The sequence below is a fragment of the Sarcophilus harrisii genome, chromosome 1, assembly GCF_902635505.1.
Source record: "Sarcophilus harrisii chromosome 1, mSarHar1.11, whole genome shotgun sequence".
Classification (NCBI taxonomy): Eukaryota; Metazoa; Chordata; class Mammalia; order Dasyuromorphia; family Dasyuridae; genus Sarcophilus; species Sarcophilus harrisii.
In genome coordinates, this window is record NC_045426.1 from 666,073,264 (window position 1) to 666,143,280 (window position 70,017).

The window sequence follows — 70,017 nt, forward strand, 5'->3', positions numbered from 1 at the left end:
GAGGAATAGATGTGCAGGACGGTGTAACCCACAAAAATGAATAAGGAAAAAGGTGGCTTGGTCCCGAAAGGGGAAAGCCCACATGCCTGGCTGGTGCCCAGGTGGGTGGCCCCTCGTGCCAGTTAGGAGGCCCAGCTAAAAGGCACAGTGGGTAAAGAAGAGGATCTGCAGCCCCAGGATCCCAGTTCCTAGTACATTTAACTGTTAACCTCGCTAAGTCCCTTCCCCGCGCGTTGTTGGGGCATTAAAGGCGACATTTGTAGGGCTTAGCAGAGCCCGGCTCCCGGGAGGCGCTCTGTGGTTGTTTATTCTCTCTCCCCTCCCTCCCTCCGGACGGTCCGCATCTGCTGTGGGACTACAACGACCCCACGAGTCAGGGGTCTGGTTCCTTAGTTCCCGCAGCCCCGAGGGACGCGTCCGCCCCCACCCCAGATTTCTCTCTAGCCAGGCGGGCGGAGCAATTCCTGACCCCCTGCTGCGAGCCGGCGTCTGCATCTCCTAGTTAATTTCCCTTCCTAAGGGTGTCTGTTTCAGCTTTCCCTGTGGGGGAGGGAGTCCGGGTCTCCCCGGCTCCCAGGATGCGCTTCACAACCTTTCCTGCGTGGGCTCGAAGATCTTCGTCCATCCTCCTCCTCGCTGCTCCCCCCCTCTCCAGTCTGCCTTCGGGGGGCGCGCTGTCCTCCCCCCCACAGCTCCCGCCCCGGCTTCCCGACTTCCTCCGAGCTCGTGTTCAAGCTCCCCCTTCTGCAGGAGACCACAACCGTAATGATGAGAATAGCTAGCATTCACATGAGCGGCTGCGCCGCGGGAGGGCTTCGCAGCTGGGCCCAATGCTCCGTACCCTGGACCTGTCCCCTAACTTCTGCAGGTCCCCCCCGTTTTAGAGCGTGGGCGCCTTGAAGACAGGGAGGAAGGAAGAGAAGTTAAGAGAAAAGAGAAGGGGGCAGATGAGGCATGGAAAAGAAAGAGGGAAGAAGAAGAGGGGAAGTGGACAGGAGATGGAGGGGAGAAGGCGGGAGGGAAACAGGGAGGGGGAGGGGAGCCAGGAGGAAAGAACAGGAGAGGACAGAGAAGGAGAACAGGAGGAGGGGGAGATAAGAAGGGGAAAGGGAGCGAGGGAGGAAAGAAAAGAAGGGAGAGGGGAGATAGGGAGGAGAGGGAAGGAGGTCTGGAGGGCCTAGGGTAAGGAGGGCAGGAGAGCAGGGGAGGAGGGAAGCTAGGAGGAGAGAGGAGGGAGGGGGAAGGGAAGGAGGGCAGGAAGGCAGGGAGAGGAGGGAAGTAAGGAGGAGAGAGACAGGAGTGGGGAGGGGGCTGGGAAGGAGGGCAGGAGGGCTGGGGGGAGGGAAGAAGAGGGCCGGAGAAAGGAGCCAGGCGAGGAGAGAGAAAGGAGGGGGAGGGGCAGGGGGCAGGAGGGCCGGGGCGGGGGAGGGGGAGGAGGAGAGAAGCGAGTGGAGAGAAGGGGGGAGGGGAGGCGGAGGGTTCGGGCGGCGCTCGGCGGCCATGTTGGGCACCCGCCGCGGGGCCGGGCCGCCTGGGCGCGTGTGAGTGGCCGACAAGCGGCCCCGCCAGCCCTCCGCCCCGGCCGGCTGGCCTCCCTCCCCGGGCCGCCCCGCTCTGCCGCCTCCCTCGGGCGGGAGGCCCCGAGCCCGCCCTCGCCGCTGCCGGGCCGGGTCCGGGCGGCCTCCTGGGGCCGCGACAGGTGAGTGAGCATGGCGGGGCCGCTCGAGGGGGCGCCCGCCCGCGCCCCGCGCCACGGCCGCGGCCGCCCATTTCCTCGCCCGCCCGGCTCAGGTCGGGCCGCGCCGCCGCGCCGGGCGCGCCGGACGGGCGAGAGCTGGGCTAGGCCGCGCATCCCCGGCCTCGCCTTGCCCCGCAGGCCGCGCCGCCGGGCTCGGAGCTGCCCGTGCCGAGTCCCGCCCCTCCGCCGGAGAACGCCCTTGCCATTGGTCGGCGGGCTGGCGGGGGGCGGGCGGGATTGGTGGCTGGGCCTCGGAGGCGGGCGGGACGGGCCGAGAGGCGAGCCCAAAGTTTCTGGCCCGCTGAGCCTCGGAGGGGTCATTGAGGCCGGCCGGGGCACTGAGGCTCGGGAAAGTAAAGGGGCTCGCCCGAGGTAGCGAGAGCGGCAGCCTTCGGACCGCCCGCGTAGTCGCTGCGCCCCATTCATTCCTCCCTAGGGCATTCATTAAGCACCTTCTGTATGCGGAGCTGTGGGCTGGCTTGCCGTCCCCCCAACTCTCACAGTCTGATAGTAAAACAAGACCATTTACAGAAAATTACACAATGCTGGGGGGGGGGCGGGGAGAGCAGAGCAGCCTGGCGGTCACCCCGTGACCAGGTGGTCAAGCCCGGCCTCAGACCTTTATGGGCCCTATGGTCCTGGGCACGGCACTTCTGCCTCAGTTTCCTCCTCTGTAAAACGAGCTGGAGAAGCAACTGCGCACCAGGATCTCTGCTGAGAAAACCCCAAATAGTCCAGAAGGGTCGGGCCGAGCAACAACATGATCTTTTAAAATAATAATCATTATGAGTTTGAGATGTTTTCAGTAGCATAAGAAAACTGGAGATAATAGGTGACACGATTTCCCGGAGCCTGGGAGGCCCCGCTGCTCTTCCAAAGAGCTTGCACTGAGGAATGAGCCCCCCAGGCCTCCCACCAGGAAGTGTGCGCAATTCTCTGGAGTTCGTTGTCACGTGTGCAAGGCTGACAAGCCACTTGTTTTCTGGAGCTTGCTTTGGTGATCGCCACATCAGGGCCTGCACAGAGCCAGGGGTGGCCTGCCCCAGACCTAGGGCGCCTTCCTTGTGCAGCGGTGGGCCGGCTGCTTTTTCTCTCCCACTTTCTGCCCCTTTTTGCCCCGTTACACAGAGGCCGCATTGAGTAGTGGAGTTAAGGTCTCCAAGCCTGAAAGGCCCGGCCTCATGCCTCACCTCCATCCCGTTCTCCTAAGTCACCAAGCACTGGCCAGTCTGCAGTGATGGAGGGGGTTTGTGACACTCCAGGAGGCTGCCAGAAATATTGATTACACCGGACTGTTCTTACGCTTTTGTCAGTCGGTCACTAAACTCACTGAGCCGCTACCAGGGCCCAACCTGTGCCGGGCCCTGGGAGGGGAGTCAGAGGTCCCCGTTTGCCTTTGTTTTCAGCAGGAAAGGGAAGGAAGAAAGCATTTACTGAGTGCCTACTATGTGCTGGGCACTGCTTTGATCCTCACCCCAACCTGGTGAGGTAAACACATTATGATCTCCATTTGACAGATGAGGAAACTTAGGTGAGCTCTTAGGTGGGCAGACAGCTGATAAATATAGCAGGCAAGATTTGAACCCAGGCTTCTTCAGGTTCCCCAGTGCAGACACATCACACTCAAGCTCTAGCAGAGGTCGGCCCAGAAGGCGCCCTTTGCCAAGGGTCGGATGAGGAATGGAGCTTTGGAACCTGGGACCGTGCCCCGGAGAAGTTGGGGCGGGAGCTGGAGCTTTCAGTCAGGGTGGATTTGGGTGGCTGGAGAGGAAGTTTGGGGTCCCCTCAGGAACCTTGGGGCAAGGGTGGTAAGAGGGGCCCGTTGTGAGGGACGCCGGGGGACACGCAGCCTGGCTGGAGCACTGACTTGACCAAGAGTAGAGGGAGATGGAGAAGAGAAAGGGGAGCTCAACAGGCCCATGATGGCGGAGACAGCCCTAGGGTTGGAGGCAGAAGCCCTTGGCTCAGGTCCTGGATCTTCCACTTAGGATCTTGGGTAAATATTTGCCCTTTCCGAGTCTCACTGTGGCCAGATGAGCTTGTTCTTGTAACTATCCATTAGATTGTGTCTACAGTGACTCTGGATAGCCTTTGATCTTAATCCAAAACATTGAGACTTAAGGTCGTGGCCCAGCGATCATAACCCTTTAGAGCTGGCCATTTCCTTCATTTTACAGGCAGGGAAACTGAGAAATATGCAGAGAGAGTGAGTAGGACACCTCGGCCCGGACCAGGCCTTCCAGTTGCAAATCTCGTGGCTTTCATCTGTTATGCTGGGCAGGGCAGGGGACCATCAAGCCTGGTTTTACTGCGACTGGGGAGAGAGGGAGAATGGGTCAGAAGGCTCTTGTAAAGTCTGAGGGGCCAGGAGGGGGTCAATCCTGTAGGAAGCACTCAGCTTGAGCCATCCCGTGAGGTTCAGGCGTGTCAGGGGTACGTTGAGGGCCCCTCGGTGGCAGGCCTGGTGTTTGTGAGCCAGACTCTTGCAGAGCTTGGGAGGGAAGAGCAGGTGAGGGAAGCAGGTTGGGGGTGGTGGGCTACAGCAGTCAGAGGTACACGGACTCACCGTTGCAGAACCGGTAGCACGCAAGGTCCCAGTTGCGGCTGGAGAGCTCGCGGCTTCCCTGTGAGGCGTCTGGCTTGGGAACAGGCTTCCTCTCTTGGCAAGCTTGGTCAGGTCCTGAGGAAAACCACCACCAAATGAGACTTAACATTGCATCAAAAAGCAACGTTACCAGGCAGTCTGGGTCAAGTTTCAGTGAAGGCAACTGAACTGTCAGCTCCAGAGAAGCTTAAAAAAGACTGCAGAGAGCCTGGTTTGGAGCTGGAATCCCAGCTCTGCCACCTGTGTGGCCCCAGTTACATTTGCTGTAAAATGAGGTGGGCTGGGAGCGGTGGGAGCTGATGCTGATCCAAGGCCTCACTGACGTAGACACAGAAAGAGCGAGTGCAGTGGCCATTCTTGACCCTGGAGAAGGGATGGTGAAACGTCCCTCCCTCTGCTGCTCCCTGCAGGGTTTTCTCCGCAGGTCGCACTCTGGAAAGGTCTGGATTTTTAGTTTCAGGGTTAATACTTACTAACTCCCAATACTAAGCATTGGGAATCACCCTTCTGTCCTCCCTTTTTCTCATCCCCAAAATGGGGGCTTGTCCAGCTCTCAGGACCGCTGTGAGTCAAAGGCTCTGTAAATGTGATGATAAACCTAAAAAAATATGTATAGAAATTCAGCATCACTATAACCTTCCCTTTTTATTCTTTGTATATTAAATTGTTCATGTTTGTTGATTAAGTTCTTAATAAAAAGAAATTGTAAAAAATGTTTTTTAAACTATAAAGAGTTTTCAAAATACAAGCTCCTCTCCTTCTGCATTCATTCCTCATCTCGGTGAAAGCACTCAACCTGCCTTGTTGTCTGCTGTCAGGAGCTGAGCTCAGCGCAGCCATGGCCCAGGAGACCAACCAGACGCAGGTGCCCCTCCTATGCACCACAGGCTGTGGCTTCTATGGAAACCCTCGAACCAACGGCATGTGCTCTGTCTGCTATAAGGACTTCCTCCAGCGGCAACAGAATAGTGGGCGACTAAGTCCCCCAGGTAAGGAGTCCTAGGGAGGGAAGGCGGACCCGTCCCTGATTCATCCCCAACAGTAGCCAATAAGTAAGCTGCGGGGACCGCCCGGGTCGGGAGGGTCAGGGGGAGGTGCCTCAGGGTCTGAGGGGAAAAGATCAGGGGGTCCTAGTGGAGGGCCTCTCAGTAGGAGCCAATGTGATGGGACAGCCCCGCCATCCCCGGGCACAAAACTCGTTTGCTTCCCTGGTGAAAATGACTGGGCGATGGGATGGTACCGCAGATTTAGTCATGCAGGTGTTGTAGCAGCAGCAGAGAGGCAGGAGACTGAGTGAGCAGACTACAGCTGGTCCCCCACAGGGACCTGTGTGAGAGAGAGGGCAGGAAAAGTACAGGAGCCGAGGCCGGGAGAGGGAGCAGCTGGAAAGCGGCCCCTGCCCGGGTGTCTGGGGCCGGACCCCGGGGGACCTCCGTGCTGGGAGGGGGCCGGGCTCCGGGGAGACAGGGCCCAGGTGTTGTAGAGTAGGGGTGGTGATGCCGCCCCCCTCACCTTTGGGGTGCAGGATGTAACTGCGCGGGCTGGAGGCCAGGAGCAGACCGTGGAAGGAACTGGGCCTAGAAGGAACTGGGCCTACTTAGCTGGGGGACAAGAGTGATTGGGGCAGGGGGCCGTAAGGAGGAGGATGCTGTAGGAATCTTCAAGTATTTGAATGGCCTTTTGGGCTCTAATCAGAATAGCTGGTATTTCCATCACATGCACGCTGGCGGCTTCACAGCCATTCTTTTGGGGCCCACAACAGCTTTGGAGATGTGACAAGCATTATTCCCGTTTTACAGATGAAGAGACTGAGACCTAAAACAATCCAAGGTCTTGCCCATAGTTACACAGCTTTTAAGGTTCAGAGGAATTTGAGGTCAGATCCCTCCCGACCACCCTGTCCACTGCGCTAGGCTGCTTTACAAAAGACAGATGACATTTATTGTGTTTAGCCCTAGAAGACAGACCTGGGAGTAAGAGGCAGATTTTGGCTCAATGTAAGGAAAACATATTTAATAATGAGAATCGTCCTGGAGGGACACGGGCTGAACAATGGACAGTGTGGACAGTGAATGTTGTCCGCGGGTCGTGTGCTTCTGGGATGTCTCCTATCCCCAGGCACTTTTCTTTCCCCATGCTAGGAGTCATTTCTCCAGCACTTCAAGGTTTACAAATCCTCTCCGTACAACAGCCCATTCTACCTATGAGAAAACTGAGACTTAGGAAGAGGAAGCGAGCTGCCCAGACGAGGAGACAAAAGGACCTTGTGTGGCAGCCTTTCCACGGAAGGGCCTGGCCCTGAGAGGGGTCTCATCCAACTCCTTCTCCCTGCCCCCCCCCGCTGCAGAGTACTTTCATTGCCACAGCGACTCCCCAGACAGGGGCTCTGGCCCAGTAAGAAAGACCCTGGCTTTGGGACTCCCAGGCCCAGAAGTCTCAGCTTCCACCCAACTAGGAGGTGCTGCAAGGGCCCCTCGGGCCCTCGTTTGTGAGATGGGGAGGATTGTCGGACTCTGGGGATTCTGCTTAGAAGGTGTTAGCAGCTGCCTCGGGTTCTCGGGTAATTACTCCCCGGACTCTGACACGCATCAGGGGAGTCGGAGCGACCTGGGCCCTCCAGGCAGAGCGTGGACGATTGGCGCGGGCAGAGCCTGGTGTGGAGACTCGGCTCTGCACTGGGCGGGTCCGGAGAGGGGAGCGCTGTTAGTGGCTCCCAATGTGACACAGGGTGATTGTGAGCCGGCTGGCAACCGCTGGGGCTGGTGGAGACTGGCACGCTCTGCCACACTGCTCTGGGGCCTGCCGCCTCCCCCCGCAGCAGTTTGGGCTCTGGGGGGACAGCAACGAGAAAAAGGGATCCATCTGTCAGACAGCTCAGTCCTTGGATGTTTGTTTAACCGAAGAGAGCTGGGAGGGGAGCTGGGAGAGGGACTGGAGTCTGGGGGTCAGGGACGCCCCAACAGCCACACTCGGCGTTCTTAACTTCTAGGGACAGAAAAGGGGCTTTGTAAACACTAAGAGGACACAGAAATGTGAGTTAGGGCAGAGAGCGGCAGAAAGCAGGGCTGGCCGTGCGGACCAGTTGGAGAAGCCTGGAATTGGAACATCCGGCGCTAATCCCAGCTAAGAGAGTGTTTCTGAGTCACCAGCCTGCCCCAGAGAGACCTTGGGCGGGCCATTGGATCTCTCAACTTCCTTAACTGGGAAATGGGAATGTTTTCCTTATGCCCTCAGAAGGTTGTGAAGCAATTGCTCTGTAAACCCGAGATCCCTGGTCTTCAGAGTAGCAGGGACCGCTGTGGGTGGCGGTGTGGCATGAAGTGGGCTCCTTTCTGGGCACCCCAAGGTCAGCAAAGAGTCTCTTGGGCTGAAAAGCCCTTTTCTCAGTAATGGAGGAAACTGGAAACACATCCTGGGATGGGACAGGGTGGCAGGTGGTAGGGAGGTCCTGCAGCTGGCTAGAAGTCTTGCCCTTGCTGCTCCAGAGGAAGAGTTTCCCATTGTTTCTGTGGAGAACTGTGTGCCAGGCTCCAGCTGGTCATCTGAAGCTCAGGCAGCCTCCAGGGACTGGAAAGGGTGTCAGGAACCTTGGGGACTCGTGTACAAAACAGTGTGGCTAGACTAGGTGAGGGCTCCAAGCCAGAGGGCCCTAGGCCGGGGAGCCCCTGGTCAGGGAGTGTGCCACGGGACAGGAAGCTCAGCAGGAGGCAGGCTCTTCCCCTCTGCAGACCCCACTTTGTCCCCCCCATAAGATGAGGGCATTGGACTAGATGGTTGCAGAGTCCCTTCAGTCTCTGAATTGTATAATCTGATCCAGGCTCTTCTTGGGCGACAGCCCCCTGCCAAGGTACACCTGGTGTTTAGCCTGTGTTTCTGTTCCCAGATCTCCATCCTGGAAGAGGTTTAAGACTCTCTTTGTTGCCTTACTCTCCCCCTGCCCCGACTCCATCACTGTCCCATTAGGACACGAGGCCTCCGGCCCTCAGGGCGTCCGCAGTGAGAGACAGAACTGGATTGCTTGGGACCTCTCTGCTGGCCTGGGTGGGGGGGGAGCTCAGGCCATGCAAGGATGTAGCCCTGATGGCTGGGCCGCTCACCAGACCCTCTGGAACGGAGTCGTCGAGTTCTGTCCTGGGTCTGTGTGCCAGGCCTGTTCTGTGGGAGGAAGGAGCAGGTCCCAAACGCAGGAGGCCCGAGGAAGGGCACAGAGCTGACGCCTAGGACAGGTGACAGCCGCGGGTGCTCAGGCCCCCATCCAGCCTCTTCCCAGACTACCTCGATGGTCGACACTCGCCCCTTCTGGACTTGTCACTGCCGCCTCCTCCCTCCCTGCTGCTGGGCACTGTGGAAGGGCTCTGGCTTGGCGAAAGATCGCAGTGAGCCTCCTGCTGCCCCGAGGCTCCGGGGTCCGAGGAGTGGGGGATCCCGTGGCTGTCCGGAGGGGAAGGCACTTGCTTAAAAGTTTGTAGATTGAGTTTTTCACGGCTTCTCTCCTGACCATTCCGGCAGAGCCCCTGTTGTCTGCTCTGCAGGTCTGCACTTGATTCTTCTCTTATTGTCGTGGTTTTCCAGCCTGACTGGAAGCTCCTAGAAGGCAGGGATCAAGTCTGATATTCTTGCAGCTTCCAATACGGTGCCAGGCCCTAGAAGGGTTGGATGGGCCTTTGATTCCCAGCGCTGAGAAGTAGTGGGACTGGGTCAAGCCTTGGAAGCTGAGCCGACCCTCTGGGGCCTGACTTTTATCCACAGTAGCCAGCAGCCCCAGTCCTGCGGTCCTGGAGACTTTCCCTGCAGCATGTGTGGAGGAGGCGGACCCTGTCCCTGATGATGGCCCAGCCAGGTGAGCAGTCTCCCTGGGGCTCCCCTCCCCGTGTGTCCCTTGGCCCCAGGCCCCCAGCACCTGCCTTTCCCAGGGACAAGGCACCTTTCTCCTTCACCACCACCTCCCATGACGCTACAAGGTGAACTTGCTCCTTGTCTCTCCCATCTGCTCGGCGGTGTGCGCGCTCCTGGCGGGTCTCCAGACCGAGCTCTCAGACTCCCGTGACCCACCAGATGACGGCCATGAGCATATCGAAGGAAGACGCCCACAGCCAAGCGGACGAGGCCATCTCCATGGCTCCCTCCTCAGGTAAGGGGAGAGGGCTGGGGACCCTCCGTCCGGCAGGCCTGTTCTGCCACTGGGAAAGTGACCCTCCTTGTCCCATTGCTAGCACGCTGCCCAGGCCGGCCTAAGTTCCATAGAGTCTCATTTGACTGATGAGATGATGGGGAGTCTGTGACCAAAGGCTTATGCGGAGGGGTCACGGCAGATGGCAGGGCTTTCAGCCTCCCGCTCATCTCTCTTTTCTAGGTACCGGGCACATAGGAAGGGACTTGGGCCATGACTTGGCGGGGGTCTTCGGAGAGTTGAAGGGCTATTGTTCAGAAGAGGGATTAGGTTTTTGTTGTCTGACCCTAGAAGGGGTCAGAGGTGCAAAAAAGGGCAGTTCAGGCTTGATGTCAGAGTAAACCATCAGCACTGCCCCAAAGTGGGAGGGACTTCTCTTGACTGGAGCTCTCCAGGCAGAAGCTGGAGGATTCCTTTTGGATCTGGGTTGGACCAGATGACCACCAGGGTCCCTTCTCATTGACACATCCTGGGATGAATCTGTGGGGCTTGTTGAGTTTGACCAAAGGCCCCTGCAAAACTTCCAGCACAAAATAAAGTACTCTGTGGTCTTCACCCTCTGCTTACAGCCTGAGATAGGAGAAAGTTTACCTGGCCTGCCTTAAAAAATAATGAATTAGCCATCATTAGAAGTCACTGAGTGTCTCCCAGGCCCTCAGGCTGCCCCACCCCGAGCAGCCGCTTCAGGACTGGAGGTGCAGGGAGGCGGAGGGCTCATGTGGGGGCATTATCAGGGTACCACTTCTTCCCCTTTCTGGGGGCACTGAGTCGCTTCATAGGAGCCTCTGGGATCTAGATGGTTCAGGGACCTTGCGTATGGAAATGTGTCCCATTCCAAAGTGAATACCCCAAATCATCAAAGACTCTCAGGGATGACTAGCTGTGGATTCTGGAATAACTTTTGATGCAGCCAGCAAGAATAGGAGGCCTCTGTGTACAATGGCTGGCAGGTATTAGCACAGTTTTCCAAAATGCAAATTTGTGTTTGCAAGAGCTGAACCCAGTTAGCAAATGATCCATTCCGGGGCCTGATTGCCCAGCTTTAAGGTCATTGGGTAGCAATTAATTTTCTTCTGGTGAAACACAAGGGAGTGTAGGATTGTGGGAAGGATTGTGGACTTGGAGTCCAGAGACGTAGCAGAATGGGCAGCAGGGGCTCCCCCGGGCCTCGGACAGTGTGGCCCTACCAGTGTGCCCCTCACCGCTCCTACCCAGTGTGAAACTCCAGCCCTTGTCTGGATGGGATAACCAAAGTGCATGTTGTCTCCAGAGGGTCCCGGGCACAAATGAGGGAGGTTAGATCTTAGGTTTTAGTACTTTAAGGATCCATGATTTCATCAGTTGAAGGTCTCCTTTGACCCAGGCAGTGTGGCCATATGATTGAATGGGAAGAATGCCAGATGTAATTAGGGGACAAAGGTTCAAATTCTGGATCTGTGCTTTATTGCTTGTAATCTATGGGCAGGTCATTTGCCACTTTGGGTCTTAGTTTCTTTATAGGTAAAGTGAAAAGGTTGAATTAAATCACCTGCGGTCCCTTCCAGCTCAGAACCTACCATCTAACAGGCCTTCTAACACCTTAATAGGTGGTCTTCATTAGTTCTGTACACTACAACCCCATACCCCAAAGTTGAGCCCTTGGTGCCTAAGCTTCTGGAGATGAGCCGTTCTGGATTTGGTCACTCTGAGTAGTTGTTCCCCAGCCTTACTTGTTTACCACCTGTATTACCCCTGTAGTCTGTGAGCTCCTTGAGAGCAGGTGCAGCTTGGGGATCTGCACACAGTAAGCATTTAATAGATGCTTGTTAGGTTGATTTGATTTGAACAATGCCCTGCTAGGCCCATGCCCAGAGCACTGATAGTTTGGTAGAGCCCAACTGTACTTAGCTGCCCTGCCATGGAGAGCCCGAAGTCATTTCCCTGATGCAGTGAAGTGTTGAAGAAGCCTTACAAGATGGCCAGGAAGACCCTGTGCTCTCCTCGGGTCGCACCGTCACAGAGGCCCCTCATTTCTCCCCTTCTTCCATGATAACTCAGCAGGTTTGTTGGGGATGGGCCGACAGCCTGTGCGCTCTCCCATCTCCTCCTGGGTTACACTCCCATGATGCCTCTGTTCTCTTTGCGGCCGCTGACCCCAGCGCTTTCCCCAGCCTGAGATGGAGGAATTCCTCGCTGGGACTCTCATTCTCAGGACCGTTGTGAGGGTCGGTGTAGAGGTTTCAGCGATCATTATGATTACTTTAGCGCGCCACAGTGTTAGCACATGGTATTTTCCAGCTTGATTCCCTTACCATTTTCACCAGGCTTTATTCTAAATTAAGGTTCTTAACCTGGGGTCCTTGAACTTGAATAGAAAAAAGTTACACCTCTAACTGAAATACAGAATTTCTTTCAAGTATGAATATGGGCAACAAACCACAGCAATATTAGAATCCACCTACGGGTCCACAACATGTGGACATTAAGAACCCCCTCCTCTCCAGGAATTCAGTTCTTTCTGGAATCAGGTTTCCCCCAAAGCAGGAAGATTGCCCCCCTGTCCCCGGAGCACATTTCTAAGCATGGGCCTCGGGGACAGAGGTTGGTTCAGGCAGGAGTCCAGATGTGGCTGGCCATGGCCAGCGGCCCACTCCGACCTAGAGGGACAGCTTGGGGAGCCAGGGCCGGCCTGGGCTTGGGTGTGGAGTCACTCGGGGCATGTCTTTTCTCCTCCAGGTTCTCTTCTTGAAACATCTCAGAGCTCCTCTGAGGAAGAGAAGTCATCCGAGAAACCCAAACCGAAAAAGAACCGCTGCTTTGCTTGTCGGAAGAAAGTGGGTCTGACAGGTAGGAGGCCCTGGGCAGGCAGAGTCCCGGCAAGGCCCAAAGTGGTGGGAGAGGAGGCGCCTCAGAGGTCAGAGCCCTGCTTAGGAATGAGGGGATGTGGGGCCTAGAGAGGGGAAGGGCAGGCCACAGTGCAGTGAAATGTCTCTGGAGGCCGAGCTGGCCCCGGGGGGAGCCACCCCGGCTCTTCCTGCTTGGGGCTGAAAGAGCCATTCTGCTTCTAGAGGGGCTTTGGCCCACGTTTGAGGGGACTGGGCTGAGAGAAGGGCCGCTGTCTGGTGGCCTTCCTTAAGCAGCTGACCCTGAGTTCCTCAAGCCCTTTGGCCTGGAATGATGACTTAGCATGGGTTCTTGAACCCTTCAAAGGAATTGTAGAATCTCTACAGAAAATCACCATCTAGCCTTAAACTTCAGGAGTTTTGAGGACTGAGGGATTCCTCCCAGTGTTTGTGAGCCTTTGTGGGAACTATGAAAAGGTGTCCAGAGTCAGGGAAGAGTGAGCAGGTGCTCCGGAACCCCAGGACTGACCATCCCAAGAGCCCTGAACTTCAGAAATGGGTGTTTTGGACCTCAATTTAGGACTGAATTCCTATTCTTTCATGTTTTCTTTCTCTTTCTAGCTTTGTGTCATCTCTATCCTTTTATCCAAAATATTGATAAGTAGTTAAGGGCACAGTGAAGCACAGATTTCTGAGGTACTTTGAGCAGGCTTCCAACAAAGACACAGAACTTTTAATGGCTCCCAGTTCTAATCCTCCCAGCTGTAATTTAGTCTGTCTCTCTAAACTTGGTGAAATGTTAAATAGAGGTTGGTTTGTAGTCTAGTAACCTTTTCAGAAAAGGAAAATAAATTTGCTAGGCAGGATCTGTTTCTCATAAAACTCAATTTCTTCTGGGTTTTTTTGTTTGTTTGGGGTTGGTTTGTTTTTGTTTTTTTTTTCATATTCACTTTAGCATATTCTAGAATTTTTCAAGGATTTAAATTTACATTTACTAATGTAGAGTACATAGACGCCACTATTCCCTTTTTTTGAAATTTGGATACAAAATTTGTCATTTTCCCAGTCTCCAAGATCATTAATAGGGAATCAATCACATCTTGAAGGTCTTTGAGCTCCAATTCTTTATGGGCCAGTTTTAGTTTGTCCTTCCCAGGCCAAAGACGGCTCTCCTTGGCCTGTTCCGCCTTTCCTCTTTAGTTACTTTCTATTGTTTCTTCTACCCCGAGCACTGACCCAACCCCTTCATTGTTCCCTCTTTCCCCATAGAGTAAAAAAAAACAAAACCTTTTTGTTTTCTTTAGCTCTCCTCCCCAGCCTCTTTTCTCTTGGGCCTTGTCACCTCTGACCCCATGCAGGACCAGCACTTCTGTACCCTCCCTCCTTCCCCGCTCTTGTTTCCTTGCTCCCCTTCACTGAGCCTCAGTGACCCACGTTCCCCTCCCGGCTTTAGAGGGCCCTCTTCTCTCCGCCTCTCCGGAGCCGTGGCTCGTTGTGCCATCCTCAGGCTTCTCGGCCCCCCGTTTCAGAGTCTCCAGAGATCCCGGGTCCACAGTCGAGGGCACAATTCTGAATGATTCCCATCTTTGCTCTGCTTTTGGAGGGGAAATTTTCCACCAGGATCCCCGCAGTGAAATTATGAGCAAGGCGGGTCAGGAACCGACCAGCTGCTGAGCTTTTAGCCAGGAGGGAGCTCCAGGAGGAGGCCTCAGAGGGCAGACAGGAGATCCCCAGTAAAGATGGGCACGAAGGGCTTTCCTTGCCCAGAGAGGAAAGTAGTGAGAGGCGGCTGCGTCAGGTTAAGGAGACCCTTGAATGCCAGGCAGAGTGGGAGATGTCCTTGCAAAGTAGTGGGGAGCCTCTAAACCCTTTGCTGAGCAGAGATTGTGACCAGACGCGTGCCGCAGAAGGCGAGTTGTAGCCGCCTGGGAGGCCTGGGAGGTGACCTGCTGACTGGGGCCGAGGAGCAGGGCAGGGGGCCTTCCCGGGCTGAGGGCTTTCCTGGGCCAGGGGCCTTCCCGGGCCAGGGGCTTTCCCAGGCCAGGGGCCTTCCCAGGCCAGGGGCCTTCCTGGGCCGGGGGCCATGGGACGGCAGAAGAGGGGACCTGTTGGAGAGAGGTGGTAGAAAAGGGTCAGACTCTCTGCCGAAGGGGAAGAGCGGAGGCCATGGTGAGGCTTTATATGAAGCTGCTGTCACTTGGGCCAGCCACCTTGACAAACACTGGGCACAAAGAAGGGAGACCACGGGCAAACCACCACACTGGCCCTGGAAGGGGGGCCTCAGGAAGCCAGGCCAGGGAAGGGACAGAGAAGAGGAGGCAAGAATTCCAAAGACGGAGCTCCAGGCTGGGGAAATAGTGGCCCTGCTGATCAAGCCTGAAGTCAGCAGCAGCCACACACCACACCCAGCCCCTGCCCCTTGTGCTTGATGGGAGCCCTGGAGCCTGCAGCGTCCATTGTCTGGGCCCCGGCAGCCTCCTGCTCTTCTCAGCCCCAGGAAGACAGGGAGCTCATCTGTGCTCCTAGGAGACCGAGGGGCAGCTCTATTCTGGGAGCCCCCGTGCCCCACCAGTGCTTCCCCATCCATCGCCAAGCCCCTCAGGAACCCACTTCAGGCCTGGGATTCTCTCTCGTTTTCTGCAGGTACAAGTGGCATTGACTTCCCCTCTGCTCTGTGCTGAGCACGCTGAAATGCAGGGTGGACCCTACTCAGGGCCCCCTCCTCACCCCCCCCCAGGTCCATGTCCCAGCTTCCCTGAATATCCTTCAGGACCTGGGCCCCATTCCCTGCCCTCTGTGTGGCCATGGGCCAGGCCCAGTCTCTCTGTGAGCCCCCAACGATGTCTGTGTTCTCTACCTCATGAGGCTGCCAGGAGGAGAGTCCTCGATAACTTTAAATCAGGCTACTCCGGTCAGAAAGAGGAAGCAGCCAACGGGAGAGAGCTTGGTGCTGTAGAAAAAGGCCCAGGCTTGAGAGTCAGACACCTGGCTTGAATTTCACCTCCATCCCTCAACATGTGATCCGGGCAGGTCACTTACTAGTTCTGTGCCTCAGTTTACTCCTCTGTACCAGGAGTGTTATCTCTTGTCTGCCTCGCAGCCTGGCTGTGAAGAAAGTCTCTTGTAAAATTCAGACCCCGACAGATGTAAGCATTGGGGAGGGCAGAGGAGCCAGCCGGAAGTCCCCAGAGCAGGAAGCCAGGCCACAGCTCTCCATTGTTTGCTTGGAAGCCTCTTCCTCCTCCATCCCCGCATGTGAAATCTTAAGTAAATCATTTCACCTTCTGGGGTCCCCGTTTATCTGTAAATTAAAAGCCTTGGCCTAGACAGCCTCCCGTGCTGTTTGCCCCAAGAGGCAGCGCAATGCAGGGCAGTGCTTCAGTCAAGAGCCCCGGGCTCCAGCTCTGGTGCTAGTGCTCTCATCCCCCTTCCCTCGGGTTCCAGATCATCACCCTCTCATTAAATGTGGTAGTTCCCCCCCGCCCCCACTAGCTGTCCCACAAGGTAGCTGGGGAGCCTGGGTCCTTTCTTTTTTTTTTTTTTTTTTTAATTTAATAGCCTTTTATTTACAGGATATATACATGGGTAACTTTACAGCATTAACAATTGTCAAACCTCTTGTTCCAATTTTTCACCTCTTACCCTCCCTAAATGTGCAGGATGACCAGTAGATGTTAAATATATTAAAATATAACTTAGATACACAATAAGTATACATGACCAAAACATTATTTTGCTGTACAAAAGAATCAGACTCTGAAATTATTGTACAATTAGCTTGTGAAGGAAATCAAAAATGCAGGTGGCATAAATATAGGGATTGGGAATTCAATGTAATGGTTTTAGTCATCTCCCAGAGTTCTTTTCTGGGTATAGCTAGTTCAGTTCATTACTGCTCCATTAGAAATGATTTGGTTGATCTCGTTGCTGAGGATGGCCTGATCCATCAGAACTGGTCATCATCTAGTATTGTTGTTGAAGTATATAATGATCTCCTGGTCCTGCTCATTTCACTCAGCATCAGTTCGTGTAAGTCTCTCCAGGCCTTTCTGAAATCATCCTGTTGGTCATTTCTTACAGAACAGTAATATTCCATAATATTCATATACCACAATTTATTCAGCCATTCTCCAACTGATGGACATCCATTCAGTTTCCAGTTTCTAGTCACTACAAAAAGGGCTGCCACAAACATTTGTGCACATACAGGTCCCTTTCCCTTCTTTATAATCTCTTTGGGATATAATCCCAGTAGTAACACTGCTGGATCAAAGGGTATGCACAGTTTGATAACTTTTTGAGCATAGTTCCAAACTACTCTCCAAAATGGTTGGATTCGTTCACAACTCCACCAACAATGAATCAATGTCGCCTGGGTCCTTTCTAGCTCTGAATCCTTCCTTGGCTACCCTGTGACAGAGCTGAGAGTCTATAGCAACATCATCGACAGTGCTGGACTTCTATGGTGACCTTGTCTGTGGGCCTGGGGGGAGGTTTGAGGGGATGAGCCTGTGGGCATTTGGCAATATGGCAACATACCCTGCTCTTCCCTTAGTTGGGGAAATAGGGTTCCATTGGAGTGGGGCAGGGGGTTGGCCCGGGGCCTCCAGCCCAGCCAGATCAGCTTCCTCAAAGGGAGGAGTCAGTCCCTCTCCCCCAGGCCCAAAGGAGGCACTAAATCTCGAATTGACATTGTTAGTCATTAGGAATTGTCCAGCACGTTCCCATTCTTGAAACTTAGGAGCATTTTCAGCAGACACAGCTTGAGAAGCTGGGAAGGAGGAATCCAGTATCTGCTAGAGAACCTATTCCATTGGGCTTGGTCAGGGACATCTCCTTTATGGCATGAATCAGCTGCCCTCTCTTGCCCCTGTGTTTATGGGATCTGTCAGGTGCCCTCCATCCCCCCATAAAGGGATTTAGGGTGCTGCAGCCTTAAGCCCAACTTCGTTGGTAACTGTGGGTCCTCATGTCCAGGCAAGAGAGCGAATCTCCCTGTTATTGGCCATTCAAATAGTGCTTTAAGGTTTGCAAAGTACTTTTCAATGATCTCAACCCCACAGCAGCCCTGGGACGTAGATGCTATTATTATCCCCATTTTATAGCTGGGGAAATTGAGGTTAAGTGACTGAGCTAGTCAGTGCCTGAGGATGGATTTGAACTCGGGTCTCCCCGATTCCCGGAAGCCCGTCCTCTGGGCCTTGTGGGGTCTGGCCGGGATACTTATTACAGGATGATGTAGTTCAGATGCCTCCTGGTGCCTCTTCTCCTATGATGGCGCTGGGTTTCACAGGTGCCTCCCCTCTGAACCCTCGGGTGATGCTTTGGGTCTGAATCGGACCGGACTGGCAGCTTGTCCCTCTCTTCCCCCCCAGGCTTTGACTGCCGCTGTGGAAATCTCTTTTGTGCCATGCACCGGTACTCAGAAAAGCACAGCTGTCCCTTCGACTACAAGGCCGAGGCAGCCGAGAAGATCCGCAAGGAGAACCCCATCATCGTGGCAGAGAAGATTCGGAAGTTGTGAAGTGAGAAACGGGCCCGGGCCCTCCCCCTCCCCAGGCCAGCCCCAGCCCCTCCTGGTCCTCTGGGTAATGAGCCTTCGGGCCACGGGGCGGGGACAGCTTCGCCCTCCCTTGTCAGCCATGGAGCGTCCTCTGGTCTGGCTGTGCTGGGAGAGGGCCCAGTCGGGGAGACGAGCTGCCACATCTCCCTTCCCCTGGGCCCTCCTCTTGGAAGCCCAGAATGATGCAGGGACTCGAGAGAGTGGGAGCCGCGGTCGTCCCTGCCTGGCACTGAGGCCCCTTTCCTCTCCGTACAGGCATGGCATCCCTGAGGGACATTTAAGAGGTCCCTGACTCCTCCCCCCGAGGCCGGGGGATCTGGCTGAATCCGCTCCGAAGCCACCTCTGGGGTTTGGGTGTTCCCCCAGATAAAGAACTCTGCAGCTCGAAAGCCCTTAGACTTGTTTGTGTCCTCTCCCTCCCTGGCTCCAGGGGAGATAGGGGACCAGCTCCCCCATGTCTCAGCAGGAAGCCTTGCCTTCATTTCTCTGTCTCCTCCCTTTCCTTGCCCTTTCCCAGGAGGCCCCGGCACCCCCAGCTCTTCCTGCCGACCCCCGGAGCCCTTTGTGGCCCAGCCATCAGAGGGCCCTCTTCCTTCCCCCACTCCTGCCCCCCATCCTTCTTCCCTCCACATGCACTCACCTTGCTCCCCCCCTGTTCTGCCTTACTGTGCACTCCTGGCTCTCAGGCTTGCATCCCCAGCTCAACTAGCCCCGTTCTCCCCTCACAGGGGAAAATCTCAGAGGAACCTTAGCTCTGTATGAAGGTGTTGCCTATAGTTAGCAGGCCAGCCTGGGGGAAGGGCAGAAGCAGAGTGGGCTGCGGCCCTGTCCCTCCCTCCACCTTGCTCTTGTGGGCACCTTCTCCTTCAAGAGCCTCGGCCCCTGCCCAGGAAAGCTGCCTCTGCTTTTTCCATGGGAAGCGAGCAGGCTGGGCTCCCTGATCCGCCGGGCCCCTGGCCACCTGTCCTCAGGTCTGGCATCTTGAGCGGATCTTTTGGGGGCGGGCTAGCGGGCGAGTCTCCTTTGTGTGGCTTGAGGGTTGAGGCGAGGAGAGCCGCCCTGTAGAGTTGTGAAGGAGAAGGCCCTGCTGCGGCCAGGAGAGAGAGTGACTGACTCCGTTGGAGTCCAGGACACCCAACACCTTAAAAGGGCCTGAACCTCTCCGAGGGCCAGCAGGAGGGTCTGGCAGCCCAGCTGGATTCTGAATCTAGTCTCTGCCCCTTCCCCTCCCCAGGGAGTGGAGCCTTGGCTCAGGCTGGCCCTCGGGGCCCTTCCCAGAGGCCAGTGGGCAGTACCAAGCTGCCATCTTCTCAGGACTCCCACAGCTGCTCTGGATTCTTAGTGAGTGCTGCTGACTTCTTTGCCACACTTCCTGCCTTCTCAAGCACATGCTCCCCTTTGCCTTGAGCCCGTCACCATCTCCTCCCAGTTTTGTTTTAACTTTTACGGACAGATCTTAAGTGCTGGGCAAGAGCACCAGCGAGGGCCCATTCGCCCCTGGGGACTGGACTTGATCCTGCCCCTCATGTCTGCTGCCCCTCCACCTCTTGACCTTGCAGACCCTCTGGAGCCCCAGGGGCTAATGGGTGGTTTGTGGCTTCTAGCCTGCTGCCCCCTCCCTCCTGCTGAACCAGTTTGATCTTATTTTTCTTTTCCCTGTCCCCCAGCATCGTGCCCCGCCTATGTAAATATTAATATATTCCGTTTGTCTCCATGGTGTGCTGTGTCTCACATCCAGCTTGGGCCCAGAGGGCAGAACCCGGTGCACTGGGGGGAGGGGGAGAAGCTGCAAAGGCAGATTTAGTCTCTGTGTATGGAAGAACTTCCATAATAATTAGAGCTGTCCAAAAGTAGAACAAGAGCCTGGGGAAGTTACGAGTTTCCCATCACTAGAAATCATCAAGCAGCATTTGGATGATCGCCTGTCAGGGATGTTTTAGAGAGGAATCCAGCTCAGATACAGATTGGACTCGGTAGCCTGGGGAGCCTTTTGCCAGCCTGCAGTTCAGTGCCCTTGGGCTTCCCGCTGACCTCCCTCTCTCTGAGGCTGGCAGGATGGCAGCAGGCCTAGGAAGGGAATCAGCCACTCCCATCCATCAGGGCTGAGGGCCACCCAGGCCCAGGAAGTCCGTAGAGGCTGCCCGCCTATCACAGATCTCAACAGACCCATTCTACAGTTCTGTGCCTTAAGATTGGGCGGCCCCACTGGCTTCGAGCCCTCCCTCAGTCTTGTGACAAGACCCCTTGTTAATGAGGCATTTGAACTCATTGCTTTCCAGCTCCAAGTCCTGTGATCTATCATTCGCCCAAAGTTGATTAGGCAGGGGTTATCTTAAAAGAAGGATTCAGTGCCCTATACAAGACCATGTTCTTTTTCTCTCTTCCACCTTCTCCCCTACCCTCGCCAAGCCAAAACAACCCATTTGGAGCTAAAATTCTAGTTCTGAATTCCAATTCTTCCAGGGACTAGGAAACCCCAGCGGGGGAGAGGCAATGGGAACTGAAAGAATCTCATGTCCTTCCCTCATCTATAAAATGAGAGTTGGTCTCCAGAGGGCTTTCTAACTCTGACAATTTATGCTCTAAGTTCCCTCTCAGCTCTGAGAGCAAGCTGTGTTCCCTAGCATTTGGGAACCCAGAAGGGACCTTAGAGATCATCTCATCCAAATCCTTCATTTTAAGATGAGGACAGAGGCTAGGAAGGTAAAATAACTAAGGATCTTTCCAATGTACCATTATGTTTTAAGGTTCCTTCTGGCTCAGTTTCTTTGAGAGTTTCTGAATGACCATAGGACCCAGACCCTAGACTTGTGGGAGCCGGGAGAGGAAGAAGGATTATTAGACATTCTCAACAATCCACCCCCTTGCTTTTCTTACTCTGCTCTCATCCTTAAGATCTGCTTCTCTGGATCATTTCCCCAGTCTGCCAGGTACATACAAGCTATCTTGTACCGCACACCAAGAGACAGTTCCCTTTTATTTCCTCTTTTAATAAAAAGTTTCTCAAGCTTGCATATACAACCAAATGGTGTTAGTTCTGCTTGGTGAAATACTGAGTGGTGTTTGGTGTAAACGTGGATACAGTTTGGATTTGGTGGAAAAGAAAATGAGGTGAGCAAAAAGACGGGAGGGAGTGTGGGGCCACCTTTCCTCCCCTGAGTCGGCTTGGAAGCCCCTGTTGTAGAAACCTGTCACAATGGCAATCTGGAAGGTGAGATGGTATCTCTGCTTTTTTAATGTGCATTTCTCTAATCAATAGTGATTTAGAACATTTTTTTCCTAATGACTAGAAAACAAAGTAGAGGTAGAAAACAAAGAGGCTCTTCCACCAAGTCTCCAGTACACACAAAAAGATATTGGTACCAGGCAGGTGTGTTCAGTGCAGCCTCCCCTCCCAGCCCTCCAAAAGTGGTTTGATGTTTCCGTCAAGGGCAAGAGTATAACAGAAAATAAATGCTGTCAGTTGAATTCAAAAGACAAAGACCTACTGCGTGGAATACACTCTCCTCTGGGGGTAATGGGGGAAGAGCATGAGTGCTTGTCCTCCTGGGCAGCCCACCCTTCTCAGAGGCAGGAAGCAAGACAATTAAGACACGTTATTCCAAGAGATGCAGTCCTGTGAGAGATCCTGGGGCAAGCCAGCAAGGGACCCATCATTGTCGGCTGTGCAAAGTACTGAAGGACAAAAAGGCTCTCCCTCGTGAAGCTCCCGTCTACTTTGGCAGTCAGGGGAGGTGAGTTGATGCAAAGTACTAAAGACAACACTAACAACTCCCCCCAGTTCTCCCAAAGGAATAAAAGAAAGCAGTATGGGGATAACCCTTGAATTTATCCTTAGCAAATAGGATTCTAAAAGGGGCCAGGTAAGTAAGGGATATGTTCCGTGTAGATAGCATGGCCTTTGCAAAAATACCTGGCAATTCAGAGAATAACTTGGGAAGAGCTACTTGGAGAAAGTAGTATTTGAATTAAATTTTGAAAGACATGTATACTCTATGTCAGATTGCTTGACATCTTGGGGGGGGGGTGTAGGGAAGGGAGGAAGGAAAAAAAATTGGAACTCAAAATCTTAACTAAAAAATGAACGTTGAAAACTATCTTTACATGTAATGAGAAGAGAAGAGGTGGTATTCCCAGAGTAAGAGGCAGACCCAGAAAAGATTTAGAAGTAGGAAGGTATAAGAACATATTAAAGTGGGCAAAGTGTCTCCTTTGTTTGGAAAATGGAGGAAAATAAAAGGGATAAATACTAAAGCCCTATTTTGTGAGGTTATGGGTCATTGCATATGATTTTTTTTTTTTCTCCCATGTGTGGGATTAGATTTTGGGCTTGTGATTTCATTGATATAGAAAATCTCTGGATAAGGAAATACTGCTGCCAAAAGTTGTTTTTACTTGCCTAAAAGCTAAATGGTTGCCCATGGTCACACAGCCAGTGTGTGTCAGAGATGGGATTGAATTCACTACTTCTGGCTTAAAAGGTTCCATTCACTCCATTGTGTTTCTCCTTGTCCTTGGTTTTGTTGAGCTGGTTGCTTTTTTTTTTTTTTTTTCTTAAGTAAAGAAAGATCTAAAAGGATGAGAGGAGAATACATAAATGCTTAATTTTTTTAAAGTTAGGGGTATGACTTGATTGTAAAGGACCTCAAATGTTATATATATACATATAACTTGAATTTGGAATATAATAGGGAATCACAACAAAGTTTTGAACAGAGAAATAACAGGCTTTCTCATACCACTGTACCATGTTTACCTAAGAAGTCACCTGTAGGTTTAAAGAACCCTAAAGTTCTATATACCATGATCTCTAGTTCTCTCCCAACTTGGTTGGTTTTCAATTTGTCCTTCCTAAAACATAGCACTCACGCACAAACAAAACCAATGTAATCCAAATTAGAGGGCAAGCAGAAAGCCGGGAAATAATTTTTACAGCAAGTGTCTCTGATAAAGGCCTCATTTCTTCAATATAGAGGGAACTGATTGAAATTTTTAAGAATATAAATATAAATCACCCTCCTCCAACTGAAAAGTGGTCAAAGGATATGAGCAGGCAGTTTTCAGATGAGATCAAAGCTATAGTCATTAGGAAAAAAATGTTCTAAATCACTATTGATTAGAGAAATGCAAATTAAAACAACTGAGATACTATCTCACCTTCCAGATTGCCACTGTGACAAAAAAATGTTGGATGGGAAATTGAGGCACACTTGGAGTTGTGAACTGATCCAACCATTCAGTTTTGCTGCTATGCCCCAAATTAAATTTGTACATACCCTTTAATCCAACAATACCACTACTAGGTCTGTACACCAAAAAGATACAAAAAAAGGGGAAGGGTGTGAAGGACCTATTTATACAAAAATATAACAGCTCTCTGTAGTGACAAAGTATTAGAAACTGAAGGGAAGCCCATTATTTGGGGAATGGCTGAACAAATTGGGGGTATAGGATTATGATGGAATGCTATGATGTTAAATAGAAAATTATGAATAGATTGATTTCAGAAAAAACCTGGTTGAGACATGAACTGATACAAAGTATAGTGTATATAGTAAAACAATATTGTATGGTGATCAACTGAAAGACTTAACTGTTCTTAGTAATATAGTGATCTAAGATGATTCCAAAGGACTCATAAGAAAAATCCTTTCCACCTGCAGAGAAGGAACTGATGAAGCCTAAAATCTGATCAAAGCAGGTTATTTTTTCACTTTCTCTTTTTTTGTCCTTTCCTTTTGAATCTGTTTATTTCACATGGCAAATATGGTAATATGTTTTGCACGATTAGACATATATAACCTATATCAAATTGCTTACCATCTCAAGGAGAGAAGTAGGAAAGGAGAGAAAATTTGGGATTAAAGTTTTAAAAAGTTAAATGTTAAAAATTGTTTTTATATGTAACTGGGAAAAAATAAAATACTTTAAAAAAAAAAAAGCGGTACCCAGGATTGAGCAGATATTGTCAGACCAAGACAGAAATCAGCAGGACTCTCACCACCTTTGTCCTGAACATTTTCTTTTAATAGGGGCTTATATCATATTAGCTGTTGGAACTGCTAAGCCTCACATTTGACATATTGAACTTGCAGTCCATTAGAACCTCCTCCAAGACCTTTTTTCCCCCCATACAAATTTTTTAGCCCTACCTCCCCCATTCTAAATTTGTGGAGTTGATTTTGAAAACCCAAGTGTGGAACTTTACACTTATTTTGACATTTCTTTTTAAGTTTGGCCCATTGTTTTAGCCTATTAAGAATCTCCCATTCAAGATGACATGGGGTCAGGAGTGATTTATTCTTTTGGTCATTTCTGAACATCTAACTATAATATCCTCTAAATTATATTCTCTTTCCCCCTCTTCTCCAAAAAAGATTGAAGTTCTTCACCGAAATCTAGGTATATGTAATATAAATGTGTCTCTGTCTGTGTATTTTTTTAATTCTTCTGATTTACCAGTCTAATAACCTTGTTTAAAAAGAAAATTAGGTCAGTCTGGATTGACTCTCTTAAACTAATGGCAACCACTTCCTTTCCTAGCTGTTTACTACCAAACAGCCAGAAGTCAAAGCAAAGTCCACTAGTCTGTAGTTTACATAATCAACTGGTCAGGAAGACACATCTTCCTAAGTCCAAATCTAGCCTCAGACATTTACTGCCTGTGTAGTCACTTAGTCCTGTTTGCCTCATTTGTGAAATGAGCTGGAGAAGGAAAGGGCAAATTACTCCAGTTTCTTTGCCAAGAAAACCTCAAATGGAGTTATGAAAAGTTGGACCCAACTGAATGACATGACTTAACCACAATACAACACACTGGTGACAAATTCCAAAAGATTCAGTGGTGGAGAGAGCCCCAGCCCCGAGTCACACAGCTCGTGAGTATCTGATGCTCGATTCCAAGTTAGGTCCTGACTCCAGAGCTGGTGCTCTGTCCACTGCTGACAGTTCCAATAATGTGTATGTTTTAAGTCCCCACCAATTAGTCAACAAGCAGTTATTAAACAACTGCTATGTGCCAGGTTCTGTGCTCAGCTCAGAATACAAAAAAGTCCCTGCTCTTCAGGAGCTCACCTTCCAATGGGGGAGAAGACAAGCAAACAATTGTGCAAATAAGATATAGACTGGATAAATTGGAGACGACCAATTAAGGGAGATCAGGAAAGGCTTCTGGCAAAAGGTGGGACTTTAACCAAGGCTTCAAGGAGACCAAGAGACGAAGATCAGGGAGAGAGTTCCAGACATGGTGGATGCCCAATGGAGAAACTGTCCAAAGTCAGGAGATAGGAGTATCTTATGTGAACAACAGCAAAGATGCCATAATTATTGTATTAGAGAGTATATGGTGAGGAGTAAGATTTAAGAAGAAGATGGAAAAGATGGGAGGAAGTCAAGTTATAATGGGCTTCTTAAAAATGAGATTTTATTAATATCTTGCCTTTATATGTCTAAAATTTGTATCCTTTCCTCTCAAAAAGACTTCCTTCCCTCCCCCCGCCAAAATCAGCAAAAACTGATCAATGCATCAAAAAATGTCTGAAAATATATGCCATGCATAATACCTACATACCTCTTATGTTGGCAAAGGGGTGGTGCGGTAATGTATCTCTTCTTTGGGGTCTTGTTTCAATACACATTTATCTAGTGCCTGTCGTGTACCAAGCACTGTGAGATATAAAGACAAAACAACCTTAGCCTCTAAGCAACCTATATCCTATCAAGAAAAAATGTACATGTCAGTATTTACAAAACATGTGGACAAAACAAATTTGCAGGAAAAGGCCATTGAGGAGAATCAGAAAAGCTCTCATGGGTTTCCCTTCACATACAGCAAAATAAGAGGAAATAAGATGGAAACTGCCAATGTTGGAAGGGCTGTGGAAAAATAGGTACACTAATAAACTATTGGTGGAAATGTGAATTGACTTTTCTGGAAAGCAATTTGAGATGTGCTTTGAAAGATGATTTAAAAATCTATACTTTTTGATTCAGAGATCAAATTACTAGGTAAGAGGGTCAAAGACAGGGGCAAAAAGGACACATACCAAAATAATCATAGAAGCACTTTTTATGATAACAAAGTACAGGAAGCAAAGTAGATGCTCATTAATTAAGGACTAGACAAATTGTGATCTATGGATATAAAGGAATACTACTGCATGCTGCACTGAAAGCAATATGAATTCCAAGTAGCATGGGAAAACTTACAAGGAAATGATGCAAAATGAATTAAGCAGAATCAAGAAAACAACATTCACAATGACTATAACAATGTACATCGAAAAAACTACAAGAAAACTGAATTCTGTAATTATCTTGATCAAGCTTCTCCCTGTCTACCCCTGCCAGAAAGAAATGTACTTCTTTCTCTTCTTTGCTGAGGTGGGGGCTTATGGGTATGGAATACTGCATATTCTGTCACACTTGGTGGTTTATGTGGTTGTTTTGCTGAAGTGCTCTTTTCCTCTCTTTTTAAATTTTTTTTTTTTGGCACAAGGGAAAGCCCTCTGGGAAAAATAATATATATATATATATATAAAAGATCTTAATAAAAAGTTTTAAAAGACATGTTGGATGTGGTGCTTCCACTGACTTTTGAAGGAAACTTGTAAGCATTGTAAGAAGGCAAAAGTGAAAGACTTCAAAATATGAGAGACATCTTGAGCAAAAACTTGAAGACAGGAGATGGACTGTTATGTATGAGGGATGTGAAGCAATCCACTGTACTTGGATGAAACCATAGAGTACATGAAGAGGGAGACGCACAATAAGCTTGGAAAGGTCGGTGGTGAAGGATTTAAAAAGCTAAATAGAAGAGTGTATTTGAGCCTAGAGGAACTTTTGGAGTTTGAGTGACAGTCAACTGTCTGACTAGTAGTATATTATACCTAGGCTCCTATTTCTCTAATTGCTCTTGTCCAATTGATCTGAAGTGTGATTTCATGTTAACATTGCTCTTAAATCTCCTTCCAGTGATCTCCACCCAAAAGGTCTTTCTCATGACGCTTTCCAATGCAGCTTCCCTCATATGAGTTTATTTTCTTACTCATACACACCATTTATTTCTGCTGTATCTTTTGAAATCCAAGAAATCTGTCCCACCTAATCCTAGAATTCTGGTTAGGAGTTGATATAAGTTCCCATTACTCATTGTGGTCCAGAAATTCCTTCACATGTCTGACTTAAGTACCTCTTGCTGCAGCTTTAGCCTATTTTCCATCGTCCCAGCTAAAATGACAAACAGCTGGTCATCCGTGGCTTTCTTACTGCTAGAGGATTTCGGCTCCTATTCTCAAGAAAAAGTAAACAAATATCAACAACAAAACAAACAGTAAGCATGCGCTGCAAGCTTTATAGATTTGAGACCAGAACTGGAAGGGATCTTAGAACATAGACTGTGAGAGCCATAACAACCACTGGATCATAGAATATGAGGCAGAGAAGTGAGATAGTGACTAGTGTAGTGGATAAAGCACTCACCTTGGAGTCAGGAGGACCGAGTTCAAATCTTACGTTTGATAATGACTAGTTATGTGAGCTTGAGACAAGGTCCCCACTTGTAGGGCCCAGGTTCCTCATTTTTGAAATGAGAGGAAGTAGACTTGATGGCTTCTAAGGTTCCTTCTAGCCCTAGACCTTTTATCAGAGTTGGGAAGTCTCCGAGAACACAGAGTGTCAGGGCTGGGAGGGTCCTTGACTAAAGCAGGCCCTAGGAAAGTAGAACCTAGACTCAATTTAAAGATTACTTCATCTAACACCTCTCCCCCATTTTACAGATAGAAAATTTTGGAGTAAAGAGAGACTTGTCCAAGGTGCTACAGCAAAGTTACCAAATGGGGCAAGATCAGAACTCAGTTCTCCTGACTCCCAGTCCCATGTGCTTCCCACCACAGAGAGGTGAAGGATTGAGATGAGAGTAGATATTGGGGCAGGATTTCCTGGCATAGCATCCCCAGTGGCTGCAGAACATCCTGCCCTTCTTCCCCACACCGGTGCCTCTTCCTTTATCCGTTCTCTTCCTCTCTCCCTCTCTCTGTCAAGCCCTGAGCAGCTGCTTGAATTGGGGGACACCTGTTTGGTGCTGTGGCCTTCCTTCAGCTGATTTGTGTGCAAAGGTGAGGCACCCCAGCGGTGGTGGGTCTGAGAAGCTGCCTCATGGCTCAATCTCCGTGTGGGAGGCTGGGGGAGAGGATGCTTAGATTTGGGCTGAATGAAATGTTCTCCAAATCCCTTCTACATGCCAAGTTCTGTGACTTGGGAGAATGATTCATTGAGAGGTGGTTAAAAAAAAAAGCACTGGGTTCAAATCTAGATTTTGCCCCTGATGACCTAAGTGGCTTTGGGCAAGCCAATTTCTTTTGGGCCTTAAGTTTCCCTACCTTAAAATCGAGGTGTTGGGCTCAAAGGCCGTCAGGGTCACTCCGACTTCTCTCTCCGTGATCCAATGACTGCCCTTTAGACCCTTTGGGCTGGGGGAGGGTAGGCCCTCCCACACTGGGGAGCCTAGAAACGCCAGTGCTGGCAAACCCTGTAGGAAACAGGCAAATAAAAGACGGAAATACAGCATAAGCCATCTCTGCTCTCTTCCTCCTCCTCGAAGCCTGAGAAGAGCCACAGATGGAGATGGGGGTGGGGATTTGGGGGGAGGAATAGTGGGGAAAGAGCCGCATTGTGCAGTTCGAAGATGTCGTCTCAAATTCAAGTTCTCCTATTTATTATCTATGGGATTCTGGGCAAGTCATGTTCCCTCTACACTGATTTTTTTCCTGGAAAAGTCAGGGATGGAGAATGGACTAAATCGTCAGGCCTCAAATTTTTTGCTTTCAAGAATGCTTTAGGGGGCAGCTAGGTGGCCCAGTGGATAGAACACCTGCCCTGAAGTCAGAAAGTCCTGAGTTCAAATATGACCTCAGACACTTAAACTTCCTGGCTGAATGACCCTGGGCAAGTCACTTAACCCCAATTGCCTTGGGGAAAAAAGCTTTATACTTTTAAAAACTAAGGATCAAAGAATTTTGGTGTATATGGGTCATATTGCTTGATATTAGTGTTAATATGTCGACTATGGATTGAAACATGGCATTTTCATCTTTTTTTTTTTGTTTGCTTTCTCTCGTGGTTTTTTTCCTTTTTGGACTGATTTTTCTTATACAACATGATAAATAAAAATATATGCTTAAAAGGACTGCATATGTTTAACCTATATCAGATCACTTGATGTCTTGGGGAGGGTCAAGGTAAAGGAGGGAGAGAGAAAAATTTGGTGTCTTAAACGTGTCTTAAACAGTGTCTTAACAAATGTTGAAAACTATCAATACATATATTTGGAAAACTAAAATATTATTGAGAAAAAACAAACATAAATGGCTTAGTATTATCATGAAAATAGTTTTCATCTTGCAGATCCCACGTTAAAGGGTTTGGGGAATCCTCAAGAGTCCCTGAACTGCAAGACCTGAAATAGAGGATTCCTAAAGACACTCTTGATGAGGAAGATAGGAAACCAATCCAATTTTCAAAGAAGAATAGGAGGAAGACATTGGAAAGGGTGAGACCACAGGATTCTGTCACTGATTGGATGAAACCCGACCAGGAAAAACGACTGGGTCTTTGACAGAGAGGAGGACCCCCCCCCACCCCGACCTCCACTAACAGAGATGCTGGGAAGCCTTGTCTGCCAGGGCACCAAATGGGAGGGCTGCAAGAAAACAAGAGTATAATCAGGCATTTGGATTTTTGCCCATAGTTGTTCAGTGTGCAGCACAGGGCAGGGCCTGAGCCCCATACTCTCTTACCTTCACTGTTACTTCCCAGTGACAACTCTCATGCTTGACTGATGTAAGGTGAGGATTTCCAGGCACTGTACTCAGGGTTAGGATCTACTAAAGACCCTCTCCTCCTCTTTAGAGCCTGAGGCGAGCCTCCCAAAAATTTTAGATGCCTGTCTGCTCTGTGGGGAAGGGGCTGTTAAGCTCAGTGTGTGCTCATAGCCAAGATCTCTTCCTTAGTTTGCGTCTCATGATGTTCTTACATAGACCTTGGACCATCCCCAAACTGCTGTATTTTGCAGGATCCCAGGCTAGGAGTTAGTGGGGGTTACCCTGCTATTACTAAGGACTCTTGAGTGTTCAGGCCCCTGAGAATTTCAGAACACTCAAATCAAGAAACAGCTATCTCCAGTGGACTTGAGGACAGGGAGTGTTTTGTATTGTCCCTTGTGCCTCAGTCCCTTGAACATTGTTAAAAAACAATTCTTGGGATTGCTAATCAGGAAATGAGAGCTCAGTAAGTGCCAGACACTTTTCTAAGTGTTGGGGGCATAAAGAAAGGGGGGGGGGGAATCAAGTTTAGTCTGAAGGACTGCAATAAAGAACCTTTGCCTTCAATTAATATTTTAATATGGCTCCATTAGGAAAAAGTATCACTTGCTTCCTATGACATAAACTTTCTGAAGAATACAAGAGATGACCCAGATCCCATCCCAGAGGAGACTGTGATTTACTTGAGAAGGCAAGTCCTTCAAGATTCAGTCTAAGTATCATCATCTCTGCAAAACCTTCCCTGCTCACGAGCCCACACTGCTCGCCCTTCCTGAGTTCAGAATAATAGGACGGCAGTCTAGATACCAAAGGCTTGCTATGAATCTCTATGACATGAGCATAGCCAAGGAAACCAGCCTGCAGAAGAGAAAACCCTCAAAGGAGAAAAGACAGTGTTCTCCAAGAATCCCATGGGCTGTCATGTGGCCCTCCCTCCTTGGTCTTAGAGGGCAGGCCCAATGGCTTAGTGGTGGGACTTTAGGACTATTACAGTGGACTTTGCAAAGAAGGAATCCACTCCTTTCCACCACACTGGCTCTTCAATGACTAGCTGGAAGGGTCCTTAGTCTAATCCACGTCTGTTGTGTTATGGTGAGATACACAGCATGGTGTAACAGAAGAAACCTAGAACCAGAACACAGGTGTCCCACTCCCAGTCCCACTCCCTTACTGGCATTCAAACACAGTACACTTACTAGCTGTGTAATCTTGGGTATTCTTCATTTTTTAGACAATCTGTGACCTAGAACTCATCAGGGTGAGTACTCCAGGGTATGGCCAGAAAATCCCCTGCTATGCTGTAGGCCCTGATGCATTTCTCCGTGGACACATGGCTTCTCCTTTTTGCATTGAGGGTCTTCTTTCCAAGGTGTCAATAACCCTATTCGGGATGGAAGCAGTTCTGGCTAAGCTGGGTTGGTTCCAGCTGGCACCTTGTTTGAGGAATGGAGATGCTGTGAATCAGAGGGTGGGGTGCCCAAGCCTGGACCCATAAGCCATTAACTGCTTGACTGCCAGCTGAAGGAGAATCTCTGTGGGGGGAATCTTTCCATCCCCTTTGCCATGGCCAGCTGGTACTGTTTTGTGGCTTCATACTGCCTGGAGGCATAGAATGGTAGCCCACTAGATAAGATTGTCAAGGGTTCACAGATGTCACTGATCTAATTCCCTTCATTTGACAAATGGAGACACTGAGGCTCTTGAAAGCTCTGCCAGCCAAGAGCTACCTCTGGAAGGTACAGGAGGATTCTGGCAGGATCTGGAAGCTCACATTCCAAGAGAAGGGAGGAAAGCCTTCTAGCCAGGTGGTGAGAGAATGCAGCAAAAATCTCCATCAACAAAACATCCCTGAAAAGGGCATTACAATTACAGATTACAATTACTTCCGTCTGTATAAGGCTTTACAATTTATCCACTGACAGCCTCGTTATCCAGATAGGGAAACTGAGACTCGGAAGGAGGAATGAGTGGCCAGCATAACCAACCCAACCAGTGCTCCAGAGACTAGTTGACAGAGGGAGAAACTGAGGCTGAGAGCAGAACCTGCCCACAGTCAAGCAGCAGCTTTAGGACCAAGATGGAAGGACTCTTTCCTCCCCTCTGGGCTGCCGCTGGGCCTCAGATGTCGCTCTGCTGTACCAGGCACTGAAGGAAGTAAGAAGTGAGCCAACCCGTGTTCCCAAGGGAGGGGTCGGTTGCCAGGTGAATGCTGGGGCTGAGCTGTTCAGAGGCTTGCATCACTTCTGCTTGGCACCCAAAGCATTCAGGCCCAGGCCCGCACTGCCCACAAACTCTTGAGTTAAGCCCGCCAACTTCCCTTGGCAGGCTAATCTGCTCAGGCTCCCCAGCATCCTCCTTCCCAGCGTGCCCAAGGTCTCAGAGTTCCTCTCCCCTCTTGGCTCCCAGGGGACTCCCTGGCCTTTAATGTCCCTTGCAGCCTTTGAGCTCTTCCCTTTAAGGACTAACATTGAGTCATGGCCAAAAGAATCCCTCCCTGGTGTCATCCCCCTACTCAGCCGCCCCTCTGGCTGGCTCTTTCTTTATGCACTTACTATACCCTCAAATAGAGAGGCTGGGTCTAGGGTTTCATTGGTAATGAAGAAACTTCCCTATTTCTTCAAAACAGAGCAGGGAGTCAAACCTGGTACAAGAGACCCTTCTGAATTCTAATAGGGAATCATTAAATTGTAACTGGGAAAGTTTTAGCAACCAAAAAAAAATACAGTAAGAGATGTTAATATATAGTTTTCTAAGTCAATATGTAGCCCACAAAGATACTTTTACACAAAGATACATATACTTTTTTAGTGGATACAGGATATATACTCTTTCTATATGAGTTAATGCCATTGGTCTAAGTTAAATAGCTTGTCTAGGGTCTCACATTGTATAAAAGACAGGGGGTGAACCCAGGTCTTCTGGGCTCTGCGACCAGTTTCTTCTCCCATTGTTAGAGCTCCCTTCCTCTTAGAGTGATTTTGTATCACTTGTTCATGCTAAGGAATTACTTATCAGTGTTCATATTATATCATCCCCCAAGAGAACTGAAGCTCCTTGAGGGCAGGGAGTTTGTTTTTTTAGTTCTAGCTCCAGCCGGTATATCCGCAGCTAGTCTAGTGATCTCACCATAGCGAGCATTCTCTCCAAAAATAGAAATCTCAGCCTATCTCATGGGATTCCTGTCCAGATCTAGCCACCTCATTCCGGGGTCCCTTCAGCTTAGGGTATTGGGGGGGCCTGCCCATGAAGCAGGCATTTTATGTTGGGGTGTCAGATCTGGCTTCTCTAACTTCAGGCTAATGCCCATTATGGGGACCTCAGTTTCCTCCTCTGTAAATTGAGGAGAGTTGAACTGAATAATTTCTAAGATCTTTTTCAGCTTCTCTAAAGTTGTATGATTCTAAATCTGGGTCGGGTCCCTGGAGAAGTGGAGGAAGGGATCAGTGGAGACATCGAGAGCAGGAGAAGGTGGAGGAGGGGAGTCAGTTTGGGAAGGGAAGAGTCATTTGTGGGGACTGTTGAAAGGGTTTAATTGGGAGTGGGGGATGGGGTGGGGAGCCTATTTCTGATTTGTCTGGTTCCTAACTATTGTATTCAGGCTCTTTGATGGTGTAGACTGTAACTCGTGAGCTCTGAGAGGCTCTGGACCAGGCCTAGGCTTAGGGATATGTCTCTGCCAAGATGATGAAATAAAAAAGGAAAGAAAAGTGAATGGAAGGCTGGTTTTCCAGAGCTAAAGGGACCCTCTGGAGCCACCAAAATTACCTTCTGCCTGACCCTTCTTTCTCCCTGACCCTCTCCCTCTCCATGCCCCCCTCAGATCCTCTTTCTCCTCCCCTCCTTTGTTTTCGAAACCTTTCCCTATAATCTCCATTCAGAGCCCCTTCTCCCTCCCAAATCCTCTGACCCTCAGTCTTCTTACTTGTCCCCTTGCTCCGACATCCACTTCCTCCCTCCCTCTCACCCTTTTCCCCTCTCTCAGGGACCCTCCTCTCTCCCTTTTTTCTCTCCATGAGTTTCCTTCCTCTTTCCTGCTGGATCCTTTGGCCCTCTTCTTTCCGCTTTCTCCCCTGACCTCTCCTTTCTGATCTCTCGGACCTTCCCCTCCTCCCCATGCTCCTCCCCACTGCCTCTATCCCTCCTTCTCCCCTTTTTTCTTTAGTGACTCTTTCCCTCCCCTTCCTAGTCTTCTCTCCCAACCTCCTCCCTCCTGACCTCTGACCCTTCCCCCCTCCTCTCCTACCTGACCCCTCCCCCCTCTTTCCTACTCTCCCATCGGACCCCTCTGCCCTCTTCTCTTTCCTGACTCCTCCCCCCCTACCTGACACCCCCCCTTTCCCCGCCCCCCCTCCCCTCTAAGCGCCCTTTTTTCCTTTCTCCTAGCGTCTCCCCGGCTCCTCCTTAGTCCGCTCCCATCGGACCGCCCCCTCCCCAGCCCACCTTCCTTCTGGACCCTCCCCGCCCCGCCCCGCCCTTCTGTTCTTCCCAGGCCACGCCCCCTCGCGTCACTTCCTGGGGGGAGGGTGGCGGGGGGGACGGGCGGGGGAGCGGCGGCTCCTCCTCACCTCCACATCCGCCGGAGCGGTGAGGACTGGGCGAGAGCGGCTGGTCCCGGAGCCGAGTGGAGGGGCCGGGGGCGGGATCGGGGCCAGGCCGGGCATGGAGCGCGGGGCCGGGGGTCGCGGCGGGGGCGGCGGCGGCGGCCCGGAGCGGTGAGTACGGCCGGGGCCCCCTCTTCTCTCCCCCTCCCCACAACGGTCCGGCGGGGGGGAGGTCGGGTGGGGGAGGACCAGGCCGAGGCCCCGGGACCGGGGCTGGGCCGGACCTGACCGTTTCCTGGGCCGGGGGCGCGAGGCCGGGCCTCCGGACACTGCCCCGGGACGGCCCGGGGCCGCACACAGAGCCAGAGTCAGCGTGACACGGACGGACGGCGGGGGTCGGGGGGCAAGGAGGGGACAGACGCCCCCCCCCCTCCCCCCCCCGCGGCCCGGCCGGGAGACCCCGCTGGGCAGGGCGCAGCCGGGGCGGGCGGCCTGGAGCGTTTGCGGAGCGGTGACAGGCCGGACGGGGGCCTCGCGACTGGGCGCATAATAAATGCTCATTCCCCGCCGGCTGAGGCTGTGAGACCCGCTACTGGGCGCATAATAAATGCTCATTCCCCGCTGGCCGGGAGGGGGGGTGCGGAGGGAGGGATCCGGGTGTGGGAGCCGGCCGGGCGGCTGGTGTGATGAGGCACTGCTGCTGTGACTCTGGGAGACAGAGGCAGAGAGAGCCGCTGCCTGCCCCCGGGCAGCCCCTGACAGGCGCGGGCCGGCCGCCTCCCGAGCCGCTGGCCCAGACTGCCTCTCCCGGCGCCTGCCCGGTGCCGGGACTTCAGACGGCGCGCGCTCTGAGGGCAGGGGCTGCTTTGCGCCCTTCTGGCGGGCTCCGGCCTCGGCCCTGCGCGCTGCCCCGACCGCCGGGAGAGGCCGGGAGTGACAGGGGACGGGCGCTGCGGGACGCCCGCTGGGTAACCCCACGGACCCGGGCTGAGAGCGCGCTCGGCGCCCCCCGCGGGGCCGGCTGTGCGGGACCCAGCGTCGGGGCAGCAGCCCCGGGCAGTGCGGGGGGCGCGTCGGGGGCCGTGCCCCGTGTGCGAGTGAGGCTGACTGGGAGACCCCCGTGCGGGGCCGGCCGGGAGACGGGCTTGGGGGGGGGCTTGTGGGCCCCAAGAAGCCCGAGTGACCTCTTGTGGGTGAGGGGGAGAGACAGAGTCCGGGAGAGGCAGGTGTGTCCCAGGGGTGTGTGAGTGTGTGTGTGCGAGAGAGAGACAGAGACAGAGAGAGAAAGAGACAGAGAGAGAGAGAGAGAGAGCGGGAGCAGTGAGAGGGAGAGATGCGCTTATCGGGTCTCTAAGAGGTACAAGGCACAGTCCGTATGACCCTGTACACGGTACATAGAGAGGCATGGCGTATGCCCAGGCAGGTGAGACAGGTATAATCTGTGAGATTTGTGTACTCCGTATGCAATGTTACAGAGTGTGTGTGAGAGAGAGCCGAGCGCCAGCACCCAGGCATGAGATTGCACAGGAGCCATACAGGGCAGGTTGCATGAGGAAGAGTGACTGGCGGCCTCTCTGTGCCAGAGATGCATGGAGCCCAATGTTGGCGCAGGGCCTTCATGTAAGAGAGCCACATGAGGAAGATAGATATGTCAGTGTTTGCGTGTGCGAGGGAGCCGCACGTCCGTAAGGAAAGTGTGACTCCGTCAGTGTGCAGCTGCGAGCGTGTGTTTGTGAGGATGTGCTCTGGGAACGCCAGCCTGTGTGAGTGCCTACAGTGTGAAGGGCGCCATGTATCAGCCGGCTCGGGGCAGATAATTTGTCAGGTAGATGTAACATGGGTCTGCAAGCCCCAGACACACCCACTAATTTCCCTTTGGGAAGCCTTCCCCATTTGTGCTGGTGGTTCTGTGGACACTTGGGGGAGAGTGTCTCAACCACAGACATTGCTTAATTTGGGAAAGTGAGGCAGCAGGGTATAATGGTGTTCCCCTTGCTTAGAGCCACCCTCCCAGGACTTCCCATACTACCAGGGGGAACCTGAAAGATGGGTCTGGAGTCACAGGACCTGAGTTCTAATTCTGTCTTTGTGATCTCTAGCAAACCACTTCCCTTTGGAATTCAACTTTATCTTGGGTCAGAGGGTCCCTTCCAGTCTAAAGCCTCTGTTCTTAGGCTCCTAGCCAGTCAAAGGCAACATAGGAGTCATTCTTACCATTTCATCTGTCTAATGGGTCCCACCTTCCTGCTTTCCTTTCCCCAAATATCCCACAGTCTCCTTGGGTAGATGGTCAAATACTTCTGAATTCATTGCCTATAGGGCAGGAGGCAGGAGCCCAAGAGCTTTTGCTTTGTCTGGGTTGCTCTGGAACAGTCCAGATGTAGTGGGTCCTTTTGGATATTGTTCTCACGGCCTCCTCTCTTCCTCCTTTACCCCACAGGCCTTCCCTAGCTGGAGCTTGGAGGAGAGCGGCCCGGGGGCCCCTTATGGCTGGGCTCGGACCACAATGGTTCCCTGTCCAGCTCTCCTAACAGGTACTTTGTACAGGGTGGAGGCTGAGGGCAAGCACAGCACAGTCTTTCCCTCTTGTGTTTTGGAAAACAAAAAATAAAAAGCAAATTCTGCTTTGAAGACATTGTGTCCCCAGAGCTTTGGGCACCACAGCCTTGGATCTGGGGGTCCTCCCTCACATAAGCGTGACTCCCTCTCCGCCATGAACGGCCTATCCATCAGCGAACTCTGCTGCCTCTTCTGCTGTCCACCCTGTCCTGGCCGAATCGCAGCCAAATTGGCCTTCCTGCCTCCAGAGCCTACCTACTCCCTTGTGGCCGAACCTGAGCCGGGTTCCAGTGGAGGGGGCTCCACCCCGGGACGTGGCTCTGGGGGGGCCCTGGGCCGCTGGAAATTGCACCTGACCGAGCGAGCGGATTTCCAGTATACACAACGTGATCTAGACACGACTGAGGTGTTCTTTACCAAGAGCAGTCGGGGGAACCGCATTTCCTGTATGTACGTCCGCTGTGTACCAGGGGCCAGGTAAGCATCCTCAAGGAAGCCTAGTAGTAGCCTCTCTATGGCAAGATTGGTTTGGGGGCCTTTTTCTTCCTGCATGGAGCTTCTGGCTTCTCCTGCTATAAATCCTCATTGAAGGGTGTGTGTGTGTGTGTGTGTGTGTGTGTGTGTGTGTGTGTGTGTGTGTGTGTGTGTGTTTTGAAACATTCAGTTTGAAAATGTGTGTTAAAGTAACTCACATTTCTCTCAAAATCTTTTCCTAACAGCCACCCTGTGAAATGTGGGTAGTGCAGGTAGAGTTATCCTGTTCTACAAATGAAGAAATGTCTTAGCTGGTGATTATCAGAGCCAGGATGAGGATGTCCAGAAAGGCCTGGGCGCCTGCTTTTCTGGTTAGAAGCCTGTGAGGTGTGAGGGGGGCTTGACAAGTGGCATCTGGCCGGACACTCTGTTATGGGACCCAATTGAGCATAGCATTAGTCAGTGTTTCTATTAATAAAGGGTGTGTGTGCTTCATCCAAGGCATTGTTTCTTCTGTATTGGGCCTTGGGTGGCTTCTTTCTGTTCTCCCCCTCTCTCTTCCCTGTGCCCTTTCAGGCATTGTTCCCCACTTTGGTACCAGGTGGATGTGGCCAGTGCTGGGGGGATTCTGCTCTGTGGACTTTTTCTAGGAGAAGAGGGATCTCCCCAGGGGCCTTGTCTGCATTGTGTACATGAACCAGATATGGATGTCTTGGAAGCCTTGTTTTGGTACTGGGCAAATCACTTAATCTTCTCATAGCTCAGATGAAGAGGGGAATCTTGTTAGCTAGTGGGGCTCATAGCATAATCTAGCTAAGGCTTCGTGCTGAAGTTCAAGGCTGGGAAGTTCTCAGTGACATTTTTAAAGCACTTTCTGTTTTGCCAAAGCCTTCCAAAGTCAGTAAATTGAAGACTTTTGTTTAGGGCCTTTTTATGTAGGAGACTATGCTTGACCCTGGGCTACAAAGAAGAAGATGGCATTGTTCCTGATGATATTAAGGAACTCACACTCTAATAGGATGACAAATAGGTGTGATACAATGAGAAACAATGTAGAGGCTTAAAAACCAACCAGCAAAGCCTGAGGTTAAGTCCTCCAACTAGAATATTCTGGCTGGTTGATCCTAGACCAGTCATTTGATAAGCATTAGGGCTGCAGGCCACTCTCTGAAACACTCAGGTGTAGAAATGGTTATACCAGTGATGTCAGAGGGTCATTCCCATCTCTGTAAGGGAAAGAGGAAGAGGAGAAATATGAACAAAATGATTCCAAGAAAATTTGAAGAGAAAGCTTTTTCCTGGGGTGGTAGAGAAGGTTTTATGGAGAAATCAGCTCCTAAGCTGAACCTTCAAAGAACAGAGAGGTTTTAGCAGGCAACAGTAGGCATGAGACCTTTGGGAATGCATGAAGGTAGGAAAAGAAAGGGTTATGATCAGCAGCCAGCAAGTAAACAGCAGTTTGTTTGGCTGGTAAAGAGGAGATATCCTGAAATAAGGCTGGAAAGGTAGATTGGACCCAAATTGTAGAGGTCCTTAACATTCCCAGCAAAGGGGTTTAAATTTTACCTTATAGGCATAGGGAGTCACTTTAAGTTCTTGAGCAAAGGAGTGACAGAGATAGTGATTAGAAAGATCATTTTGGCAACTGTGCTGAGACATGGAAAGGCTGGAAGCTTGGCAAGAATAGGACACATTTATGCAGTGCTTTATATCGCTTATCTCATTTGAATCTCACAATAAACTTGTAAAGTCACATACCAGTAATAGTGCAAATATTCCCATTTTAATAGTGGAGCAAACTGAGACTTAGAGAGGTGAGCCAAGTTCTCCAGGATCAGTGGCCAAACTGTGGCTAAAGCTCAGTTTCCTTACTTCTGATCTAATGCTTTTGCCACCACATATTTTCCCTTGGTGGGGGGTTAGGGATAGGGAAATGGAGACCAGGATTGCTTTAAGCACTCACCAAGCGGATCTATGGGTGCAACTCACATTCCTTTCAGAGAAGAGTCCAGCTGCAGCCCATAACCCTGGGACAATCTGCCCCCTGGAAGAGGCTCCACTGACAGAGGGCAATGGCGCCAGAGGCTTTTTGGCCTTTCCATCCCCTCAGATCTGCCCTGGGATTGGGCCTAGCCAGTTGGCTTCAACCCCAGGAGTCAGAGAAAAAGTCCAGCCTGATTGGGAACAGAAGAAACAAGACAGACACAAGGAAGAACACTGGGTCCCAGATAGAGACCTGGCACCTTCTGGGGTGTCCCAGACTCCCTAGGCTTCTTCCTTCCCTTCCTTATAGTTGGTGCTGAATCAGTACTGGTGGAACCGAATTGACAATATGGAGCGGGGAGCTGGCTGGCAGCCTGGGCTGGGATTCTCAGGGCGGTGATGGGTGGGAGCAGGCAGTGGACAGGTTTGGGCCAGCGGTGTGTCACTCAGGCATGCGTGTGCGTATGTACGTGTGTGTGCACATGTGTGTGGAGGGAATCCTTGCCCAAGTAGCTAGCTGGTGGGACCTGGAGTCTAATGTCACTGGCTCCTGTTGGCTGTAGGAGTTTGGGCAAGTTGTGTTACAGCCTCCCTAAGCTTGTAGTGATGCTGGTACTGTCTCACGGGAAAGCTGACATTTGTACACCTTGGGCTGAGTCGTGGTTGTTCTGGATGCTGATTCGCAGCAGGCGTCTGCATGTGGGGCAAGAGTGTGTCTGGCCACCTGCCAGCCCTTCTCCTCAGGGGCCGGCTTAGGGATGGTTCCTGCTCTGCTGCCCACCCTTTAAGCAAGAAATGGCTGATTTCTCTTTAGGAGCCCTTAAAAAGCTAAAAAGCTGAGGGGGAGAGCAGGCCCAAGTTGAGGTCCTTGGGGCACTGAGGTGAGGCAGTCTGTTCCCTTGAAGGGAGGAGCCTTCAGTGACCAGGAATGTCTTCCCTTCTTCTCATCCCTGCCAGATTCACAGTTCTATTCTCTCATGGCAATGCAGTGGACCTGGGCCAGATGAGCAGCTTCTATATTGGCCTGGGCACCCGCATCAACTGCAACATCTTCTCTTATGACTACTCAGGCTACGGGGTGAGCTCAGGAAAACCCTCTGAGAAGAATCTCTATGCCGACATTGACGCTGCTTGGCAGGCCCTTCGGACCAGGTGAGTGCCTGCAGGCTGGGAGCACTGCTTGGCTACCTCCTGGGAGGGAGGATTCCCCTCCGGGGGGCAGGAAGAAGAGAGCACCCCCGGTCTCCAGATTGCCAAGTGGGGCCAGGGTAAGGCCACGCTGCCAGGATCACCATTCCCCCGTGTTCTGACCCCGCGTTCCGACTCTCAGCTTGTGGAATCAGTCAGAGGAGGAGTTTTCAAGATGCTGAGGAGCAAACTCAATGATTTGCCCAAAGTCAAAACAGCTAAGAGCTCCCGACTCCACATTTGAAGTCAGGGCTTGTGATTCAAAATCCAGCTCTTTTTTCCACTTTTCCATGCTGCCTCTTATCCTAGCCCTCCCCACTCTTAAGACCTCTTTAGGATTTAGTCTGTTATACCACTCTTGCTAGTTGGCTTCTCTCCCAGCCCCAAATCGATGAGTACTGCTTTCCATCAGCCTTGCTCTTCCTTAACCGTGCTTGGTCTCACTCTGTCCCACTCCCTTTCCCATCTTCCCTTGCCTGGAAATGCTCTTGTCTTCTGTCTTCTTCCAAAAACCCTACCTGACTTCAGGTTGGTCCTAGGTCCTCTCTCCTCCGTGGAGTGGTCCCTGAATAGCCTAGTCTATATTGGATACTCCTTCCTCTGAACTACAACATATATTAAATGTGTTGTATATATGCTACTTTATGTTGTAGAGAAAGGGAAAGGTACCTTGGGGTGGAGAAGGGCAAATATTGTTTCCATTTTCAAAAAAGAGACTAGAGTTTGCAAAGGATAGGTTAGAAAACTTGAATTCCTGATTGTCTTTGATTTCTGGGAAGTTTCTATAAATATATTATTAAAGGCATGGTTAGTGGATATCTAGGGGGAAAATCTATTATCACAGAGAATCAGAATAGCTTCATCAACCAATCACAAGTAGTTGTTATTCCAGGAAAACAAAAATTCAGAAATGAGACAGTCCTTACCTTCAAGATGCTTACATTTTACTAGAAGGATATACAGAAGAATTCACAGAAAAAGAAATGAAGGATATATCTCTTTATGTCTATACATACACATACACATAAACAAATAAATGTTGATGGGATAGAGGGCATAATCTTAACTGGAAGAAACAGGTTAGGTCTCTTGAAGAAAGTAGCCCTTGAGTCAAAGACTCTGAAGGGACCCAGGAGTGAGGGAGAGAATATTCTGGGCATCATGGACATCCTAGGAGAAGCTGGGCATGGGATATTCCTTGGAATAAACAGCACATGGGCCTGCTAGAGCAGGTAAAGGACAGGAGAAAGGGGTAAAATAAAATCACCTTAGGTTGACCTAGTAGTAGCCCCTGGAGGCTCAGGTCTGATGGGGCTAGGTATGAAAAAACAAAGACAGGCCAGAGCAGGCAGTTTTGTGACCCAGACTCAGAGAAATTAGATGAACAGCTATAGGGAAAAAAGGGTTTAGTGTGCTCTTCCCAGTAGCAATGGTAATATTTAGTCTTCTTCCAATAAATAGTAGAAAATGGTGGCTGGAGCATGTGTGGGGTGGTAGGACCGTTGTGGGGATGCTGGCCCATTTGTGCTGTGAGACGCGGAGCTGGGAAAGCTCTTGGCCTGGGGCTGGCTGGAAGTCTTGAAGACAGGCTGCACTCGGCCTCCACTCAGAGCCAGGGCAGCTCTCCTGGCTCCCAGACTTGGGTTGGGGCAAGATCTCTGGGTGGTGAGGGGCTGGGGACAGGCAGGCGGTGGGTATGATACCAGACTAACTGTTCCTTTTGGACTAGTTCCCATGTTCTCTTGGAAAAGATGGAGAGACATGGCCAGGTGACAGAACAGATGGGTTAAGAACCGAGTCAGTGACCTAAGGCCTAAAGGAAGTTTGAAGTCAGCCTGAAAGGCAGCTCAGGTGGAGCTTCTTATCTCTTGTTGGCCCTGTGGTATCCTTAGATAAGAGCCCGGATGCATACACTTCAAATCTGTGGGTGACCCAGAGCTGGGAGGGGCAGTGAGCACCCTAAATCCTCCTGGGTCAGCTGATTCTGACAGCTGGGGCAGTGGGTGGAATTACCCGAGATGACGTAGTCTTAGAAGGATAAAGCATTTTATGTGGGTTCAAAAAGTCATCTTTTCATTGTATAGGAGGAAGGAGGGACCTGGCTAGATTGCAGTTCATCTGAAGATAATCTGGGGATTTTAGTGGACTCTGAGCTTGATATGAGCAATCAGTGGGATATGGCAGCCAGCTGCACTAGTGCAGTCTGGGACTCGCTTGGAAGAGACAAGTGTCTGGGAGCTCATGGTCCCCTTGGGCTTGGCCCCTGTTAAGCTGCATCCTGAGTCCTGGCTTCACTTCTGGGCCCTACGTTTAAGGAATAGTTATCAATATACTCCAGGAAGGTGAATGGCCTTGAGTGCAGATCTGTTAAAGGAACAGGGGCTGTTTAGGCTTATACGTGATACCATGGCTGCCTCTGAGGATTTGGAGCATCCATTGTTGGAAGGGGAGGGCACAAGCACTTAGAAGCTGAAAAGAGACTAGCTTAGGCTTGCTCTCCCCACTCCCCTTCTCTCTCCCCCAGCCCCCTGGCGGCTCCCCTCACTGAGGAAGGGTACCAATGAGATCCCTTCCAGGCTTCAACCAGAAGATGGGCCCCCTCAGGGCAAGGATTCTTTCTTCCTTAAGCCAGAAAGCCGAGTCTTAGCGTTTTAGAGCTGGAAGGTACCGATAGGCAGTGTGGTCTAGCAGTAGTAGTCTTGGCGTTCAGAAGGCCTGGGGTCATATCCTACCTCTCACCATGAGACTGACCAACCCCACTGACCATGAGCAAATCATTTTGCCTTGCTGAGTCTCACTCACCTTACCAGTAAAATGGGAGTAACGGATAATACCTGAGGTTCCCACCTCACAGGGTTATTGGGATGCTCAGATGAGGTAGTGCATGTCATGAGGTAATACACTTTGCAAACCTCAAAAATCAATGTATCTGTCAAGTGGTTACTCTTGTTATTTTTATTCATATCATAAAGACTTACATATATAGCACAACTCCCTCTTTTTTTTTTTTTTTTTTTTTTTTAAAGCAGGAAACTGAGGGTCCCAGAAAAGTAACTTGTTCTAAATTACATAGGTAATTAGTAAAGCTAGGATTTGAACTTTGGTTTTCCCTTCAACTTCTCTCTCTATCTGTCTCTCTCTCTGTTTCATGATATCTGCAGGAAAATCTGACTTCCAACTACGTAATCAGGGCCAGTGGAGAGGAGAAATCAGTTTTAGACCCTCTGAAGAGGCTGCCACAAAATGACCAGTAGGGTCCCCCTTTTCCTCCCTCTGGGAAGTGTCTCTAGGTTGTTCATTCACAGTCTTGACTAAGCTGTAGATGAACTCATATTTGGCATTGGAAGGACTCTTGAAGGCCATCTAATTTAGCCTCTTCATGCAGATTGGAAATGAGAGAACTGGGATTTGAAGCCAGGACCTCAGCTCTTAAACTTTGTTCTTTCCATCAAGCTCTCCTGTCTTTCTTGTAGGCAAAGCCCAAGCCACGAGGTCCCAGCTCCCTGTGCAGGTTTGACCAAGGAGACAGGGAGGCTATTTGTTTGAGGAGGCAGCTCAGGGAAGGACTGCTACACTTGAGTCTGGGTTCAGACCCTCCTCAAGACTACTACTGCTAGACCACACTGCCTATCGGTACCTTCCAGCTCTAAAACGCTAAGACTCGGCTTTCTGGCTTAAGGAAGAAAGACTCCTTGCCCTAAGGGGGCCCATCTTCTGGTTGAAGCCTGGAAGGGATCTCATTGGTACCCCTTCCTCAGTGAGGGGAGCCCCTGGGGGTAAGAGGGGGGGGTGGGAAAGCAAGCCTAAGCTAGTCTCTTTTCAGCTTCTAAGTGCTTGTTCCCTCCCCTTCCAACAATGGATGCTCCAAGCTGAGGGACTTGGGCAAGTTACGCTGGATCTCATTTTCTTGCTTTGGATTCTAAATTAGGCGAGCTCTGGATCTAGTTCTCAGTCATCAGGATCCAGTTCAGAAACTGAACCCTCTGACCTGGGGCTAGGTAAGAGGTGGGGAGGGAAGTCTCAGAACCAGGCAGCTTCCTGTTTTTCCCAAATCGCTCCCTCCCTCTCTTCTTCTCCCTTCCAGTCTCCCCTCCCTGGGTCCAGCCTCCAGCAGGAATATACCCATTGCCCTGCCCTTCCTCAGCACCCAACTTGAAGCCTGGAAGTACCCCTGCTCCAACCGGTTCCACTTGCTCCCAGGACCAAGGGGGCAGAGGGGTGGGAGGCAGCAGCTGGCAGTGGAGCCTGAGGGCGGGCTTGGATGGGGGAGGCTGGCAAGTCCACTGTTGCCAAGGAAACCTGCTGGGCACTGTTCCTAGGCACCAGCTCACCACCGCCACCGTCAGCAGAAGTTCCCCCTAAGGCTGTTGTAGTTATGGGGGTGTAGATGAAGGAAGAGTGGTGCTAGAGCCAGGCCCCACCTCCAGCTGGGAGTCGACTCAGTGCATCCATAGTGGGCAGGCTGCAAGGGGTCCCAGCCTGGAGGCTCATCCTCCAAAGGGACCTTTAATCCTCTCCTCCCTTCCTGCTTCTTCCTTCCTCTTTGGGGAATTGGGGAGCGGGGTCCTGGGAGAAGCTCACGTCATTTCTGACAGGGTCTCTTGGGCCCCTTGGAAGAGAGTGACCCCAGAAGGGCGGGATTGTAGCACTTGCCCTCTCACAGCTGACTCCAGACAAGACAATGCAGGTTTTATTCTCTCCCCTTTACAAGAGAGGCCCCAAGCGGTGGAGACCCCTCGGCTCAGCATCGCTGAACGCCGGCCATCTCTCCCAAGGGCCGTGTGCTTCCCACTGTGCCATCGCTGCCTTCCATGTGATAGGGCCCTCCTCACTGTCCCAGAAGTCTTCAGGGTCATTGTTGGATTTGCTCCCTGGGGCATTTCTTGCAGGGGGGCAGCCAGCCTCATTTTGTAGTTGAGAAAACCAGTACCCACATGGGGAACGCACTTACCCAGGGTCTCGCAGCGAAGTCCGGGCAGAGCCAGGATTGGGCCTTGACGCGTACCGACCGTGTGACTGGTGACTCCCCACTCCGTTCAGGGGGACAGAAGTGGGTCTCATGGGAGCCAGCCGCTACCCCCCCCCCCCCCCCCCCCCCCCCCCCCCCCCCCCCCCCCCCCCCCCCCCCCCTTTTAAGGACTTTGAGATCCTGGGAGGAGAAGGCGGAGTCCTCCAGCCCAGCTGAGACGACAATATCGCCGCCTACTGGTGGCCCTGGGGGAGGAGCTCATCACACAGGCAGTCCTGGAGCCATTGACTTCTCACCCCTCTGTCCTACACGGGAGACAGGGCCTGCTTTGGAGAACTCGGGCTGGAATCATGACACCCAAGTATAGAAAACAGCTCGAGGGTATCCCGGTGCTTCTGTCCGGCCTTCTCTGCGCCCCGCTGTCTAACTGCCGTGAAACACCGCCACTGTCGGGGAGCGACAAGCTCGGGAGGAAGCCACTTCCATTTTGGGGCTGTTTGTTGAAGAAGTTTTTCTTTGGGTTGTGGTGAAATTACCTTCCCTATAATTTCTGCCCAGATAAATACAGGAGTAACGTCAGCGTTCAAGGCTCTGTGTATCTGGGGCCTGAGAACTTTGGCTGGACCCAAGAGCTGGAAGTAAAGACAGGACGGTCCTGGGCTGGAGTGGTCAGGGAAGGCTTCCCAGAGAAGATTTGGACAGGAATAGAGGGGGCCCTGCCCCGGCCCCAGCCCCCAAGCAAGGATCTGGATGGAGCGTTCCCCACTTCCCTTTTGCTTAGCCCACTGTCCTTCACAGGGCAGGAAAGAACAAAAGACAGCTTTCAGGCTTATAGTGCCGGGCAGTTCAGGAATGCTCCCTGAGCCTTGGTTTTCTCATCCATAAAATGGGGACAACAAAAGGTGTATGATCTTAGGGTTGTGAGGAAAGGTTTATTTGTAAAACTGAAGTTTTATAAAATAGGAGGAATTCATAATCATTACTAATAGAAAAAAATGGTCTTGGAATTCATAAATAATCATTATTAATAGAAAAAAACAACTAGTCTTGGGAGTCAGAGAACTGGGATTTCTCACATCTCTGAAACTAGCTGTGGTTCTTAAGCAGCTAGTCAGCTCCCCTCATCCTGTGGTCGATGTACCCAAGTGGCAGGAGGAGCATTCAGTTGGGTTCATGTGCTTGCCGGGTCAGCCGGTCCCTGACCCTCAATATCCTCACACACAAAATGGGGTTATCAACACTTGTCATCAGGGTAGTTGTATGGTTCTTTATGGGTATGAAATATGTGAGATTCAAAACACTCTTCAGGTTAAAGGGATATTATTATCATCTTCATCCTTCCACCAGAATCCCCTTCTGATGCCTCCTAGCACAGGGGTGACTCTGGGCTCTCCAGGGTGATGTCAGCTCTGGCAAGTCTTGCTAAGCTGGAAAGCTTCAAGCACAACCCAGCTGGCCACGCCGAGTGTGTGAGTCTGCGTCGGCATGCGTGTACGCCCGTGTAGTCTTGGGGTTCATCAGCAGAGTAGCCATGGCAACCTCAACAATCCTGTGCTAATCGCATAGGCTCCGATCTGTGGTGACAGACTGGTGGACGCACCCCAGAGAAATCCCAGATTCTTAAAATGGGGAGAAGCTGACGGGATGTAGGGGGAAGAAGGCTAGATTTGGAGTCAGAGTCCAGAGGGCCCGGGGGATCCCCATTTTGCTGCTTACTCTTTGGGTGACCTCCCTTTCTGGGCCTTACCTGGAACTTGAGGGTGTTAGACTCAACGAGAGCCCTCTGAAGTTCCTCCTAGCTCCCAGTCTGCGCTTTGGTTCTACTGGGGGGAGGGCAGATCTGGGCCCACCAAGTGACTCAGCCGCCCCTCTCCACCAGGTACGGTATCAGCCCAGAGAACATCATCTTGTACGGGCAGAGCATCGGGACGGTGCCCACCGTGGACCTGGCCTCGCGCTACGAGTGTGCTGCTGTGGTGCTGCATTCCCCCCTCACCTCGGGCATGAGGGTCGCCTTCCCTGATACCAAGAAGACCTATTGCTTTGACGCCTTCCCCAAGTGAGGGAATTCCCCCCACGGAGGGCACCTTGGGCTGGGGTGGGCTGCTGCTGCCCCAAAGGGCTCACTATTAGGGTTGGGAAAGTCTTGGGTTCAGATCCCAACTCCAACACCTTGGGAAAATGCTTTGTAACCTTAATGGGCGCTAGTAGTGTGGGCAGTGCAGAGGATGTAAGCCAGGTTGGCATCCCCATGGCTCTAAAAAGTAGGGAGATGCTTTGCTGGGATCCCCCAGGTGCCTGGGAATAATTCCCCCAGCTACATCGGGGCTGCCCCAGGCCCTGGCCTGATGCCCCCTTGGAAGGGGGGCAGTGGTATCTTTGCCTAGTGACTAGAGCAGACCCCGCCCCCCCCCAAATGAACTAATGAAACCACCTTAGCATAGTAGAAGCCTGGCTTGCGGTTTGGGTCCCAGTTTTGTGTCTCGGCAGCCGTGTGACCTGAGCTAGATGCTTCTCTCAGGCGGTTGCCTGAGTCCAGTTGGAAAATCCCACTGACATAGCCACACATAGAGCACATTGACTTAGTCCAGTGAGCTCTTGGCAGTGTGAGTACGGTCCTCAGTTTATAGATGAGAAAACTGGATATCGAGACATGAATTGTGCAGGGTCATAAGCTCTAGTAAGGAGCCCCTTCCATCCAGCACTGCTCCCCGTTATTTTGTACCATCTCCCACAAACTGCAGGCTATGGGCCGGCAGATGAGGGCAGCCAGTGTGGCCCCAAGGGAAGCAGGCTGGATTTGGGGTCGCAGGACCTGACCTGCCTCTTTCCTCACCTATAAATCGAGAACACTCTTCCAGCGCTAGAATCCTCTCCTTCCTGCCAGCACAGCATTTCTGCTACCGAAGGGGAAGCAGAGTAAGAAGGGAGACCTTGCCCCAAATCTGTCCCTCCCACAGAGTTTTAGCTTCCTAGCCCGAGTACAAAAATGGTCTGTGGGGGATCCAGAGATGCCCCCAACCGAGCCTGACTCTTCTCTCCACCTCCCCACAGCATTGAGAAGGTCTCCAAGATCACGTCGCCTGTGTTGATAATCCACGGCACTGAGGACGAGGTGATTGACTTCTCTCATGGACTAGCCCTGTACGAGCGATGCCCGAAAGCCGTGGAGCCGCTTTGGGTGGAGGGCGCTGGGCACAACGACATCGAGCTCTATAGCCAGTACTTGGAGCGCCTTCGAAAGTTCATCTCCCAGGAGCTGACAAACCAGCGCAACTGAGGCCCCTAGTGAGCCCCTTGGGGCAAGATGGGCACCAGCAGGCAGACAGGCCCGGGGAGCCCCCTGGGAGCTTGGAACCACTGCTGAGGAGTGAGAACTCCACAGGGTCAGCCTGCTGGAGGATTAGGAAGCGGGGAGCAGTCCCCACCCTGGGCTTGCCCCTCTAGATCTGGTGCCCATGGCTTCTTCTGACATCCACTCCCCTTCCAGGAGAGGGGAGGGACAGAATGACCCCCATCTTTCTTCCCACAAAGTCCGCAGTGATGACCCCAAACCGCTGCTAACACTGGGGCTGCCCCACCACTGGGAGGGGCAGGGTGATCCAAACCCCCTCCTCTCCTGCTTCCCTCCCCTCTACCAGGACAATAGCAATAATACATCTGCCAGGTGTGGTAGGGAGGACCTCAATGGGCCTCATTCTTCCCCACATCTCTCCCCCCAACCCCCCAATCCTGGGAAGGCAGTGACTGCATGAGAACCACCTGCCCTCCCTCCCCCCACAGCTCTCTCTGCCAATCAGGGAGGGGTGTTCCTACCACACAGGCCCCACCGTGGCTCCCTCCCAGAAGGCCCTTCATGATTTCAGACACACTCCTCTTCCCTACTCTCCCCAACATGTACAGATATACAGATAGATGAAATATATCTGCATTCATTTTGGAAGCAAAAACAAAGAAATTAAAGATTTAAAATTTTACAGTTCCCTCCCCCCTTCCATTTCTTTCTGTTGAGCCTTTTTCTTATAGGTAATTTTTCAAAAGTTTTTCCCATTTGATACATAAGGAGACTGAGGCAAAGAGCAAAGGCCACATGCTGGCAGAGCTTGATCCAGAACCCAAGTTTAGGAGAAGTTGCTCTGTTCTTTGTGCCTTTTAGCCCCCCTTCCCAGTCCTGTTTTGATGGGCCATCCAAAAAATTGTAGCTTATGGGTAGCACCAGAACGCCCCCGGTGGGGCCGGAGAACTTTCTTGGCCCCTCTGGACTGTGCTTCTTGTATCCTTGGGGGCACTTGGTCCAAGTAGCAGGGCAAGTTTAAGGAACCAAGGACGCTTAATACAAGGGGGATCCTGAGGTGATGGGGGTCAGAGGCTGGCCTGTCCACTTCTTCTGGGCTGACCAGGCCTCTCACTTCTGCTCCCCTGCCTTTGATCTTGGCAAAGACTCCATGTCTGGTTCCTTCTCTGCAGATTTAGAGGGATGGCCGTTTTTCTATGGTTCTTTGGGGTCTGAACCAGAAAATAATTACAGAAACTAAAAGAGGGTTAGTGACTTCCGAGGTCATGTCACCCAGCTAGTGACCGTCAGATACATGTCTTCCCACCTGCCTGTGCCCCAAACTACCCAGCATGCTGGTGGATGATGCTGGGCAACTTTACTGCCTTTCCTAGGCCGAGGCCATCTGTCAGATCAGAAATGTATGTCAGGTGGACCTGTCAGTGATAGCTAGTTGGTGTGGAAATATTTTGAAAATTGCAGGTGTAAATGTTTACAGGACAAATGGAAACTCAAGGTTCCAATGTCCCCTTCCCCTCACCATGTGACACTGATAGTTTTTTATTCTACATTTAAGCATTTACTTAACTCCTGCTGTATACAGTGAATTGTGTTAGACCCTGGGGTATGTACAGTTTACAGAAGATAGGGGCCCTGCCTTCTTGGAGCTTGTAATTCATGCCATATTACTTGATAAATGGATGACAGAAGGGCAAAGTGCTCTGCAGTTCCCCTTGGTGAGGACAGTCTTGGGAATTCAGGATTGGAGAAAGCTTCCAGAAAAGTGGCATTTGAAATAGGGGGCTTGGGCACAAAGCAGGAGAGAGGGACCAAGGGGAGACTTAGGAAGCTTGAGTAACAGCAGACTGAGGAGGGTCTCGAATGTCAGATTTGGAAATCTGACCCACATGAAGACTTAAACAGGAATATGGCCAGATTTGTTAGAGATGGTTCTGGCAGTAGCACGGATGGATCGGAGCTGGGGAGATCCTAGGGCTTGAAATTCTCACTTCCCACTAAGACCTCCTTAGGAAAATGGTTGAGTCTGAAGAAGCCGCTTAACTGCTGCAGCGCCAGTGTGACTTGCCTACTGTGTATGGTAATTTTGGGCCCACAAATCCCTTGAGATTTCACTTTATTGGGGGGTTACAATATGTACCCAAGTAGGTATGTGGAAGTTATCCAACTTGGAGGTGGGGGAAGGTTCAGGAAAAGCCTTTGTGTAGCTGAGCCCTGGGCCTGTGCTTGGAAGGAGATGATGGATTTGGAGGGGTGAGAGGATTGGTTCTGGATGGGGGTCGTCCTGAGAATAGCTAATGTTCCCGTTTGTAACCAGAGTACGATGGAATGACAAAAGGCAGGTGGGAGCCATTTTGTGGAGGGCTTTAAAAGCCAGGCTGAGGAGTTTTTTGTTTTTTTTTTTAATCCAGAGACAGGAGTCATTGAAAATGTGTAAGTAAAGAGTAAGTAAAATGCAACTGAGTATATTTTAAGAATTTCATTTTGGCAGCTGTGTAGATGGTTAAAAGAGAAGAACCTGAAACAAGGGGTGATGGGGGTGGAGCCAAAGGGTATGGGGAATATTGTTTTGTACATTTTATTTGATAGAAAACAATTTTTTTCCCCAAAGTTTCTTTCATTTATTGTGGTCATCACATAAACCGTTCTCTTGGTTCTATTCATTTTGCCCAGTAGCTGATTGGCTATCTTATCCCACCCCTCTCAGCATCTGTACTAAGCCACCTCTCTTCCATAAGCTGTTCACAACCCCCTCCCACTCTCCCCAGTGAAGGACTTCACAAAATAAGGAAAAGATGGGGATCACAGCTCTGACCTATCTTTTCCTCAGTTCTACACAACACAGCCCCTCAGTATCATCTCCCACTTTCTCTTTGTTTCAGCCTTGAAGAAAGCCATGGCCCTTTTCCTTTCAGGCAGATTCTCCTACCATCCACATTTGTTGGAATCTTTACAAACTGTTAACTCATTTGAGTTGATAGAGACAATAATTATCTAATTTAGCATGGTTCAGTATGATTGATTTGATATTACAAAGAGATGTTATGGGCCAGAACTTGAAACAAGGTACTAAGTACAACTGATAGAAACAATGTTTGTGTTTACACCTTTAGAGAGCTCATATAAGCAAAAGTATTTAAGTACTCATTGGAGTTCACACGTTTGGGAGATTTCAGGGTTTAGTATGAGATATCCGAATTCACATCTCCCAGAATGCTCTCTCACATTCATCAGTACCAAACGGATCAGTAGCACTACGGATCCCACTCCCTCCACCTCTAACACAGAATGCCCCTTGCATTAAACCCTCTTTTTAATTCGACCTCCTAACCCAGACTCTCTTAGCTTACAAATGTGGCGGCATCTTAATTCGATACTACTGCCCCTTAAGCTACCATCATCCTCTTCCAGCTTCTTCCTCTCAAAAGCCAGACTCCTAGGCAGAGCCAGGCTCCTCATTTTCTCTTATCACATTCACTTCTCAGCCCCTTCAGTCTGGCTTCCCACTTCATCACTCTCCTGTGCTCTCCGAAGTTCCAAAGGGCCTATTCATTCCAGAAGCTGTTGGCCTCAGTCCCTAGCCTTGCTCTCCCACACTGCTCTGGGCCCAGGTGATCTCCTAGATACCTCTCCCTCCCGGGTTCTCATGAAACTGCTTCCTCATTAGCATCCTTGTCCATCCTTTGTGGATGCTCTCATCATTGGGGAGGATAGTGTTTTTTGTGACGGGAAGAGATAAGAACCTGACTGAAGCTAAAAGCCATGTGAGCAGGGAAAAGGGATCAAGAGATCTCAGAAGTAAAAAGGATGAAATTTGTCAACTGCTGGGATATGAAGGGAGGAAAAAAGGAAGGTGAGAGTCCAAGAAGGATCTAAGGTCGCACACTTGGGTGAATGGAAAGAAGGCCATGCTCTGGGCCCCTCGGAGGTGTCTTGTGCCCAGCCTGCACACACACATGTACACACAGACATGTATGTGCACATGTGCATGGACAGCACAACAGACGTGTACACACTTGTGCAGTATGGAGTCCCAAGGCACAGTGCCCACGTGTGCACACACACACACACACACACACACACACGAGCCTTAGCCTGGTACAAGGCTCCATCTTGGAGTCCAGTGTGTGGGATTTGGAGCCCTCGCTCTGAGCAGCTGGTCTCATGAGTATTCATACTTGAGCTTAAGTCTGAAGCAGCCAAGCCTTATGAATGTTGAATATTGAGCATCCATTGTGGGCAGAACATGGCTAGAAGCGGAGGGAGACACAAAGTTAAGAGAAGACAGGTTCTCCTCAGGGAGTCCACAATTTAGTCGAGAATTTATACATTAGGTGATAAATGTACAAAATGCTTTGTGAGTTATGAGGGGCAAAATTATTCCAAGCCAAAGGCATCAGATTGAAGAAGGTGCTGTTTCAGTCGGGCTTAAAGTAAGGGGATAGAGACCATTCTAAATGTAGAGCCAACACCAAACAAAAGAAACAGATGGGAAAGCACAGGCTAGCAGGGCCATGAGGAGCCATGATGGCTACCTTACATGGTGAGTCCCTGGAGCTAAGTTTTTAGCTGCTTCTCCACTCCCACCCCCAAAGACTAACTTCTCCCACTTCTCCCTCACTAGAAAATTAACTAGGGAGGAGTGACTTGGGCTTTGCCACAGGGTACCAAATTTAGAGGGTGCAGCTAGGTGGTACAATGGATAGGGCACCAGACCTGGAAGTCATGAACATCTGAATTCAAATATGATTTCACTTAATTTAAACCAGCTGTGTGACCCTAGCCAAGTCACTTAATTCCATTTGCCTCAGTTTCCTCATGTATAAAAATGACCTGGAGAAGGAAATAGCAAATTACTCCAATATCTTTGCCAAAAAAAAAAAAAACCCACATGGGGTCATGAAGAGTTGGACATGACTAAAATAACTGAACCGTACCACCACCAGATTTAGAGAGGACTAGGTTGTAATGTCCGGGCCTTAGTCTTAGTGGAGGAGGCTTTTTTTTTTTTCCTGCTTGTCCTGGATTTTAAACTTTTAAAGAAGATTTTACTTTCATTTTTGTTGATTCTTACCACATTCTTCTGAGAAAATGAAGTTCCAGAGGGGCTGCAGGTCACAGAGTGAGTTACTTCCAGGGAGTTACTAGCTCAAGGCTTCTCCTTGTCCTGAGCCCCATGGGCAAAGAGCAAGCAAAAAAAGAGGTTTGACCCCAAATCCTCTGCTCTTTTTGGCAATGTTAACTCTTCCTCAGATTGAGTTTTTGGAAGGTCTCTGGTTTGGAGGCCAAGTGGGTGTTGTTGTGGAAGGGACTAGAAATTGGGTAAAAGCCTGGAGTTGTGAGTGAAGGTTGAAAAGACAAATTCTGTAAAATCTTTCTAATGACCCAGAGTAGGAAGGGAGTGGGTCTTCAAAAGGAGACCAAATGATGACTAGGAAACCCTGGCTACGGATTCAGCCATGGTAGATGGGTCTTGAGAGGCTTCTGAATGGCTTCTGATGACCAGTGACCCAGAGTAGTCTGGGACACAAATCCAGGCCATCCTAACTCTAAGGCTGCCCAGGCTCTGTATCCATTACTATCCTCCGTGGCCTTTCTCTTTAGTTCTATTCCCCCACCCCCAGCCAGGGGTGTTTAGGAGGCAGAAGAGCTAGAAAGGAGGGGGAGAAAGCAAAGGAAATGCACCTTCCAGTGTGAGGGAATGTGGCCTGCCAGTCCAGTGCCTACCTCCTTTCTGCTCCTCCAGTAAGGTTTCATGTACTGGACATCCTCACCTTGGCTTGGGAACTATGGGAAATAAGATCCCAGGGAATCAATGCTTAGATCGATTCCAGTAATACACAGAGAGAAGGTGATAAGCCATGTATCAGAGAACACCCTAGATTTAGGGTCAGAGAACCTGGATCTAAATTCCTATTTCCTACTTCTACGATCTTGGCAGATGGTTTAATTTCTCTGGCCTCGGTTCCCTCATCTGTAACATGAAGAGGTTGGACCGGATCAGGGTTTCTTAAACTTTTTCCACCTGTGACCCCTTTTCACTCAAGAAATATGTAAGTGACCCCAAGTATACAGGTATATTAAATATGTATACAAATCAAACATTTATAGATAAGAAATTGTAATTTTGTGACTCCCAGTGGGGTATTGACCCACAGTTTTAAAAGCTGAGGATTAGGTGGCCTCTAAGGTCATTTAAATTTTTTTTATCTTCAGTTTTCTTGTCTGTGAAGTAAACTTAGATTAGGTAACTTCTAAGGCCTCTTTTAGATCTAAGTCTGTGGTCTTCCCCCATCCTTATGGGGAAGGAGGGATGAGGGAGAAGGGGGAAGGCACTCATGGTGCAGGCTGGCTTCTCTTTTTGGATGGAGCTCACCCTAGCCTTTCATCCATGCCCTGCCAGCTGTCTTCAGCCATCATGAGATGGCCCCTGCTGCTCCCTGGGAATGCGAGGACCAAGAGCTGCCCTGAGCCCCCTCCTTCCTTTCTGGCTTTGGGCAAGAATAACTGAATTCTCTAACATTTCACAAAGCCATTTCCTTAGACCAGTGCTGAGACGCAGCACAAATACTCGTGGGACCAGAGATGAAACCTCCCAGGCCATCTGGTATTACAGGTGAGGGAACTGAGGCTCAGAAATGAAGTCTACTGCTCCTTAGATGGGAGCTGAAGCCACGTTAAGGGACTTGCTCTGGGTCCCTGAACTAACAGAGCTAGGAAGTGTTTGATTTGAACTCCTGATTCTTAAGTCCAGAATTCCCTCAGGAAAGACTTGGCTTCAAGTACTGCATCTAAGTCCAGTATTCTTTCCATTGACCACACAATCTAGGCCACTTCTTACTCCTTCCCCCACCCCACAAGGCTGAGAAGGGTTGGGATAATTGTCTTAGGAAAGGAGATATGGGATCTCCCCCAGGAAGAGACGGTTGATCCAGAAGGTCTCCCAGATAAGTGCTAGGGCGATAAAACCCTCAAATGACCGTGCTTTCAAGGAGTTGGCGTTGTATGGAGGAGAAACAACATGGACACGTATAAGAAAATACAAAATATGTACAGAGTAAATCTACAGATCGGTGTGGAGGGCACTCCGTTAACAATAGACAGGGGTTTCTAGAAGGCATGACTGGAAGGTAGGAAGGACCTGGAGGTCTGGAGCTGCCACGGCTGGTGTGAAGGCAGCAGAAGGTGGCACTGTGGCAAGGGCTCTGACCCTCAGAATAAAAAATTCCTTGTGGAACCGTGGGACGGCAGACTGGCAGAAGCCACTGTGGCCACAGGACAGAGGGGCGCTCCCCGGGCCTGCTAAGGCAGGATTCCTGTGGCCATTCAGTCATAGAGGGGCAAGCATTTCGGATGTACTCACCTTCAGCCTGGGATTTTCATATACTGCCCCCCCCCATTCCCTTGCTCCTTCCTCTCTCTCTGTCTCTCCCTCTCTTTCTTCCTCCCTCTTTTCCTCCTTCCCTTTTTTCCTCTTTCCCTCTCCCCTTCCTTTTGTCTGTTTCTCTCCCTCTCTCGCCGCTCCCCCTTTTCCTCTCTCCCCTTCCTTCTCGGTCTCCCTCTTTTTCCCTCCCCTTTTCTCCTCTTTCTCGCTCCTCCTTTTTCCTTTTCTCCCCTTTCTTCTCTCTCTCTGTCCCTCCCTTTTCCCCTCTTCCCCCTTTCTCTTCCCTTTCTCTCTCCTTTTCCTCTCTTCTCTTCCTTCTCTCTCTCTCCTTCTTTCCTTCCTCCCCTTTTCTCCTTTTTCTCTCTTCCCTCCTTCTCTCTCTCTCTCTCTCTCTCTCTCTCTCTCTCTCTCTCTCTCTCTCTGTCTCTCTCTCTCTCTCTCCTTATTTGCCTAAGAAAGGTAGGAGGAATGAGAGGCAGGGTGTTTTAGGAGAGAACACAGAATCCTGGGTCTCCTTGGGGATCAGGACTACTCACCGGGTGTGGGGGAGCCAAGTACAGCCCCACCCCCCACCCCAGTGCCTCCTCTCAGTCTTCCTTCAGCATCCTAAATCCGGGTGGTGAGTGGGCAGGAGAGAACAGAGGATTCAATAGTGAAAGGGGCCTTAGCGTAAGATTACCTGGCCCGGCCCCCTGATCTTACAGAAGAACAAACTGAGGCCCCCAAAGGGGAAGTCATTTGCACAAGTTTGTGCAGGTAGGAGGTGGCAAAGCTAAGGTTCCACAAAGGCCCGGATCCAGCTTTCTCTCTGCGCCCCCTGCCCCGCAGCAGAGATCTCTAGGTCACAGCTGAACCCATGGGGAAAAGCTACGGGGACAACAGCTGGGCTGGCCGGAGACGTCCCCAGGCTCTCTGACCGCAGGGATCGTGAGGGGCAGGACCTCATCCCTGACTAAGCAGGGGCGGGGTGATCAGCATGTGGGAGCACGTGTGTGTGCATGTGTGTCCGACACACACGTGTGCATGTGCACGTATGTGTGGGGGGGTGATCTGGGATGTGTGTGAGAGTGGAATGAGCCCGGAGTTCGGCTGGCTCAGCCCCTGGGGAGGGAAGGAAAGCAGATGGCTCAGGTTGGAGGAGGGAGGAGAGGGAACAGCCTTCATCTGGGTCTGTGTCAGGGCTCGATCTGGCAGGGGTTGTCTCCAGGGCCGTCCGTGTCAGGGGGTGTCGCCTGCCACTTTGGGGGTGTCTCCTTGGGGTGCTGTGCCAGAGGGGGCGTGGGCTGGGGGGGGGTTACTTGGATGGCTCTGTCGGGCAAGTCCCCCTGTGGCAGCTTTTGGAGTTCACGGGAGCTGCTGCATTAAGGTTGGCTTTAGGTTTCTCTCCCCTGCGCCTTTCAGTGTGGGTGCTGTGAGATCCACAATTCCCTCTAGCCCTTCCCTTCAGAGTGCTTCAGGCCTCCTCTGAGGCTCCAGCTTCCTGCCCCCTTATCTGGGGTTCAGAGATCCAGGCCCTCCCCTCGCCCTTCACTTCCTTAGCCTTCCCCCAGGGCAGCCCCAAGACAAGGCCCTCAACCCCCTAGTGATTGCCCAAGGGGTTAAGAAGGAAGGCAGTCTCTGTGGGGAGAATTCTGAAAGGGACTGAGCTACAGGAGGCTGTCTCTGAAGGGGATGTAGAGCCCTGGAGCTCTCTTGTCTCAGAGTTCCATAAAGTGGTCCCAGCTGGCTTCCTGCAGTTTACTTTCTGGAATTTCAGCCCCAGTTGTTAATTATTTTTTATAATAATAGCTTTTTATTTTTCAGAATACATGCAAAGATAGTTTTCAAGATTCACCCTTGCAAAACCTTGTGTTCCAAAATTTTCTCCCTCCTTCTCCCCCTTCCTCCCTTCCCCAAACAGAAAGTAATCTATGTTAAACATGTGCAATTCTTCTCTATATATATGTCCACATTTATCATCCTGCACAAGAAAAATCAGATCAAAAGGGGAAAAAATGAGAAAGGGGGAAAAAGCAAGCAAACAACAACAGAAAAGGTGAAAATATTATATTGTGATCCACATTCAGTCCCCACAGTATGGCTCTCTCCATCACAAGTCTATGGAAATGGCCTGAATCACTTCATTGTTGAAAAAAGCCCTGTCCATCACATCATCACACAATGTTGCCATCACTATGTACAATGTTCTGTCTTGATTCTGCTCACCTCACTCAGCATCAGTTCATAGAAGTCTCTCCAGGCCTTTCTGAAATCATCCTAATGATTGTTTTCTTTCTTTCTTTCTTTTTTTTAATTGAAGCTTTTAATTTTCAAAACATATGCATGGTTTTAATTTGCCTCTCTATTTATTTATATTCTCAACAAATATTTATCATGAAATACTTCAAGGCCCATCTAAAAGAAGCTTCTATTCTGCTACCGAAGGGCTACAACATGTATACAGAGAAGAAAATAGAAATAATCAACAAATGAGAGGATCTAGTAAGGTTTCTTGTAGGAAGTAGGTACCTGAGCTGACTCTTGAAGGCAACAAGGATTCTAAGAAGTACAGTTGGGGACACAGGGCTTATCTAGGAAAGGGGAACAAACAGAGAGAGGGACTAGTATCACAAAGCTCAGGGACAGCTAGTTGTGGAGTTTGGCTGGGAAGCAGAGATCTGAAAAATGAGATGGAACTAGATTGTCCTGAGTTTTTAATGTCGGACTGAGAAGTTTTATACTTTGTCCTCAATGGCAAGGGAGCCATTGTAGATTTTAAGCAGGAGAATGACACTGTCAGCACAGTGTCTTAGGAAGATTATGGTGGGACTGTACAGAAGGTGGATTAGAGAGCAGAGGGACTGCAATCAGAGAGATGAATTAGGTTATTCAAATAGCCCAGGTGGAAAGTGATGAGGAACTAAACTAGACTGGTGGGCATCTGTGCTGGGAGCAGAGGGACAAATAGAAAACCTTGGTAGAATCTGATGGAAGGGAAGAAGAGAGAAAAGAAAGTCAGGAAGGGCTCCAAGACTAGGAGTCAGAGAGACTCCCAGGGAAAACTAGAGGAGAGGGTAGATTTAGCACTTAGGTGGGAAGATAATGAATTCTGTTCAGACATGATGAGGCCGAGATTAAGATGGACTATCTAGGTGGAAACATCCAACAGATGGTTGGAGATGTGAATTGAAGAAGAGAAAGTGAAACTACCTATATCTGGATCTGCATAGAAATTATGCAAAATTTTATTTTCTTTCTCATTTTTTCCTGTTTGATTTGATTTTTCTTGTGTAGCAAGATGATTGGATAAACACATATGCATATATTGGATTTAACATATATTTCTACCATGTTTAACATATATTGTGCCATCTAGGGAAAGGGGTGGGGGAAGAGGGGAGAAAATTGGAACACAAGGTTTTGCAAAGGTTAATGTTGAAAAATTATCCATGCATATGTTTTGAAAATAAAAAGCTTTAATTAAAAAAATAAAAACAAAAAATAAATACTTATATATAAGTATATGTGTGCATGTGTATATACATATATATATATATAAGTTTATCAAATAAAAAAAAAAGAAATTATGCAAGAACTCATAGGATCAGATGAAATCACCCAGAGAGAAAAGAGCACAAAACAGAACCCTCGAGAATACTCATACCAAGGGAACAGGAAACAGATAATGATTCCAAACTGAGACTTAGAGACAAAGACCCAGGAGAGATTAGTACCATGGGAGCCAGGGGAGGACTGAGTCTGTGGTCAGCAATTTCAAAAGCCTAAGAAGATGAATAGGGACTAAGTAAAATCCATTGGAACTAAACAGGCAAGAAATAGTGGGTAAGCTTGGAGTTGTAGTGGAATGCTGGGGTTGGGAAGTCAAATCAAGGAAGGAAAAAAGTGAATGGGCAGCTAAATAACCTATTATTCTAGGAGTTTGGCTTAGCTGTTAAAGGGAAGGAGGTATAAGAAGATAGTCTGAGGGGACAGCTAAGTCAAGTGAATAATTTTTTTAAAGTGAGAGAGTCAAGTATGTTTGTTGGCAGCCAGGGAAGAAAGATGTGTAATGAAAGCCTTAAGGGGGAGGGGAAGAGAGAGACAGAGACAGAGGGAAAGAGAGGGAGAAAGGCAGAGAGAGAAAGAAAAGGGAGGTTGAGGAAGGGAGGAAGAGAGAGAGAAAGACGAGGGGGAGGGGAAGGGAGAAAGAAGTGGGGGAGAGTGAGAGGGAGGGAGGGAGGAAAGGAGAAAGGAGAGAGACAGAGAGAGAGGAAGGAGGAGAGACACAGACAGACAGACAGAGATACAGAGGGAGAGAGAGGAACAAGGAAGGAGGAAGGAAAGGAGAGAGAGAAGGAGTGGGGAGGAGGGAAAGGGCAGAGCCAACTACTTCTAGAAAAAAACACTTGTCTCTAGTTCCTTCCTTCTCACTCACTTCTCAACTGTTGGCAATCTGGCTTCTGTTAACTCCACTCCATTTAATTCCATGAAGGTTGTTCTCTCCAAGGTTACCAGTGACCTTTTTAATTGTCAGATCTGATGGCTTTTCCTTCATCTCCATACTCCTTGATCTCACTGCATCATATGACATTATTGACCACCCACACTTCCAGATACTCTTCTCTCCCTTAGTGTTCAGCCCACGGCTGTTCCTACCCACTGTCTTCTTCCCCACCTGACTGGGCTATGCCTCCTCTGCTGGCTCTTCACCCACCTCATGATTCCTAACTGAGGGGCTTCCTGAGGGTTCCATCTTGGGTCTTTTCATATTCTATTTATCTAGTCTGTCTCAGTATCATGGTTTAGCTCATCTCGTGATATTGGACTTATCTTCTGCAAATGTTATATTCACTCAGTGGCCTAGAGGTCCAGATCTATTTTTCATATTATTCTCCCAAGGCAGTTATTGCATATAGCAAGCTTTTTTTTTTAAATAACTTTTTATTGACAGAACCCATGCCAGGGTAATTTTTTACAACATTATCCCTTGTACTCACTTCTGTTCCGATTTTTCCCCTCCCTCCCTCCGTCCTCTCCCCAAAGATGGCAAGCAGTCCTATACATGTTAAATAGATTGCAGTGGATCTTGGATATATGTGTGCAGAACTGAACAGTTTTCTTGTTGCTCAAGGAGAATTGGATGTAGAAGGTATAAATAACCTGGGAAGAAGAATAAAAATGCAAGCAGTTTACATTCATTTCCTAGTGTTCTTTCTTTGGGTGTAGCTGCTTCTGTCCATCCTTGATCAATTGAAATTCAGTTGGATCTTGTCTTTGTTGAAGAAATCCACTTCCATCAGAATACACACTCATACAGTATCGCTGTTGAGGTATATAATGATTTCCTGGTTCTGCTCATTTCGCTCAGCATCAGTTCATGTAAGTCTCGCCAAGCCTCTCTGTATTCGTCCTGTTGGTCATTTCTTACAGAACAATAATATTCCATAACATTCATATACCACAATTTACTCAACCATTCTCCAATTGATGGGCATCCATTCATTTTCCAGCTTCTGGCCACTACAAACAGGGCTGCCACAAACATTTTGGCACATACAGGTCCCTTTTCCTTTTTTAGTATCTCTTTGGGGTATAAGCCCAGTAGAGACACTGCTGGATCAAAGGGTATGCACAGTTTGATAACTTTTTGGGCATAGTTCCAAATTGCTCTCCAGAATGGCTGGATGTATTCACAATTCCACCAACAATGTATCAGTGTCCCTGTTTTCCCACATCCCCTCCAACATTCTGCATTATCTTTCCCTGTCATTCTGGCCAATCTGACAGGTGTATAGTGGTATCTCAGAGTTGTCTTAATTTGCATTTCTCTGATCAATAGTGATTTGGAACATTTTTTCATTTGAGTAGTAATAGTTTTAATTTCATCATCTGAAAATTGTCTGTTCATATCCTTTGACCATTTATCAATTGGAGAATGGCTTGATTTTTTATAAATTAGAGTCAATTCTCTATATATTTTGGAAATGAGTCCTTTATCAGAACCTTTGACTGTAAAAATGTTTTCCCAGTTTATTGTTTCCCTTCTAATCTTGCCTGCATTAGTTTTGTTTGTACAAAAACTTTTCAATTTGATATAGTCAAAATTTTCAATTTTGTAGTCAATAGTGATCTCTAGTTCTTCTTTGGTCATAAATTCCTTCCTCTTCCATAGGTCTAAGAGGTAAACTATCCTATGCTCTTCCAATTTATTTATGAATAGCAAGCTTTTAATAAATGTTTGTGTAAATAAATTGGATCGAATAGGTTTAATGTTCATTTCTATGCAGATGATTGACAAATCTATGTATCCAGCCCTAGTCTCTCTCAAACTCCAAATCATATATTTCTGCTTGCCTGCTAGACCTTGAAAACCCCATCTTATTTTAAAAAATGGATATCTTTTTTTTAATCCAATCCACCCTCTCCACAGTGGCAAAAGTGATTTTTCTAAAGCACAGGTCAGATCATGGCACTTCTTTCCTCAGTAAACCCCAATAGGTCCCATTATTTCTGAGATCAAATATAAACTTTTCAGTATAGTATTTAATGCTCTTCCCAACCTGGTCCTCTATTACTTTTCTAGTCTTTCTGCACATTGTTCCTTTCCACATACTTTGTGATCCCTTGCTATCTGCATACAGGGTACCCACATCTCCCACCTCTGGGCTTTTGCACTAGCTTTTCCCCATGCCTGGAATGTCCTCCCTTCTAAACTCTACCTTTTAAAATCCCTAATTTCCTTCAAGATTCAGTTCAGGTGTCATCTTCTACATGAGGTCTTCCCAGAATCTCAGCTGCTAGTGCTTTGTCCCAAAATTATTCTATTTGTTTTGTACATACTTATATGTGAATATAATTTTCCCCACAGACTGTCATCTCCCTGAAGGCAAAGGACTATTTCCTTTTGTCTTTGCATCCCCCATACTTAATATAATACCTAGCACACAGCAGTCAACAAATGAAAACAAGGTGACTGAGAAATCATATCCTCTAACCCAAAAGCCATTACTTATAACAGAAAACAAAAGAGAGAGGCCCGAATAGCCCTTCAACAAAACCAACCAACACCTCAACCAACTCCAACAACACTTGCTGCCTTGGCTCCAACACATCCTGATAGTAGCTGCTTGATCCCAATTTGAAAAAGAAAGGAGAGGCTTGAATTCTTTTTCTTTCTTTCTTTTTTTAAGAATAGCTTTTTATTTACAAGATATATGCATGGGTAATTTTTCAGTACTGACAATTGCAAAACCTTCTGTTCCAATTTTCCCTCTGCTTCCCCCCACTCTTTCCCCCAGATGGCAGGTTGACCAATACATGTTAAATATGTTAAAGTATATGTTAAATACAATATATGTATACATGTCCAAACAGTTATTTTGCTGCATAAGAAGAATCGAACTTTGAGATAATGTACAATTAACCTGTGAAGAAAATAAAAAATGAAGGCGGACAAAAATAGAGGGAGTGAAAATGCTATGTTGTGGTTCACACTCATTTCCCAGAGGTCTTTTGCTGGGTGTGGCTGGTTCTCTTCATTATTGAACAATTGGAACTAATTTGGTTCATCTCATTGTTGAAGATGGCCACGTCCATCAGAATTGATCATCATATAGTATTGTTGTTGAAGTGTATAATGATCTCCTGGTCCTGTTCATTTCACTCAGCATCAGTTCGTGTAAGTCTCTCCAGGTCTCTCTGAAATCATCCTGTTGGTTGTTTCTGTAAGAAACAATAATATTCCATAACATTCATATACCACAATTTATTCAGCCATTCTCCAGATGATGGGCATCCATTCATTTTCCAGTTTCTAGCCACTACAATCAGGGCTGCTGCCACAAACATTCTTGCACATACAGGTCCCTTTCCATCATTTAAGATCTCTTTGGAATATAAGCCCAGTAGTAACACTGCTGGGTCAAAGGGTATGCACAGTTTGATAACTTTTTGAGCATAATTCCAAATTGCTCTCCAGAATGGCTGGATGCATTCACAATTCCACAAACAATGTATCAGTGTCCCTGTTTTCCCACATCCCCTCCAACATTCAGTATTATTATCTTTCCCTGTCATCCTAGTCAATCTGACAGGTATGTACTGATATCTCAGAGTTGTTTTAATTTGCATTTCTCTGATTAATAATGACTTGGAGCATCTTTTCATATGGCTAGAAATAATTTCAATTTCTTCGTCTGAAAATTGTTTGTTCATATTTTTTGACTATCAGTTGGAGAATGGCTTGATTTCTTATAAATTATAGTAAATTCTCTATATATTTTGGAAATGAGGCCTTTATCAGAACCTTTGAATGTAAAAATGTTTTCCCAGTTTATTATATCCCTTTTAATCCTGTTCGCATTAGTTTTATTTGTACAAAAGCTTTTTAATTTGATATAATCAAAATTTTCTATTTTGTGATCTCTAGTTCTTCTTTGGTCACAAATTCCTTCCTCCTCCACAGGTCTGAGAGGTAAACTATCCTATGTTCTTCTAATTTATTTATAATCTCATTCTTTATGCTTAGGTCATGAACCCATTTTGACCTTATTTTGGTGTACAGTATAAAGTATGGGTCAATGAGGCTTGAATTCTTTTATCTCATTTTTGAGGCTAACCTTGGGCATAATTAGAATCCAATTTCTCCTTTTTTCCCTATTATCATTATTTTCATTTCCACCGTTGTGATGATTACACATATCTTTTTCCTGGTTCCAATTACTTCATTTTGTATCGGTTCACATAAGTTTTCCCATTCTTTCCTGTGTTCTTCAAAGACAACTTTAAAAAAAATTTTTTTTTTTACAGTTTAGTATTCCTAGGCTCAAAGATCACTGAGTACAGCCCTAAAATGAAAGAGACCTCCTTCTTGGAAGGAAAGTGATGGCAAATCTGGACTAAAAAGCAGACACATCACCTTGCTGACAAAGGTCCATTTAGTCAGAGATAGGTTTTTTTTTTTCTTTCCCCATAGCAACATATGGTTGGGACAGTTGAACTATAAAACTGAGCACTGAATTGCAGTACTGGAGAAGGCTTTTGAGAGTCTCGTGGATAGCAAAGAGATCAGGTCATTCAAAATTTAAAGAAATGAATTCAGGTTATTCACTCGAAGGTGTCAAATACTGAAGTTGAAGTTTAAATACATTAGCTACATAATGAGAAGATGGTACTTATTGAAAAAAGACTCTAATGGTGAGAAATACTGAAGACAAAAGGAAAAGGGTATATGATAGGATAGCATGGATTGATGGTGTCAAGGAAGCAACAAATATTAACTTTGAGACAGTGGAGCTATTGATTAGAGGAATGTTAATTAAAACAACTCTGAGGTATATCTTACACCTTTCAGATTGGCTAAGATGACAGGAAAAGATAATGATAAATATTAGAGGGGGTGTGTGAGAAAACTGGGATATTAATTCATTGTTAGTGGGGTATGAACTGATGAAAATGTTTTGGAGAACAATTGGGAATTATGCTCAAAGGGCTATCAAACTGTACATACTCTTTGATCCAGCAGTGCAATTACTAGGTCTGTATCCCAAAAAAATCATAACAGAGGGAAAAGGAAGGACCTACATGTGCAAAAATTTTGTAATAGCTCTTTTTGTAGTAGCTAAGAATTGAAAAATGAGTACATACCCATCAACTGAGGAATGGCTGAATAAGTTATGATATATGAAAGTAATGGAATATTATTGTTCTATAAAAATGATGAACAAGCTGATTTTAGAAAGGACTGGAAAGATTTGAGCAAAACAAGCAGAACCAGGAATACATTGTACAGAGTAACAACAAGATTATGTGATGATCAACTCTTTTCAGCAGTGAGGTAATTCAAGGCAATTCCAATAGACTTGTGATGGAAAAGTGCCATTCTCATTCAGAGAGAGACCTATGGATTCTGAATGTGGATCAAAGCATAGTATTTTCACTTTTGTTTTTTTTTCTTTTCTTGTTTTTTCCCCCTTTTGATCTAATTTTTCTTATGCAGCATGACAGATATGGAAATATGTTTAGAAGGACTGCAGATATTTAACCTATATCAGATTACTTGCTGTCTTGCAGAAGGAGGAAAAGTGAAAGCTATAGAAAAATTTGGAACACAAGATTTTGCAAAGGTGAATGTTGAAAACTATTTTTGCATGTATTTGGAAAAATAAATAAAAACTAGTAAAAGGAAGAAAGGAAGAAAAAGAAAAAAGAGAAAGGAAGAAAAGAAAGAAAGGAAGGATAGAAGGAAGGATGGAAAGAAGGATGGAAGGAAGAGATATAAAGAAAGAAAGAAAGAAAGAGAGGGGAGGAAGGCAGGAAGGGAAGAAGAGAGAGAGGAAGGAAGAAAAGAAAGGAAGAAGAAAGAAAGAAAAAAGAAATTAAGAAAGATACGATCAATAGGCTAATTTGAGAAAATTCAGTAAAGAAAACAAGAAATGATGAAACAGACTGGTGTCAGAAAATCCTGGAAAGACCTATATGAACTGATGCTGAAGAGTAAAGTGAGCAGAAGCAGGAAAACACTGTACATGGTGACAGCAAGATTGTGTGATGACGAATTATGATAAACTTAACCCTTCTCAGTATTTCAGTGGTCTAAAGAAATTCTGATAAACTTGGTTTTTTTTTTTTACAATAATTATTTATTTTTCAAAATACATGCAAAGATATTTTTCAACATTCACACCTGCAAAATCTTGTGTTCCAAAGTTTTTTCCCTCCTCTAGGCAAAGTAATCCAATATAGGTTAAATATGTGCAATTCTTCTAAATATATTTCCACATTTATTATGCTGCTCAAGAAAAATCAGATCAAAAATGAAAAAGATGAGAAAGAAAACAAAATGCAAGCAAACAACAATAAAAATGGTGAAAATGCTATGTTGTAATTCACATTCCATTTCCACTGTCTTCTCACTGGATGCAGTTAGTTCTCTCTATCACAAGTCCATTGGAATGAGCCTGAATCACCTCACTGTTGAAAAGAGCCAAGTCCATCACAATTAATCAAAATATAATCTTTTATTTTATTTTATTTATGTTAAATGTTAAACTATATGTTAAATCCAATATATGTATACATATTTATGCAGTTATCTTGCTATACAAGAAAAATTGGATCAAGCACGAAGGAAGAAAAACTAAGAAAGAAAACAAAATGCAAGCAAACAACAACAGAAAGAGTTGTGGTCCATACTCAGTTCCCACGGTCCTCTCTCTGGGTGTAGATGGTTCTCTCCATCACTGAACAAGTAGGACTGGTTTGAATCATCTCATTGTTGAGGAGAGCCACATCCATCAGAATTGATTATTGTATAGCAGTCTTGTTGCCATGAATAATGAGCTCCTGGTTCTGTTCATTTCACTTAGTATCCATTCATGTAAGTCTCTCCAGGTCTCTCTGAAATCATCCTGAGGGTCGTTTCTTATAGAACAATAATATTCTCTAACATTCATATACTGTAATTTATTCAGCCATTTCCCAATTGATGAGCATCCATTCAGTTTCCAGTTTCTTGCCACTACAAAGAGGGCTGCCACACATGACACATTTTTTTTGCATGGATTTTTTTTTTTTTTTGCACATGTGGGTCCCTTTCCCCACCTTTAAGATTCCTTTGGGAGATAATCCCAGTAGAAACCCTGCTGGGTCATAAGTTTGATAACTTTTTGAGTATAGTTTCAAATCACTCTCCAGAATGGTTGGATCTGTTCACAGTTCCACCAACAATGTATCAGTGTCCCAGTTTTCCCACATCCCCTCCAACATTCATCATTATCTTTTCCTGTCAACTTAATCAATCTGACAGGTGTGTAGTGGTATCTTAGAGTTGTCTTAATTTGCATTTCTCTGATCAATAGTGATTTGGAACATCTTTTCATATGACTACAAATAGTTTTAATTTCTTCATCTGAAAATAATTATATCCTTTGACCATTTATCAATTGAAGAATGACTTGAATGCTTATAAATTTGAATCGGTTCTCTATGTTTTAGAAATGAGACCTTTATCAGAACTTTTGAATGTAAAAATGCTTTCCCAGTTTATTGCTTCTCTTCTAATATTGTCTGCATTAGTTTTGTTTGTACAAAAACTTTTAAACTTAAGGTAATCAAAATTATCTATTTTGTGATAAATAATGATCTCTAATTTTTCTTTGTTCACAAAATTCCTTTCTCCTCCACAGATCTGAGAGGTAAACTATCCTATGTTCTTCTAATTTATTTATAATCTCATTCTTTATGTCTAGATTGTGAACCCATTATCTTGGCATACAGTGTTATGTGTGGGTCAATGCCTAGTTTCTGCTATACTAGTTTCCAATTTTCCCAGCAGTTTTTGTCAAAGAGTGAGTTCTTATCCCAAACACCCAAAGCTAGGGTCTGATCATCATATAATCTTGTTGCTATGTACAATGTTTTCTTAGTTCTGTTCCCTTCACATAGCATCAGTTCATGTAAGTTTTCCCAGGCTTTTCTGCAGTCCTTCTGCTCATCATTTCTTATAGAACTATAATATTCCATAGCATTCATATACCATAACTTATTCAGCCATTCTCCAATTGATAGGCATCCCTTCATTTTCTAGTTTCTGGCCACTACAAAAAGGCTGCCACTAACATTTTTGCACATGTGGGCCCTTTTCCCTCCTTTAAGATCTCTTTGGGATATAAGCCCAGTAGAAACACTGCTGGATCAAAGGGTAATGCACAGTACCTTTTGGTACTTTTGGATGAAAAATGCCATCTGCATCCAGAGAGAGATCTATGGAGACTGAATGTGGATTGAAGCATACTGTTTTCACCTTTTTTTTTCCTGTTTTTTCTTTCTTGTCGTTCTTTCCTTTTGTTCTAATTTTTCTCTCCCAATATGACTCATGGAAACACGTAAAAAATTAATGTACATGTATATCCAAGAGAGAGACAAAGACAGAGAGAGAGGGAAGGAGGGAGGGAGACAGAGAGGAGAATGAGAAAGAGAGTGAGAGCAAGAGCGAGAGTGAGAGAGAGAGAGAGAAGAGACAGAGAGACAGAAAGAGGCAGAGACAGAGGCAGAAATACAGAGAGGAGAGAGATAGACACATAGTAGAGGATAGCAGGACTTGGTATCCATCAGAGCTATGAGAGGGAGTGAGACACAACTGAACAATAATCGATCACCTTCTTTGTTAAGCCAGCCCCTAGTCAATGGACATCTACTTTGCTGCTACTAAAAGTGTTGTTATAAAATTTTGGGTGTATATGGGTCTCTTTTTTAATCTTCTGTTATCAAACTCCTTAGAGTATATGTCTAGCAGTGAGATCTCCAGGTCAAAGGCCATTAATCACTTTGCAGGGCAACTTATGTGGTTCCTTCCCCAGCTCAAAACTCAGGTTTGCAAGGCGCATACCCAGGACATTCACTACTTTTATCTCATGATTCCAAGACTAGGCTGTGGAAGTAACCTTACCTTTTAAGATGATAATCATTATTGGTAGAAAAAACCATCTCAAAGAAAAGACATTTACTAAAATGGCATATAACAAAAGCAATAGCTTTAAACTACTCCCCCCCCCCCAATTTGGGAGGTAGGCACTATTATTTTTCCCATTTTATAGCTGAGGAATTTGAGGGAAAGAGGTAAAATGGCTATGTTTGAATTCAGGTCTTCCTGACAGCAGAAAGTGCTCTATCCACTGAGCCACACAGTCACCTAAAAGAATAGCTAGCACTTGTGTAGTGCTTTTAAAAAATTATCTCATTTTAGAGGCAGAAAATATCATAATTGGAAAGGTTCTTAGAACAAAGAATGTCAAAGCTGGGAGGAATCTTAGAACATTGAAAGTCAGATTTGGGAGGACTGAATATTTCTGTAAAGAAATATATATAGACTTCCGGCCAAGATGGCGGCAAGGAGGCACACAGCTGTGTAAGCTCCGCATTTTCTCTCAGAA

The 70,017-nt window shown here is 48.5% G+C and overlaps 2 protein-coding genes and 1 long non-coding RNA gene across 3 annotated transcripts; 2 read left to right on the plus strand and 1 right to left on the minus strand.

Moving 5' to 3' along the window:
- The first annotated feature begins 1,709 nt into the window (after positions 1-1,709).
- On the plus strand, positions 1,710-20,919 carry LOC100915743 (AN1-type zinc finger protein 5). Its single transcript, XM_031948128.1, has 7 exons — positions 1,710-2,034; positions 5,162-5,332; positions 9,093-9,183; positions 9,368-9,474; positions 12,229-12,339; positions 17,711-17,860; positions 18,154-20,919. Exons 1-6 carry the CDS (start codon positions 1,710-1,712, stop codon positions 17,857-17,859), a joined length of 954 nt encoding a protein of 317 aa, XP_031803988.1. The 3' UTR covers position 17,860; positions 18,154-20,919.
- A 5,523-nt stretch (positions 20,920-26,442) lies between these two features.
- LOC116420793 lies at positions 26,443-33,920 on the minus strand. Its single transcript, XR_004231241.1, has 3 exons — positions 30,914-33,920; positions 28,278-28,426; positions 26,443-27,184 (listed from the first exon to the last, which is right to left on the minus strand). It is a non-coding gene; the product is annotated as an uncharacterized LOC116420793 (long non-coding RNA).
- A 328-nt stretch (positions 33,921-34,248) lies between these two features.
- Positions 34,249-49,413, plus strand: ABHD17A (abhydrolase domain containing 17A). The gene is made up of 5 exons (XM_031948129.1): positions 34,249-34,429; positions 36,699-37,294; positions 40,232-40,426; positions 47,311-47,490; positions 48,486-49,413. The coding sequence occupies exons 2-5, from the start codon at positions 36,972-36,974 to the stop codon at positions 48,709-48,711; spliced, it is 924 nt and encodes a 307-aa protein (XP_031803989.1). The 5' UTR covers positions 34,249-34,429; positions 36,699-36,971; the 3' UTR covers positions 48,712-49,413.
- Positions 49,414-70,017: the final 20,604 nt, after the last annotated feature.

Bases quoted from the DNA above. Each gene is read 5' to 3' on its own strand.
- ABHD17A (XM_031948129.1), top strand. From the start codon at position 36,972: ATGAACGGCCTATCCATCAGCGAACTCTGCTGCCTCTTCTGCTGTCCA. The intron at 37,295-40,231 runs GTAAGCATCCTC...CATCCCTGCCAG, and splicing joins CGCTGTGTACCAGGGGCCAG to ATTCACAGTTCTATTCTCTC. The intron at 40,427-47,310 runs GTGAGTGCCTGC...CCTCTCCACCAG, and splicing joins TGGCAGGCCCTTCGGACCAG to GTACGGTATCAGCCCAGAGA.
- LOC100915743 (XM_031948128.1), top strand. From the start codon at position 1,710: ATGGCGGGGCCGCTCGAGGGGGCGCCCGCCCGCGCCCCGCGCCACGGC. The intron at 2,035-5,161 runs GCCCGCTGAGCC...GTCTGCTGTCAG, and splicing joins AGGCGAGCCCAAAGTTTCTG to GAGCTGAGCTCAGCGCAGCC. The intron at 9,184-9,367 runs GTGAGCAGTCTC...GCGGGTCTCCAG, and splicing joins CCTGATGATGGCCCAGCCAG to ACCGAGCTCTCAGACTCCCG.